Below are 72,089 nucleotides of genomic sequence, written 5' to 3' on the forward strand. Positions count from 1 at the left end.
AGGTTTGTGGTCCGAGGACCATACTTAACCAAGTTTCTGTTTGATACTTAAGAATAGTAACTTCAAATGTTAATTTCCCCAAAGTAGGAGGTCCGAGGACCCGGCATAACTAAGGTTCTGTTTAACAAATGATAAGATATCAATTTCCACAAGGTTTGTGGTCCGAGGACCATACTTAACCAAGTTTCTGTTTGACACTTAAGAATAGTAACTGTAAGCCCAAGAGATATTTATAACTTTGAACTGTTAACTAACAAAAGCACATTTTATTAATAATAATACCTTCGAAGGTTATTTACATTCCATGGGCGTGGTACAATTCTTTCATCTAGGTCAGCTAGCCGATACGACCCTATGCCTGCTACTGAAACAATGCGATAGGGGCCTTCCCAGTTTGGTCCTAGCTTACCCCAAGCTGGGTTCTTAGAAGCACCCACAACTTTTCTTAGTACAAGATCCCCAGGTGCGAGTGGCCTTAGCTTCACGTGGGCATCATATCCCCGTTTAAGCTTCTGTTGATAATAAGCCATTTGGACCATAGCTGCCTCACGCCGTTCCTCAACTAAATCCAGGTCTTTCTCTAGGAGGCCATCGTTATTCTCCGGGCTAAAAGAACTCGTCTTTAGGGTGGGAAAACTAGATTCCAGAGGTATCACCGCCTCAACTCCATAAGTCATAGAGAATGGCGTTTCCCCCGTGGACCTGCGCGGTGTAGTCCGATACGTCCACAGAACATGTGGGAGTTCTTCTACCCATCTACCTTTCGCATCGTCTAACCTTTTCTTGAGCCCACTGACTATGACCTTGTTAACAGCCTTGGCTTGCCCATTTCCCTGAGGATAAGCTGGGGTGGAGTATCTATTTATGATGCCCATATCACCACAATATTTCCTAAAAGCCTTGCTGTCAAATTGAACGCCATTGTCCGAGATAAATGTGTGTGGTATACCGAATCTAGTGACGATGTTTTTCCAGAAAAATTTCTTGGAATCAACGTCTCTGATATTTGCTAAGGGCTCGGCCTCAACCCATTTAGTGAAGTAGTCTGTCCCCACGAGAAGCCATCTTTTATTTCCTGCAGCCCTCGAAAATGGCCCCACTATGTCCAAACCCCATTGTGCAAAAGGCCAAGGACTGGAGAGAGGGTTGAGAACCCCTCCAGGTTTATGAATATTAGGGGCAAACCTCTGGCATTGATCACATTTTCGAGTATAGTCATAGTCCTGAGCCTCTCTCTGCATATTGGGCCACCAATAACCCTGAGTCAGAGCTCTGTGGGCTAAGGATCTTCCCCCGGTGTGGCTCCCACAAATCCCTTCATGTAGTTCTTCCAGAAGTGCTTCCGTTGATTCAGGGTGCACACATAACAAGTATGGTCCTGAGAAGGATCGCTTATACAGTTTCTGGTCCTCGGACAACCAGAAACGTGGCGCCTTTCGACATATCTTATCTGCTTCAGACTTGTCCTTAGGAAGGATGTCGTTCTTAAGAAAAGATATAACCGGGTCAATCCAACTAGGTCCAGACCTTATCAGATGGATGCGAGCTGCGTTGACAGCGATAAGAGTTGGCTCTAGCAAATCCTCCACGAGGATAATCCTAGGCAAACCCTGAGCCGAAGACGTTGCTAACGTGGCCAAAGAATCTGCATGGGTGTTTCCACTCCTAGAGATGTGAGACAAGACAAAGGAATCGAATTTAGCTTGCTGACATTTGACCTGGGCCAAGTATTCTTGCATTCTTGAGTCCCTAGCCTCCATGGTCTCCATGACCTGGCCGACCACTAACTGGGAGTCCGAGAACGCATGGACTTCCTTTCCATCCATCCTATGTACCATGTTCATGCCCACCAAGACTGCTTCATACTCGGCCTCATTATTAGTAGCCGAGAACGACAGCCTCAGAGATTTTTCGAAGACAATTCCCTCAGGGGATATCAGGACAAGTCCGATACCAGACCCTCTCTGATTAGCTGCCCCATCCACATACACTTTCCAAGTCAGAGGTGCTGCGGCTGTGATCACACCAACTGATTTTTCATCCATGTGTGCTTCTTTCAGAGTTTCTTCTAGCAATGGTTCGGTAAACTCTGCCACCAAGTCAGCAAGGACTTGGCCCTTCACCGAGGTGCGAGGCCTGTATTTAACGTCAAAGGCTCCCAAAATGGTTCCCCACTTTGCCACCTTGCCAGAGTAATCGGCGCTGTGTAACACCGCCTTGAGAGGCAATTGGATAAGAACCACCACAGTGTGGGACTGGAAATAATGAGGAAGCTTTCGCGTGGCATGAACTATGGCCAGAAGTGCTTTCTCCAAGAGTAGATAGCGCACCTCGGCCTCATTCAAAGACTTACTAACGTAGTAGACAGGTCTTTGCACCCCGCTTTCATCCCTTATGAGGACCAGGCTGACCGCGTGGATGGCCACTGCCAGATAAGCAAACAAGACCTCGTCCGCCTCGGGTCGAGACAAAATGGGTGGCCAAGAAAGATATTGTTTAAGCTGTTGGAAGGCTAACACGCAGTCCTCGGTCTATTGAAACTCCTTCCACTTATTCAACAATTGGAAGAAAGGACGGCACCGGTCAGCTGATCGAGAGATAAATCTGCTTAGTGCGGCAATCATTCCGGTCAAATTCTGGATTTCTTTTGGGTTTTGAGGCGGCTACAAATCCTGAATAGCCTTGACCTGCGCTGGGTTTATCTCTATGCCTCTATGAGTAATCATATATCCCAAGAACTTTCCAGATCCCACGCCAAAAGAGCATTTTGAGGCGTTAAGGCGCAACTTGTACTTTCTTAGCACTTGGAAGGTGTCGGCCAAATCTTTAACGTGTGAAGGTATTGTTTTACTCTTCACTACCATATCATCCACATATACCTCAATGGTCTTCCCAAGTTGCTGTTCGAACATTCTGGTCATCATTCTTTGATAGGTAGCCCCAGCATTCTTCAATCCAAACGGCATGACCTTATAGTGGTAGTTTTCTGTTGGAGTAATGAAAGCAGTCTTCTCTTGATCCTCCAATGCCAATGGGATCTGATGGTAGCCCTGGAAGGCATCCAAAAAACTCATACGAGGATGTTCGACAGTGGCGTCCACAAGCTGATCTATACACGGCATTGGGAACGAATCCTTGGGGCAGGCCTTGTTCAAATCTGTGAAGTCCACACATACTCTCCACGTTCCATTCTTCTTTTTGACCACAACCGTATGCGCCAACCATTCGGGGTAGAAAACTTCTTTAATGGCCCCAGACCTCTTGAGTTTGAGCACCTCCTCCTTGACAGCCTCGGAATGTTCCTTGGAAGAACGCCGAGGTGGCTGCCTTCTCGGAACAATGGCGGGGTTGGCATTTAAATGATGACAAATGAAGCTCGGATCTACGCCTGGAGCCTCATAAGGGTCCTACGCAAAAACATCAATATTGCCCTTCAGAAATTCCAACAACTCCATCTTCTCCTGATGTGGCAAACGTATGCCGACTTGGAAGAACCTCTCTGGGTCATCCGCTATCAAAAACTTCTCTAACTCTTCACAATAAGCCTCCTCTCCTGTCACCGCTCCAGGTGCATCCAGAGCTGTTAATTGCTATGAGTCTTTGATGAGCAAAGCCGATGACTCGGCTTCTGTCTGATGAAGCACTGCAGCCGATATGCATTGCCTGGCCACCGATTGGCTGCCGAGGATCTCTTCAACATATTCCCCAGAAGGGAACTTAACCTTAACATGCAAGGTAGAGGAGACGGCTCCCAGAGCGTGCAGCCATGGCTTGGCGAGGATGGCTGTATATGGGGAGTACGCGTCAACCACAATGAAATCCACCTCAACCGTTTTTGAGCCGGATTGAATGGGCAAACGAATCTGTCCCTTCGGCACAACGGTCTTTCCTTCAAAGCTTATGAGTGGCGAGTCATAAGGAGTAAGATCTTCCAGCTTCAACCTTAGCCCCTTAAATAAATCAGGGTACATGATATCTGCACCACTGCCCTGATCAATCATCACCCTCTTCACATCATAATTCCCTATCCTGAGAGTGACCACAAGAGCATCGTCATGGGGTTGAATGATACCAACCTTATCCTCCTTTGAAAATCCCAAGACGGGTAAATTCACCTTCAACCTCTTCGGCCTAGAGCCTGCCTCTTCGGCCTGAGAATGGGAAACCGCCATCACCCTAGTGGGACCTGAGCTGGTCCTGCCAGGTGCAGCGAAGATAACGTTAATTGTTCCCAATGCCAGCCGAGATGGATTATTCTTCTGATTGTTTGAGCCGGATTGACTGCCCTGCCCATTAGGTTGACACAGGTGCTGCTTCAGTTTTCCTTCACTGACAAGTTGCTCCAAGTGGTTCCAAAGGGTCTGACAATTCTCGGTAGTGTGGCCCACGTCCTGATGGTGCTGACAAAAGAGGTTCTGATTCCTCTTTGCGGGGTCTCCTGCCATCTTACTAGGCCACTTGAAGAAGGGCTCCTTACGAACTTTCTCCAGTAATTGGTGTACTGGTTCTCGGAACACAGTGTTCACAGTCTGAGGTGCTGCCGAGCCGGATTGACCGACGTAATCCCTCCTCGGCTTGTTGTTGCAGTATCTGTCCGACCTGAAATCCCTTCTCTCTTGCGGGATAACCTTCTCCTTACCCTTTCCTTGCTGCTGGTCTTCCTCTACCCTTTTGTATTCATCAATATGATCCATGAGGTGACGTACGCTGCGAACAGGCTTTTTGGTCAAGGACTTCCTCAAGTCGTGATCAGTAGGAAGGCCTACCTTAAAGGTATTGAGCGCCACCTCATCGAAATCACCATCTATCTCGTTAAACATCTCTCAGTACCGATCAGAGTATGCTTTCAACGTCTCCCCTTCCCTCATGGTCATGGATAACAGCGAGTCCAATGGCCGAGGCACTCTGCTACACGTAATAAACCGCGAAGCGAATGCTCTAGTAAGCTCCCCAAACGAACCTACAGACCCCGATTTAAGGCCGTTGAACCACCTCATAGCAACAGGTCCCAAGCTAGAGGGGAAAACTTTACACATTAAGGTCTCGTTGTGAGAGTGCACCGCCATCCTCTGGTTAAAGTGACTCACGTGCTCCACCGGATCAGTCTGGCCATTGTAGATGGTAAAGGTGGGCTGGGTGAACCTCCTGGGGAGCCTCCCCTTCTCAATCCTCCGTGAGAATGGAGATTTGGAGAGTTGGTGCAATGCCCGACTCATAGCATCGTTCCCCAAGCCCCTAGAAGGAAGTTTATGTGTCTGTGAGCTGGCGGGTCGTCCTCCTCACAAGAGGACATTGCGCTGGGGGGTGAGCATGACCTCGAGCTATAACTACCTCCCTGGACCTCCACTGAAGAAGGATTAGATGAGGACGGTGAAGGCTTACGTCTGGCGCGGCGCAGTTTTCTTTTCAAATGATTAATCTCCTTCTGCATGGCTTTAGCACTATCCTCGTGGGTGGTGCTACCCCCGCCATGAGTATGGCTAGCCCTAGGGTATTCTGTATGGACGCTTCCCTCTTGATCCATTCGACGCTCAAGACACTCGAAAAGATCCTCCGGTTGTGATCCTTGAGACTCTACATGGTGTGAACCTACGCCTGCCATAGTATCCCAGCTTCTTCCAGACTAGATTTCCCACAGACGGCGCCAATTATAAGTGCACAATTGCACCTGGACCCAAAGACTATTATGAGCTCAGGCCCAATGAGCCTTAAACAATGAAATTTGTAGAGTGTGGGCTTGAAATCTAGATTAGAAGTACTGAGAACTTGATAACAGGCTATGGTGTGCAAACACTTGTAAATAATGAATGATAATTGCAGATGGACCTCCCCGGACGTGAGTCGAGGACTACTTCTGTATTATTTCTCTTTCTTTCTTAAATATTACAATTCTTAATTTCTTTTTTGGTTACAGATTGGCCTCCTCTTTTCTTTGGCCTTCACCCCCCTTAAATACTTCTTTTCCTGATGCTTTATCCACGTGTTGCTCAAACCCCCTCCCCTCTAGATATTTCTTCTCTTAGTGCCTTTGAATAGTGACCAGAAGTTTCAGTTCTACTGTTCAGGGGTCACTTCCCCATTAATGCGGCCAGGGAGTTAGGTGCAGAGTCTTTAATGTGGAGGTGGCAGCCTTTGCTCATGATATTTTTCTAACACCGGTGTATCTAGAAGGTTCAGGGTTTCCCCCTCTTAACCAACAGTCTTTCCGGAATTCTGCCTTGCCATTCGTAGTGAATCTCCAAGTTATCTTGGGTCTGTCCAAGGAGAAACTCACCCTCGGATGTGTCCTCAGACCCTCGGCGTATGGACCGATTCGCAGTACTAACAAATTTTTAGCTCAAGAACAGATCGGCCCTCCTTGCTAGAGCCCAAAGGCCCAAATGCCCGCTTAGGTCCTTTTACTCCCCACAAGAATATATTTGCAACACCCATATTTTAGTAAGTTATTATATTATTTTAATTAATAATAAGTAGATATTCCACACTTCACATTTTGAAAGAATTAAATCCAACACCTTAGAAATTAAAAAATTAAAAAAATAAATTAACATCCAATTCGGACAACACCGTATGTATGATACAAATAGGTACCCTTAAAGTATTCTTAATGAACAATTTTAAGAAATTTTTTATACCATTTGTATGAGAAATATAAAGAATTGTCAAAAAATTAATGATTTTTTCTCTTTCCCATAAAAGGTTTTTATACATATTTTTTAGAATATATATAGAGTTGGATTCAAGTTACACCTAATGTAACATTGTTTATTGTTACATCATTGAATATTTTTTAAATGGATACAAATTTTGACAAATCCACACTATCAAATTATATTATCTTTATATTCTTCATCCTTGTAAAAATTTAATGTAATCAAAAATCAATAGCTTTGTCATCAATTAAATGTTTAAATTCAAGTTTTTGGAGTTTAAAATAATACATCAATGATTAGTTTATGAATCGAATGGTAAATAATATCCGATTGACATGAAAATTGACACGTATGTTAAGAACATATAGAACATGTAATCCAACGGTGAGATTTTCAAAATATGAATTCAATAACAAGTTATTGGGTAGTGTAACATTACTTAGAGTTACACCATGTGTAACTTGAACCCAAAGCATATATATATATATATATATATATATATACTATGTATGTATGTATACACATAGTTGTCAAAACGTAAATTGATTTTTGATTTTTCTATATCGTGTATCATATCAAATTATGTATCTTAAGTTACACAAACACTTAATTAAATTTATAAAAAAAATTATAAATATACAAATATAAAAAGTATACTCATTATAAATTCATAATATATTCAACTAATGACTAATTTAATCAACACTTACGCAATAATCTTTAACAAAACTAACTAAATAAATCAAATTAACATATATAACATACACATTCTAATTGATTAAACTCAAAAGTACAAATACATGACACATGAACAAAAATAATTATTCCTTTCATCATACTCATCATCTTACCTAATCAACTCCATCTAAGTCAACATTATCATCATGTTCATCATCTTGCAAATATATTTTTTCATTAATATTTTCTTCATCATTATCAACTTTTATTATCTCTTTCCTTCTATAATTTTAATAATTTTTTCTTCATATTACTTCTTGGCATTCTAGTTTCTTAGACTTACAACAATAATAACAAAAATAAAAATAATTATATTATCATTTAATACCTTATTTATTGTACAGAAAAAAAAAATTACAAATATGAAAGTAAATGGTCAAGTGTGTAGTCCAAATTTTATAGGGGAGAGAGAAACCTCATGGACATGTCATTTTACTAGACTCAATTAAGTAGACAAATAACTTTGAATTAAAAACAAGTCTAACAATATGTTGGCCTCAAACAAAAGCACAAATTTTAACCCAAAAAAAAAGCATTTTAACTCATATGTCTATATATCGTACGAAACGTATAATTTTACGATACGATACGATTTTTATGATACGCATATTTGCATCATACAATTCATAAACACTTTCAATGCGCCTTTATTATATAGAATTTTTTGTTCACAATAGGATACATATCGTACTATACTAATATATATGTGTGTGTGTTGGGATTTGTTCACCAAGCTCAAAGCCCCGTAGGCTGTTAATTTAGTTATTTAGAAATTCTTGGGCCTTGGGGTTTGTAAACAAATAGCAACTCAGTGGGGAAATCCAACATGTTAGCACAATTCCAGTGTGTGGATAACATGGAGTGGGGGAAGCACCATATACATTTGGGTTTGTGATTCATGTAAAGTAGTATGTAAGATCATTTTGAAAATTGCAGCTGATTCTTTGTACTCATCTTTTAAAATAACGTAGAAAAAAGGCAACAAAATCTAACATCCTGCAAAAGGGTGCCATTGTGTTGACCAGTGATCCCATGCTTCCTCTATGTAACCTTTTATTACGTTTCCAAGACGGCACGAGTGTGTTGGCATTGTAACTTGAAAGATGTACATCTAAACATTTATTTGAGTTTCTATGTCCATGTCTTGTTCTGAAATTTCCATACATCTTTGTCCTGCACTTGCAAATCCCCAAATATAATCAACACAATAATAATAATAAATAAATAAAGCTACATCATACATACATACATACATATATATATATATATATATATATATATATATATATATATATATATATATATATTCCCCTTCACGGCATATTATAATATATTTTTATGTTGTATGGTCCGTGATTTGGCTGCCCTGTGATTCCAAAAGCTTGTTCCCTGGATAGATGCTCATTGTGATTATGCATTGCGATCTAATATATTGTCAACTTTAGACTAAATAAAAATCTTAGTCACAATCAATGAATTAATCCACTGCTTAAGTTACTTGGGTCTAAAATATAATTTTTCAACCTCGGTCGTCCCAAAAGCATGTGCATTTTGTGTACATAATACGTATTAAGGGGAACTTGAAAGGAATATCTTGACTTTTCTAAATCAAATATATGTATAATGTATTGGAAAGGCGAAGTTGGATTTAAAATTATGCTTCAATAATTAAGGAAATCAAATTTACTCTTATGGCAGCAATTTTACACTGCTCGATCTGCCTCCATGCCCAAATATGATGTTGCACAAACCTTTACCTTGATGGCACGACATTTTTACTCGCAGTGGTATTTGCTACTAGAACTAGAACAAGGCACAATCTACCCACTGTCTAATACACCATGTAAAATGTCTTGAGTAACAACTAGTTATAGAGATGGTTCCTACAGAACCAGAAGAATAAACAAAGCCCGAAAATAACAGAGGTGCTACTCTCTTGGTAATTGATGATGATAATGTAGCTTAATTGTTTTTAATTCCATAACTGAAATTGCCCAAGGCAGTGTAGCTTTTCTGGGTCAGGTAAACTGGGCTCGGCCCAATTTTCAAACAAGACATAATAATAATGGTATGCGAAGTATAATTTTCTTTCTTTCTAAAGTTTAATTGTGGTATCAAAATGCATATATCACAGGAAAATCAAATATGACGTTTTTATTTGGAATTGAGCATCATACTTACCTGCATTGCCTCTGGCCTTTAGTTATAGAGGTAGCAACCTCCAAAACAAGATCAAAGCTTGAAACATCCAGTTAAGCTTAGAAGATATACAAGCCAACATTGCATTTCAATACTAAAGATATCTTAAAAGGTCATACTCAATATATAAAACTCTCTTCTTCTTTTTTCGAGATATAGGAAGATCACAGTAAGCAGTTTTAGTATCTTACTCCCAATTTATTGGAAAAGCTTATTCACAAACTCAAACTCGCAACTTCTCACTTTTGGTCCAACTAGATTAATAGAAGCCTCATATGTAATTTTCATGAAAAATGCATAAGTGATAGGCACATAAAAATGTCTCATCAAAAGGCCTAAAATTTACGTCCTCATAATACTAACGAGAGTGTAAGGGTTTCCTCCCTCAGTTGGAATCAAAAGAGCTTTTGGTAACGTAATGTCCAACAGAGATGTATTTATGTAAATTGTAAAGCAAAGTTTTATGTAATTTTGTTTTAATTTGATTAATGTTATTGCTCAAAATGGTTGAACCTGCTTAATGTGATAGCTACTAGAGCTTCAAATGGAGCACAGCAAAGTTCATAAATGGGAGAATTATAGTGGCTGTTATAAAATGGGGATTTTAATTGTAGGATTGTAATCTTAGAATTGGTGAATGACTGGGATCGAATTAAAATCATTAGTTACTGGAACTATGGTAGGATTTAGATTCAAATCGTGAGATGGGTGGGACGATAATCCTACCCTGATCCAAAATTTGTCATACGTTTTCTTCAAAGACCATTTCACGTTTTTACAAATATTAATTGTTTCGATCTTTGGTCCTAACTTTGTTTATTTGTTAGAGAGAGAGAGAGAGCTTTTGCAACATTCTCAACCCATCTTTAAGAAAAACCCGTAGTCCGTAGATCAAATAGACACACTTAAATAATAAAATTTTCTGTCTTAGCTCTCATTGTCATTGCCTATTAAGTCAGTCACATGGATAGGAAACCTTTAGTTCAAATTCGTAGATTGTAATTATTGAATTATAAAAAATAATAAATAAACAACCCTATGACAGCAGTGGCCTCCAAAATTCTAGCTAGTTTTTTTCTTTTTTCCATTAAAGATGGTTTGGAAACCATGGACCAACGGAAATATGCACAATTAAATGACTTCAAATTCACTACCGTGCACTCTTGGTATGATGATCACTTCACAAGAGTAAGCGCTTGTGGGATATAGAGGACAAAGACTAGAGTTTAAGTCTTCAGAAAGGAGCTTCACACACATATACATTTTTTTTTAAATACACACATATACACTTAGATTATACTAAAGTAGAATTTCTAGTTTGTTTTTTTTAAAATAACTTCAGATTCCCAAATTTCAGGAAAATTGTCTCAATAGAGAAATGATAAGAGGCTGGAAAGGTTGAGAAGGAAAGAAAAGAAGGGGATTGGAGTCCTGTTTTTTTTGCTTTCTTTTTTTCTTTTTTGAAATGAGGAGTCCTTACCCTTTTTAAATAGATATTACACTCTATCTGTTTCAACAACGATGTTTTTCTAGAAAATGAGTCATTTTTCAAGAAGCATTTTCTATAAAATTGTCTCATTTTTCAATATTTGGTAGCAGCTTTAAATGAGTTGAAAAACAACCTCTTAACTTTCCTTATTTAGCTTGCTATAAGATTGAGTTGTTTTCCAAAAATATTTAATGAAAAACAGTCTCTAAAAATAAGTCATACTTTTAATGTTGACTAAAGATAGTTTTCCTTTGACTCATTTTTTTTATGCTACCAAACACTGGAAAATAAGAAAAACTATTTTTATACAAGATTTTCCATCGAAACAAACGGAGTGTTGTTTTGTTCTAAAAAAAATAGATACTATGAGAGGGCAGGATTCGAACGCGACATAGAGCCCATGGGCCCAATCCGAGGATGGAAAAAGACCCATTCGCACACCAATCCAAATTGGACACGTGGGTAAACATCTGAGGAGGGAAGATGTAGAGACCCATCGTCCGAGGAGCCTGAAGAGTGAGTACTCCTCAGGAATTCTTCAGCTGGCTTGCACCAAAGGATAGGATACAAAGGAAGATAGTAGAGACGTGCAAGTAAAGAAGATAGGAAATATCTAGAAGGGGGACAAATCATTGAGCTGTATAGGTGGAGGGCTCATATACAATGTGATGGACTATATAGAGGAAAAAAATCCCTCCAAGAAGGGGGACAAATCATTGAAAAAAGATTAGAAGTTATAGAACATCATCTTGTATCAAACACGTAAGCACTTCTTTTATGAACATTGCCTCCTCGGCCAAACTCGAGGAAGTGTTACATCCATATTTCGTACTTCTTTCTATTTCTCTCTAAGCCCTAACTCCACTAACCTCATATCTAAATCATAGAATGGTATTAAAGTTGACCTCATAAGCCTATACTCTAATAAATTAATTGCACCAGGCTTGAAATATCTAATTCCACTATTCCAAGTGGGCCTAGCAATTTTGGGCTCTTACAGATACTATTTGACTTCAAATTAGAGAATGTGATTTTAAATATTGATACTTTTATTTGAAAAGACAATGCATTGTGTGCATGTTTGGTTTGATTGAAGAGATGATTATACATTTATACCCACTTTCAAGAGATGTGAGATATTACATTTGATTTGTTATTTACGCGTCACAAAATGGGAATGTAAGATTACCAAGGAAATTTCATAATATAATTACCCCATAAAATGGTGGTAATATAGTATTATCACTCATAAAAATATGGGATTCCTTTTTTTATTTTTAAAATGAGGAGTCCTTACCCTTTTTAAATAGATATTATTTTCTTCTAAAAAAATAGATATTATTTGACTTCAAATTAGAGAATGTGATTTTAAATATTGATACTTTTATTTGAAAAGACAATTAACTGTGTGCATGTTTGGCTTGATTGAAGAGATGAGTATACATTTATACCCACTTTCAAGAGATGTGAGATATTACATTTGTTTTGTTATTTGCACATCACAAAATGAGAATTTAAGATTAGCAAGGGAATCCTATAATGTAATTACCCCATAAAATGGTGGTAATATAATATTGGAACATCTGGTTAAATAGTGGGCAACAATATTACCTAATCTTTTAACATGATAGAAAGAACTGGAATGAAAATCTCTAACTAAGACAAGAATATCATCAATCACATGACCATACTTGAGGTGACTAAAATCCTTATTCCAAATTTCTTGGAGAACTACCTCAGCATCACCCTCAATAATACAATCTAGGGCCGCAATCTCTAAGTGCATGAATAATTTTTTTAATTCTTGATTGCGCATTATTAAATTTGCTTTTGTCTTTTGTTGTACTTTGTTTCAATTGTTGTAAACGCAATTAAATTTGCACAAAAATGTCATAATTCAAAGTCTTTCTCATATAAATCTTAAAAAATTATTGCTAAAATTTCATTTTACACATATATTAAATGCACCACTTATAAATAAATGATATGGGAAAATAGATGCATTTCTCTTATTAATACTCTTTGTAATTACATGGCACAAATTTAGACCGTAATAGTTTACACACACACATACATGTATATTACATGTCATTGAAAAAAGTTAGGAAATTTAAATTGTTGATATTAGTGAACTCACAACTATTTAGTTATTTGACTAATTTAACTGCACTTATTTTTTATATTCTTGATTGCACATGTCATTAAATTTACTGCTATTACCACTACTACTACTATTTTATTATTATTTGAATAATAAATATTCCAAATAAAAATATTTTTTATAATTTTTTAATATAAATAATTAGTGCACACTTATAGATAGTTAAGATATGTGTCTACCTATCAAAAATAGAAATATGCATCTTCTCCATTGGCACATGTCAATGACCAGTTGCTTTGACATAAATGCAAATTTTGCTGATGTGGAAGCCTAAAAGAAGAGAATCTCAAGTAATGTTACTTACAACAAAATTTACTACAAAAAAACTACAAACTCTTGTGGCAAGAATAAGCGGCATAATACATTAATATTTAAATTACTTTTTTTTAATTGGCAGCACACCAATTTGTAAAGTTTATGTAGTAATTAAATTTTGTAGGGTTACACACACACATGTATATATAATTTTCCTAATGGCCCCCTAGATTTAAAAAAATAAAAATAAAATTTTATTGATATAATGATCTTTATTTGTCTTTTTAATTTTTTTTCCTGCATTAAGTTGGGGTGATGAATTGTACCTAGGAAATTACCATTGGTATTTTTTTTGGATAAACCTTTTTTTTGTTAATTTTTTTTATACCTTACCTTTTTTTGGTTTTCACTTATTCATACATGGATAGAAGTATTTTGAAGAGTATAGGAAAGAAGATATCAAAGAATCATATTCCAATATATATATATATAAAATAAAAATTGTTAGAAGGAGGGAATTTTTGAAAAGTAGGGGTTGGGGTCGACGTCGTGGAGGAAGGACCCATGATGGATGTGTACTTTTTCATTCGGGCAAAGATTGAGTATAGTGTGTGCTTTATGTGCACTAACGCTCTGTTTGTTTCAGTAATGATATTTTCTAGCATTTTCTATAAAACTATATCATTTTCCTATGTTTGGTAACAATCTTAAATGGGTTAAAAAACAATCTCATAACTTCTCTTATTTAGCTTGCCGTGAAATAGAGTTATGTTCCACACACACATAAAAAAAGTGGAAAACAATCTTTAAAAATAAATCATACTTTTTATGTTGACTAAAACAATGGGTCGCATTGGAGGCAGTAGACCCAAGTTAAGTCCTTGGGAGCATAAGGTGTACAAAGTACATATTTACACTCAAGAACCGCGGCTCACAACTAGAGAACTAATCTGCTTCCTGGTTTCATTGATTGATTAATTTTTAAACAATGAGACCAATATAGAGACGGTTAATGATTGGACCAATAATTCTCCTGAGATTTTAAAAATAGAGTATGTTGTATCTTAGAATATGATGCAACCAAACATCTTTACTAGTATTACTTGTAAAGACATGTCGTTATTGGTGCTATACAAGTTTCATATAAATTCACTTTTATTCTATACCAATTACAATATAACATAATCAAAACCATAATAAGTCCTGCTTGTGAATATGATTTTGATTTGTTCGTGACTTGATGGAAAGAGAGAGTTAGGATTTGAAGGGTAATGTTTATTATACACACCCTATTACACCTATTCTTACACACAAACTTGAAATGCATTGAAATCATGACTTGAAGTCATAATTTCCAAGTTAGAAATTGTGACTTGAAGTCACAATTTCAGTGCATTTCAAGCGTGTAATAGGGTGCGTACTAGTATTTTTCCTTGAAGTAAACACCAAATCCTGGAATAGTAGTCACAAATCATCCTCCTCACCATTCATTGGCATAAAACCATGATGATGTGTAATGTTAGCCGTTAAAACATGTTGGCAATGTACCAAAATGCCACTGCTACATGCTCCTACACAGCAGCACATGAAAACAAACAATATTCTATATTCACGATGCAGAGGGTTCGGCTCCATCATTGAGAGCACAGCAAACAGTTGCTTTATGATGTCCTTGATACGTCTTGATATCTTCACCAGTTGACATGGACCAAAGTCTTGCTGTCGTATCAGAGGAAGCTACATGGATAAGGGATAGAGGTGCCAAATTAAAATGCATCATAATTGAAATCGTAATAATGAATAAAATTCATGACGAGCAGTTTTTCGTATGATTCTAGCAAATGTAGAAGTTAGAAATAATAATTATATGCCAAGTAACTTGAACCCCAAGGGAGCACAATTGGTTGGAGATCATGCCTAGAAAAGTGGAGGTCACTAATTTGAATCTCCCTTTCCTCTTGGGACCAAAAACTCACAAATCCAAAAAGATAAAACACTCGAATGAAGATCTGTTAAATAAGAGTCTTAGCTTAAACCCTCAAGTGGCAGATACAAATCCTATACCCAGATTCTCTAAAAGACTTCTAGAGTCTATCAATGGTCTAATACTCAAGAGTTTTTAATACTAGTACCTGTTATAAGAAAGGCACCATCTACTGAGAACACACAGTCCCATACCCAACGTTGATGACCTGGGAAGCACATGGAAAAGTAAAATCAATATCACCAGGCTCAATAGAACTATTAGGGTCTATTTGTGACATCAAAACAAATAAATCACAAATACCTATTAGAGTTTTCTCCAATGTGAAGCCATCAACATTCCATATCTTGACAGTGTGGTCAGAAGATGCAGTTGCCAGATATCTGGAAAATGTAATGGCAGCAGAAATTAGCTAACATCTAATCGCACCAAGAACACTAGGCAGGAATAAAGACTGAATATATAAAAATATAAATGATGCTAAAAGAAAAGAAAAACAAAGACATAATACAAGGAGTTGAACCTGTGTGGCTCACAGAACTCGGGCGAAAGAAGGCATTTGAGAATATATCCCTTGTGTGCTTGCAGCTTATGAAGTGGCTCAAAGTTTGTCATAGTCTGCAAGAAAATCCATTTTATGTAGCATAAGTCAAATACGATTTTGGGTAACATATACAGCTCAACTCAACAAAGCCTTATCATTGGCTTGTCAAGTGCATGAAGGTGCTACCTGGGTCCCTCGCAACAAGCGCCAAACATAACACGTCCCATGATTATTTGCTGCAACTACCAAGCTCCCATCCCACATTACAGTTAGAGATCGTACGGCTGTATCAACCTCTGGCACCTAGATAGAGACCATAGAATAATGATATACATACCTCTTTTATGAGAGAGAGAGAGGGAGAGAGATGAAATGCCAAAAGCTTAAGCCACACAGCAATTAACATCATCTTTAGGGGAAGTTTCTGATGAGATTTGTCTTTGACTTGTCTAAACAAACTCCCTTTGATTGGAGGGGGGCCATTTTGTTATGTTAGGGTTTAGGATACCGGTAAAATGCAAAATTGCTTGCCCACAGCACAGATTACAGTTTTGTGCCTGTGGCTATGCATTTTGGAGTCACTGGCTGTGCATTTTAGTCAGTTTTCTATTAGAGGTCTCCATATATTTTCAGCTGCTCTCTTAACAAAGCAATTCTGTTGGAGGGGAAGAGGAGTCGGAGAGGTAGAACTCCTTTTCGTTTTGAAAATATGTGGTTGAGGGTGGAGAATTTTGCTGATAAAGTGAAGGCTTGGTGGGCATCTTATTTGTTCCTAGGAACTCCTAGTTTTATACTAGCAAAGAAGTTGGCAGCTTTGGAGTTGGATCTAAAAAAGTGGAACGAATCGGAGTTTGGCAATGTCTCTTTCAAGAAACAACAACTCTGGAACAAATTGAATGTTTTGGATGTTAGAGAGGAGACTCATCCTTTAACAGCCGAGGAAAAGTTAGAACAAGTTAACCTCCGTACCAATATTGAAAAGCTCACTCTTTTAGAAGAGATTAGTTGGAGGCAGAAGTCTAGGGTACTGCACTTGAGGGAAGGGGACGCCAACACCAGATTTTTTCACAAAATGACTAATTCCAATAGAAGAAATAACGGTATTATGAGCCTTATGGTTGATGGTAGCTTGCCTTCCAATCAAGGTATGATTGCTGATTGTATTAGCCCCAATTCTTCATGAATTTATACTCTGAGCAGCAAGTTGATTGACCATTTTCAGAAGTCTCGGTATTTCCAATGATATCCAACGATAATGCAGACTGGCTAAATAGACTCTCTTTGAGGAGGCAGCAATTTTTGATGTCATACAGAATTTTAATGGTGATAAATCACCTGGACCAGATGGGTGTTTCCAATGGCTTTCTTCCAAGCTTGCTGGGGATTCTCAAACCTGATATTATGGCTGTGTTTCATCATATTTTTGCTAAAGGTCAGTTTGAGAAAAGTTTGAATGCAACATTCATCACTCTCATCCCTAAAAAAATTGCAAGGATTTTCGCTCCATTAGTCTTGTTGGGGGGTTTATAAAATCATTGCTATGGTCTTAACTACCAGACTTCGCACAGTCATGGAAGATATAATTTCAGCTTCACAAAATGTTTTTGTGAGGAACAGACAGATTCTTGACCCTGTACTTATTACTAATGAATGTCTTGACAGTAGATTGAAAACTGCTTTGCCAGTGCTACTTTGCAAACTAGATGTTGAGAAGGCTTTTGATCATGTAAACTGGGGATTTCTTATGCAGTTACTAGAACGAAGTGGGTTCTTTGCTAAATGGAGGCGGTGGATTTTCTTCTGTATATCTACCGTTCTTGTGGGTTTTTTGAGAGTTCCAAGGGGTTGAGACAAGGTGACCCATTGTCTCCTTTGTTGCTTGTCTTGGTTATAGAAGCCATTGGAAGAATGTTGGATAAAGCTGTCCATGATGGTCACATGTCAGGCTTTCGTGCGGGCAATTTAGAGGGAAGATCGTCTCATCTTCACTTTGCGAACGACACTCTAATTTTTTGTGAAGCTGATCTAGATCAGATTTTGTTTCTCTGCATGATCGTTATTTGGTTTGAGGCGATCTCTAGATTAAATATAAATTTGGGCAAGTCAGAATTGGTTCCTGTTGGTGTGGTGCATAATTTTGACTTACTATTGAATGTCCTTCGCTGCAAACAAGGTTCTCTTCCAATGAAATATTTGGGTCTTCCTTTGGGAGCTAAATTCAAGGATAAGACAATATGGAACCCAATTCTAGAAAAGATAGAACAAAGATTAGCAGGATGTAAACGTTTTTACTTGTACTTATCCAAGGGAGGTAGAGTTACTTTAATTAAAAACACACTTATCTAATTTACCCACTTATTTTCTATCTTTATTTCCTATACTTGCTACTGTGGCTAACCGAATTGAGGAACTTCAATAGAATTTCTTATGGGGTGGCATTGGTGACGAACCAAAATTTCATTTGGTTAAATGGGCTACTGTTTGTACTCCCATTTCTTTGAGTAGCTTGAGGATAAGGAAAGTAAGACTTTTTAATGAAGCTTTGCTTGGGAAGTGGCTATGGAGATTTGAGATAGCGAAGGCTGCCCTTTAGAGGCAAGTGATAGAGGTGAAATGTGGTTGTGGATGGGGTGGCTGGTGTACTAGGTTTGTTAATGGTTCATATGGCGTTGGATTGTGGAAATATATTAGTTGGGGATGGCCTTATTTTCCACGCCACATTCTATATGTTATAGGGAATGGGTCTAGGGTGAAGTTTTGGCAAGACCGTTGGTGTGGTGAGACATCTCTTGCAGTCAGCTATCCTGAATTATTTAGATTTTGCCGAGATAAGGAGGCTAGTGTGGCTAAGCTTATGATGTTTGCTAATGGAGTCCTCTTTTAGGATGTAAGTTTCTTTAGGGGTGTGCATGCTTGGGAATTAGAGGCACTATTGAGTTTCATGGATACGGTAAATCGCTGGCCCAAGGGCTTTTTTCAAAGTGCAGGTACCCGGACTCGAACTAGAGAGCACACCCAGTCAAACCTGGGACAAGCACTTTGAGACCAAGTGCCCAACCACTTGGCCAACCCACCCAGGTTTTTCTTTAGAACTTTAATGGATTGGTTGGCTGCTTTGCGAAACCAATCATATATTTTTTTTTCTTGATTTCCTAGATTCTTGTTATTTTTGTTCTTGAATTGTTTAACCCTTGTACACTCCCTGTGTACTAAGGTGTTTGTTTTTTTATATCAATAAACTTATTACTTATCAAAAACAAAGCAATATATGGTCAGGTCGTATTACACTGTGCTGAGAAAAGTAGACAAGGCATTGTCTTTTCCTAGGCAGAGTATCTGGCAGGTGAAAGCAAAGCTTCAAGTCGCATTTTTCACTTGTATGGCATTATTGGAAAAAGTTCAGACAGTTGACAATCAAAGGAAGTGAAGTATAATTATAGATTTATAGTAGATTGGTGTTGTATGTGCAAAAATAATGGTGATACTGAATCATTTACAACTCCATTGCTGCATAGCAAGAGATCTTTGGTCTTTTGCTCTCTCTTTTTGGTGTCATATGGGTTATGCCTTACTCTAGTAGATTTGTTAAACTCGTTGGAGAGGTTGGTTGGGGAAACACAAAAATGCTACGATTTGGAATGCTGTGCTATTGGATCTTATGTTGTGTATTTTCCTTGAACAAAATTCTCAAAAATTTGGAGGACGAGAAATTGTAGTTCAAGACAAAAAGGTTCTGTTTCTTAGAAACACTATATGAATGTATGACAGCAACCTTTACATGTGTGTGTGTTTGTGCTAGCTTTTATAGAGTTGTTAAACTTTAGATGTTAGGGGTTTCATTTATATATCTGGTGACTGGAGCGGTCTGCCCTTTTTGCACACCAATGATAGTAAAACTGCCAAAAGATAATATGGCATTCCTAAATCTGCAAATCCTGATTCCTGAACAAAGGTAAAATGTACTGAAAAACAAGACAACAAAGCATACCAGTTCACAGCTACATGAATTTGCTGTTAAATCCCACACACGAATATTCCCATTCTGGTCCCCAGATATAAGTTCAGTCTGCAAGACTACATACACATTAGACATACACCCAAAAGCACCAGTACGAGCATAGTTAGGGATACATCAACACAATGCGTATATGCAAATAAATATTATAGTTACTATTACCACTACCACTAGCATAGCTAGTTAATTATTTTGAGTAAAAATAATAATTAATCTTTGAATCATTTTTAATTATTGCATTAGTCATTATGTAAAAAATTCCTCATACTTGCACATATTTTCCAATATCTCTCTTTAAAGTGGACATACCCAACAAAAGCACTAGGGAATACAATTTAATTTTTGAAGATAGAGGACAAAGAGATACAGAGAGACCAAGCAATTGAAACAAGGGATATTGATGATCAATCTTTTTTCTAGATAACTAGGTTAAATTCCCAATTCAAATGCCAAAGCATGAGCACTACAAGCAATGACATAAAACATTGCTTAATGCACTCCTCTGAAGATACTAAAGGGCTATTTGGAGAACCAGAAAAATGTGCCAGCTGGTTCAGAATCATATTTGGACAGTCTAACCAAGCAGGGGCCATGAGCTACTTTCTCTATTCTCCATACTTTCTACTGTGATAAATTATTGTTAAAAACTGCATTTCCAATCTGGAGAACCCCCTGAAACTATAATAAGTCAAATCAGGAAAAAAAAAAATTGAGATAAGTAATGAAAACTTTTATTAAAATAAAACAAACCAAGTACACTGGCGGTGTACTCAGTCAGAAGTCAAATCAGAAATTTAAGCCATTTACATAAGATGTTACAAAAATTCATAGTTGAAATGAACTTGCCAACCAAGGTACCTTAGGAGAAAAACTAAGAGATCTGAAAGAGCAACTCCGCCCACTACTTATTATAAGAATCCAAGCTTCATTACTTTTACCTATGTGTTCTCAGCAGTTATTTTGAACCTAACAACATTTTTATCTAAAGATAATATTCAAGGCTGAACCTGGTTTGGGTGCAGCACAACAGTGTTGACAGCTGCTCGGCTTTCATATTCCCGTTGACAACCTGGAGCTCTGCAATTAATCTAAATAAGAATAAATCTAAATAATATTATCAATAAGGGCATAGTATAGTAATCAAAGAATAATATATCCACCATATATTTTGGGAAATTTTAATTCACCTCAAATCCCAAATTTTTACTGTGCCATCCTCAGAACCTGAATACATCCAGTTTCCATCACATTGAAACCCCACTGCCATCACATTATTAGTATGTGAATCATAGCTCATCACCTGCCATGCCATCAAAGACAAAAGTTCACATCAGACTATGGAAGAATATATGTAAAAGGCTATTTAAAAATGTACAAAAACTATTTTGTTTTTTCTTTGACAAGTAAAAGTAAGATCAATTATGGAAGCAACGTACTGGTTGAGGGCTGTTTGAGTTTACATCAAAAAATCGAATGTGTGGATTACCAGCTGCAGCCAGGTAGTGCTTATCTGGGGTTATCTCAAGCCGATTGACATGCTGCGCACATCAAACATGGCAAATCAAGCATCACAAAATTTACAATATATGGAAAGAAAAGAAAATGATGGCCAAGAAACTGTAGGTAAGAAGGAGTACGATTAAGTTTTTTTTTTTTTTTTTTTGGGGGGGGAACTGTGACAGAAAAAGTGCTCCACTCAAGACTTATATGCAAAATTCATATATACATCTTCTGTTCTCTCAGCAACCAAATAGAGAGAAATGGAAGTATTTCCTAACTATTGTTTGCCATGTTGTATATAAAATATATATATATATATATATATATACGAAGAGGAAAAAAAAAACAATACATAGTTGAATAATTGATAGTATAGATTATGCATCTGCAATGGCCCATGACACTTATGAAGAAAGAAGTAATAATAATATCAACCAATTGTTTTGATTTGTCTTTGAATCAAAGCATCATAACCTAAGAGCATATCAAGGAATTAAAAGTTAATGTTTTTAAGGTCCATTTATCAAATTAACGGCTTTAACCATAGAATTTAGTCCAACCTAAACACGGGATTTAGTAGTATCAGTCCAACATAAAACATGCGATTAGTGAATGAAAATGAAAGTGGGTTTTTCTCTATTTCTCAATTCAGTGGTATGTGAACTTCACTAAGATCAAAATGGGTTCAATTAAAAAAAAAAAAAAGAACAAACCGAATCCTGGTAATTGATAGTACGGTAGCAGCGACCACTTTTGGCCTCCCAAAACCGAATGGAGTGATCATAGCTGGCAGTTGCAAGTATCACTGACGGTTGGCTCATTTCCTAGTAAACTTCAAAAACAAAACCAAATCCAAATCAACACAAACATATATCATAGGATTTTAGAGTGAATGAAAATTAATATATTTACCGATTACTACTGTAATAAAACCTGTGGAATTAGAATTAGGGTTGTGAGGGGTTTTGGTGATCTGCTGCTCTCAGACTTGGGGAAATGGGCATTTTTTTTTTTTTTTTTGGCTTATTGGTCTCTCTCTCCCTCTGCCGCTCAGTCTCAGAGTCTCGCACACAACACAACACTGGGCAATGGGCATATATTATTATTATTATTATTATTATTATTTTATGAGTTTAGCTCGCTGCCAATTTTTTATTATTACGGAAGTTTTGATTAAATTTATCAACTTTTGGAACAATACTCTTTTTTCTTTTGGAATAATAATATTCTATCAAGTTTCAACTTTCAATATTTGGTATACTTGTTTCTCAAAAAAAAAATTAATTGGTATACTTGCATATTAATATTTACATTGTACATCAACATCATCTTAATCTTATTCTTTGAGTTTTAAAAAAAATCTTATTCTTTTAATTTATTTACATATTTTTAAAAATATATTAATTACTAATCTAAAGGTTGAATCAATAACCTAACTATTGAACTAGTAAATCATCATATCACTCTCTTAACAATTCAATGCTTAGTTCAGTTTTGATAACTATCGATTGAACTAGTAAATCATCCTATCAATCTCTTTAACAATTCAATGCTCAGGTAAGTTTTGATAACTATCAATAAAAAATAAAAAAAACATATTGCGATCATAATGAGTTTACTACTTGTGTTAGTATATGTTAGAAGTTTCTCAAAAAAAAAGAAAGTATATGTTAGAAATATTGGACCATGCCAAACTCAAATAGAGTGTGCCTAATAATGGGTCCAACCCATTACTATATGTTGTGCCCATTGTCAAAGAGTTGCATTTCGGTCTATATATAAATGGGGCATCGGCTTATTTGTGCAATGATTGAATTTTTTTTTTTTTTGTGTGAATGCGTGGTGTTGTGACAGACTTTTATTTTCCAAGCTACAAAAGCAGTTAAGACTTCTGTTTACTTTCAATTTCTCAATTTTCTAAAAAAACCAAACAAATAGATAATATATTGATCTAGAAATTAAATCTTCCATACCAAGGGAAAAAAAAAAACAGCCCAAGGAAAGAAGGAAAAAGATATGGCCTTTTCAAAAATTATAAGCCAACAATCCTTGGCCACGCTGTGTTTTGCCGCATCTTAAAAAATGTGAACCTTTGGATCTGAAGCCATTTTACATTTTTTTTTTTCGGTAAAACATGAACAGCAATAAAAACTAAAAAATAACTATTTTGTTACAAACAATATCAGTTCTATCATAAACTAAGATACTCTCCACTACAGGTGGAGGACTCAAAAATACAGCAAAAGAGGATAAGGATGTTGTTCCCAACTTAGTCAATGCATCGGCGCATTGATTAGCTTCTCGGTAGACATGAATGACCTGTTTATTGGGGATCGCCTTTAGAAGGTTCCTACATTCCGTTAATAATGGCTCTAGAAGCAAGTTAGCAGTATTGTTATTCATAACGATAGCAACACTTAAAGCATCTAGCTCCACGATAAGATTATTCAGACCCATTTCCTTAGCCAATATCAAGTTGTCTCTTAAGGCCTAAAGCTCTACTTTGCAGCTGCTGGTGTATCCGAGCGGTCTAGCATAACCCTTTATCCACTCCCCATCATGATTTCGGAATACACCTCCTCCCCCTGCCCTTCTGAGATTCCCCAAGACAAATCCATCAGAGTTAAGTTTCACCCATCCCTCCGGTGGCCTTGTCCAACCAACTGGAAGGACAATGTTGGTTTTTTGCAGCTTGGCATTGATGCCAATGGAGTAGTACTCTGCACTATCCTTAATACATCTTTTGGAACTCATATGCTCCACCTTTCCTGTTTTGAATATAAAGTTGTTTCTGTGTAACCATAATTGCCAAACCCCCATGGCAAACAATATCTTCCAAGGAATACCCATAAGAGTTAATATCCTTCTAACAGTTAATCTCAAGCCATTGTCCAAGGGGAAGATTGAACGTGTCCCTCAGGCAGTGAGGGAATTTCAGCTCCTGCCAAAAAAAATTTGGGCTACCTCGCAGCCCCTTAGGAGATGATCAATTGTTTCATTACTCTTATGACACAAACTACATGTGGGGTCAAGATTTCAAATACAAATACCCCTTTAAAACTCAGAAAAAGCATAAATTCTTGTAACTTAACTAACATTTACTGGCGTTACCAATGAATATGTTCAGATTTCAAATCCCTAACTATTGAATTAACAAAATAGAAATTCCAAAAAAAATTAGCCCAAATATTATTCTCTATCGTTTAAAAACATTTTTTTAGAAAAAATGTATATATTTTCAAGTGTTTGGTTATGTTCCTAAAAATGTATTAGAAAACATTTTCAAATGGTTGGTTGCATTCTTAAAAATGATCCAAAAAAATACCATCTTCGACTAGGCTGCTTCAAAATTTTGATTTCAATGGACGACGACAAATGTCAATCATAACAATGAGTAGAGATACTAAAACACCTCCGTTGGAATACTATGAGTTGTCAATGATGCTACAAGGCTCTTAGCTATAAAATTCCTTTGATCGCCTCCTGAAGTATTCTTATTTTCATGACCATACTAATATATGGTATTCTTCCTTTTGAAAGTAAAGAACATTAATGACAATCTCTTTTCTTTTTTTTTTCACCTTTTCTTCACTTTACTCATTAAAAATAAAACACTAATATGAAGCATTGTTGAAGCTCAAAACTGGCCGGCTGCTACAGTCACCCTTGATAGTCTATACAAAATTACCGTAATGGACTAGCAAGTAATAAATTGATAAGCATACAAACTCTGGATTGTACAAAACAAAAGACGTACTAATTAGGCGTTTAAGATGAAAACACAAACAGGTCATTTTTAGGAGACAAACACATCTACTACGAGTATAATAAGATGACAATATATGGAAGACTTTGGGAAACAAGGTGGGTTAGTACTGTTTGTCTGGTCTTGTCTCTAAATGCTCTCCCCCATTCTTCGGCTTTGCTGGAGCAATCTTGGCAGGGGTTGAACGCTCGGACTGTGAGAAACGTATTAAAATGTTCATAAGGAAAGTAATGAGGGCCATACCGACTGCTGAGAATGCAATACCCTTCCATGAATACAAAAGTGAAGACCAATGGAGAAACTTCAGAGACCCATAAATAAGCAGACATGCCCAAGAGGTAACAACCTGTTCAAACATAGAGAAGTTGATTAATCAGAAAAAAATTTCTCAAAAAAAGAAAAAAAGATTAATCAGAAAAACAAATCCTGCAGCCTCAGAACCAAAACCACCCTAGTTAAAATAAAGAAGACATGGGCTGGGTGGGGTGCTTTAATAGAGCAAGTTTCTCACCAAAAGAGACTTTATTGGCCGACCAGTATCCTGCAATTCTTGGTCACTAAAGGTATCCTCGGCTACATGTTTATCCAATAATGTATCCTGGAAGACAGCAAAAAGCATGACAATCATGCTAAGGAAACTCATGAACAACTTTTTATTGCAAGCACAACCAGGTAGATTAGTTGTACATCTAGGCATATAATGATATAAAGTATGCAACTGTTTCAAAGTTACTATTTCATTTCCTTTTGTCTTCGTATTGTAAAAACTTCAGATTTGAATAACTATAATACCAGATAAATACATCTCTGAAACACTTGTTTAGTACGCACCTTGGCCACAAATATATCTTTACACCATTGTGCAACAGCATCATCTGTTTCTGGCAGGTCCTTCATCAAATGCCGCTTAATGTGGACCTGCATCTGCAGAAGAGAACCAGAAGTACTTGTTCTCATTGAGTATTAACCTAATATCTCACAAAGTAATTCAATACTAATGTATTAAAACTTCCAAATCATCCACAACCCCAGAATAATTAATTAACCATGACAGAAAGATTTGGATATAGTAGATTTGGATATAGAGCCCATAAAAAGCTTTGATATTTATCTAGAAGTGGAAGTAGTGGAAAAAAAGCTTTAATTAATCTTGGAAGCCTGATATTTAAATCGTTTTCCACTACTAGATTTGGATATAGAGCCCATAAAAAGCTTTTTTATTGCAAGATTAGTAGTGGAAAACGATTGAAATTCAAAGAACATGAGAAAAAGCATGCTCTCTCTAACATTTTAGGTCTTATCTCAGCCAGAAAGTTTGGATATAGAATATTATTCTTTCCAATGTTTTACAGAGCCCATAAAAAATTTCTTTACAGATTGAATTCAAAGAAAATTAGAAAAAGCATGCTCTCTCTCTCTCTCTCTCTCTCTCTCTCTCTCACACACACACAAACACACACACACTTTAGGTCTCTCCTCTCTTCCCACTCACTGATATCCAATGATCTCCATCCTCATCTCTTGGTATCCTTCTCCCAAGTTCCTTCACTATCTTGTTCTCTCCAATTGGCGCCTTCTAGTTTCTTTCCCCCTTTAATTTTTTTTTTTTTTTTGAATAAGTCATGGCGCACCCAGTGGTCATGAATCCATGACTACACCCACACCCTCTTTTAACGCACAAGGATGAGGTTTTATTTTCAGCTACAGCTCATTGGCTGTCTTTGATTTCTTTCTAAGGAAAAAGTGATACTAATAATGATTATTTATTTTATCCTGAGAAATAACACTCCAAACTAGCCCCTTAACCTAAATGCTCATTCACTTGATGGAATATATATAAAGAAATTGGCAAAATCAGGGAATGCTTCAGTTCAAAATCGTATGTAAATATCTTCCTCGGCAGTACCATCCCTCAGTAAATTTTGTGTCCAACAAATTATATAATGCTTCTTTTTTATAAGTAACAAAATTATATAATGTTGTTATGCATGCTTCAGATGAATTTATAATTTTAGGGTATAAATGAGATAATGGCTAAACAATAGGCTGGAAGGGAAGATGTTTTAACCGAGAATAATCACATGTCAACAAAAAATTCCGCTTGTCACAAAATTTAAAAGAAATGTAAATCACTTTGTGGTTGTTTAAAAATTCCAACTCAATAACTTACCACAGATGGCTGTCCCTTGAAGAGTCTTAGCATTGTGGGTGCAGGAGAACTTTTAGGAATAGCCACTGTTATATCATAAATAGCTGGAACAAATGAGCGCATTTGACTTACTGCTGAAACAAATCCCTGAAAGCAACAGACAGTAGATATTTTAACGCCAAACATATAATGTAGTGGAACAATACATCCCACATGAGAGATATCTATGCAATCACAAACTTCAATAGAAAAAAACTAGAGCTTTAAAAATGAGGACTCACATTGGCCCATCTTTAAAAAGATAGAATAGAACCAATTAGCAGCAATAATCCATCCAATAATACCTCAAAACAGTGCAAGTTGAATTACAAAGCAAAAGAAGTATCTAATAGCGTTGCTCAAAAAGTGACATCTGGTTCCAATTTTTTGTTAAAAGTTTTTCTTTTTCTTTTTATTGGGTAGGGTGGTTGGAAAGAGGTGAGTAGGGCGTCCGTGTAAGAACACTAAAATATAATATTATCTACCAACCAGGGGTAAGGTTTAATAGGCTCACACAAAAACTTAGATTAACCAAAAAAAATTGTGAGCCAAACAAAGGAAACCATATGGTTCTAGGATCACATTCAAACTTGGATAAAACACAACCAAAAAATATATATTAAAAAAAGAACACACAAAGGGAACTATACAGTTCCTACAAACGCACACTTACTTTTTATTGGTGAGTTATACACGCATGATGCACCTAATGACCTTGACACTACAACTTCACCCCCACATACTTCAACAAATGGCGGATTTACTACCCACACACAGTGCTATGGGGGCTATGAATCCAGTTATTTATAACAACCCCAGTAGATCTGCTTTGAAAAGATGAGCCTCCCTTAAGCGACGTTATTTCTTCATTTTACTTATCAAAAAAATAAATAAATAAAGAGACACGTCAATGATATAATGGTGACCAGACACAGAGATGACTTGGTGTGTAGGGTCATACAGAACAGACTAGGTCATGATGCCCCAATTATCCACAGCCTTGATTTAAAACAAGGCTACCTCCAATGCCCAATTCATGTTGCCTCCAACTAAGCATGGTTTTATCATCCAAATTCTGCATCTGTATCATTTAGTTTGCAGCTCTTTAAGTGGTGCAATAATTGCGGTGAGAAAAGGTGAGCTTGCTCTTTACCAATAAATAAGGGAATAAAAGAAGTGATAAAGTGAGATGTTGCAACCAGACCATGACCAAAGTTATATGGATGCAATAATCAAACAAGCCACATCCCACTTGTATAAGTGAAGAGGCCAAACAATTCAAGGAACAATGTTTCTTGAGTAACAGTGAAACAATTGAACGTGTAAAGTTAGTCATGTAGCTAAAGAAAACAAAAACTTTTAAAAAACAGAACTTCCATGGCTACACAGCTGACAGCTCTTGAATGATTTTCTCTCTTATATTGTCTAACTCTTCTGCCCTTCTCGATTTTCAACCTTGTCTCTTTTTTCTTGTCAGACTCACAGGTTCTATGTCATCTCAAATCAAATCCATAAGAAGTCAAATCCTATGGGCATGTTTGGTACACTAAATGGTATTTACATTAGGAGTGGTAGTCCGTGTTACTAGGAATAGAAGGTGTTATGGAATAAGTATTTCTATTCATACATTCTGGTTGTAAAAATTGGAATAAAACCACATATCGTTCCAAAATATTTTACTTATACAATTATATTTACACTTGCAGAATTCAATTATCCTAAAAAATTAAATATTTTTAAGTTAACATTATCGCTTATGTTTCAAATCAATACGCATATCAAAATTTACATTAAAAAAATCACAACAAAAGAATTTTCGGATCCATATAGAGTAACAACAAATATTTATATATATATATAGAGAGAGAGAGAGAGAGAGAAATAGATATGTTGATCTATTTAGGTATATAAGAATCATAGTGGGGATTGTCACTATTAGATACACTATTAAGATAACTAAAGGGGTGTTTGGTACATGTGTTTGAAAACAGGTGTAGAAATACGTGTGGGTGAAAAAGTGTATAGAAATGCGTGTAATGTTATTTAAAAACTGAAAATGTGTGTTTAAGTGGGTGTACCAAACACGCCCTAAAATTTCGAGAATTAGAAAATAGCTTTCTAGTTCACTTAGTAAAAAATGATCATTGTCAATCTCAAAAGTTTGATTTTCAATATCAAAACATATGAAATAACTGTCCCTATTATTATCCCTAACTAAAAAAATATCATCAAGTATGAAATTATGAAGGTCTCTAACACCGACTAAATGATCAACTTTACTGTAACTAGAATTGTCACTATCGCTCCCACTAAGACAGAGAAATTGAGGTTTTGAGGTTTTGCATGTGTGTGTGTGTGTATGCGGGAGCACATGTGCCACAGAGAGATATTTTTGAGGATTTTTATTTTAATAATTATTATGTACGTAGAGAGAGTTTGTATTTTTGGAATTATAATAATTTCTAAAGTTACTACACGCCTTAAGGAATAGCTATTACAACTTTTTTAGAGAAGAATAGCTATTCCTCGCTTTAAGGAATAGCTATTCATAAGAAATAACTATTCCTTGTAATGAATGTACAACCAAATGACTGAATAACTATTACAAATGAATAAGCATTCCATTAGATGATCTATTAATACATACAAAACATGCCCCAAATTTCTTCAGATCTTTGAGTGAGAAGATTGAAAGAACTTCCACATCATGAAGCTATGACCTTCACATCAACTATCTAATAAAAACTTCAACACACATTTATCAGAAGTGATTTATAGAAAATAATTTATATTAACTTAGAACGGTATAAAAACAAACATAATTACTCAACTACCTGTTCCAATTTGGCCATTGAATTGTCCTACAAATTTTTCATAAAAGACAACGACAACCTCAACAATTCAGCAGTTGCTACAATTCCATAAACATAGATGTCACTATCAAACTTCTGCTTCCACACAGCTCGTGCATCATCAATCATGATATTCAAACACCAAATAGAATTAAAAAGTGAAATCAGCTGGAGGTTCCATTCTTTTGAACCAAACTAGCAGGTAAACCTTATCTCAAATTCACCTAGAAGTGCATAGCAGATATTAAAATGATGTAGTTAGTGATTATTCTGGGAGTATCATAAGACTGTATTTTTGTGGGTTTTGTTTTTTATTTTTTGGCCCCTCTCTAGGAGAGCAGACTGCAAAGGACTTTCAGAAGGTAGTACCAAAATTAAAATTAAAATAAAAGTATCAAAAGGGGAAGTGAAAGTATAATTTAAAGAAGAAACAAATAGAGCAATGAAAACCTGACCTTAGTACGGGGAATCAAAACATTTCTAGGAACAGGCAACCCTGCTGAGGCTGCATATTCCTGAGCTGCTAAAAGCTTTGCCTGTGTAAAGCGAGTTCCCTCTACAAAAAGAGCTAACCAGAAGGGCTGTGGATAATCCTCTAGCCGTTGAAGACCTGACTGCAGATATAAATAAGATGCAAATGAGTAATTCAAAAGAGACATTAATACATATAGAGAGATGACACATGGATATTTTTTTTTGATAAGTCAAAATGTTGTAACAGAAATGTATGTCTCATGGCCAGTCCCAAGAGGTAAAAGCAGCAACGCCGCTCCACAAGGCAATGGAATATGAGACCACCAATCAATGGAGATGACACATGGATATATACATCTAGAAAACACAATTATACACCCATACCTTTATTGTGCTTTCATCCTTGGCCCAGCTTCTTTCCAGAAAAAGATATTCAGAAAACCACATTGACCACCCTATGACCTGCATATACCATGATAAATTCAAGGAAAATCTTCAATCCAGCTTCTCACTCCCAGTAAGACTTCTCTTTTTAACAAGTAAGTGGGAGTTTGGATAGCGGTAGGTTACACATACGTTTTGCGCGTCTGCGTTTTTTTCCCTGGGTCCCGTGCACTGTTCACGGGACCCACAAGTACAAAATCTGGCAAAATCAACTTTAAAACGGGATCCCACAGTATTATTCACACATTTAAAATTTATTTTGCTACAGTATTTTCAGTTTTCAATTTTTAGCAATACGCGGTATTCAAACAGATCTTAATTTTGTTCTATTGAATAAGAAGAGACACCGCAAGTACATAGGATGTAAACTTGGTTCCCTAAAGAATTACATGGATAAATTATAAATAGTTACAAATGAAGAGAAGGTGAATCAATGAAATCAACAACCGAATGCACATCTTTTGGACCCAAGGTGAGAGACCACTCAAACAAATTGACTCTCACAGAAAGATTAAAATGAAATTCCAGCAACAAAACAAAGATTATAATAAAGAAAAAATTATTATATTGAAGTTGAAAAAATAAAATATCACTTTCTAGGCACAAAAGGCTAAAGAAATATGAAAATCTGAAATTTTAATATATTTAAAAAGAGTTGCCTACAATGACTTAAAGACGTTATTTATAAAAGCATTTTTAGTAACCCATAATCGTAGCCTTTCTTATATATATCAATTAAATCCTAAGAATCCAATTTCATTAAAAGAGGTACATGTGAGTCACATGATTTATTTTATTTTTTTTATATAAATAATTAACTTCTATAAAAAAAAAAAAAAAAAACGGCAGAATACAATAAACCAAAACAAACAGGCAATGTACTAAGGAAACGCTAAAACAAAACTATGACGCATGAAAAGTACATTTATCAAGCAAATTAAACAAAGAAATAAGAGTGCAAGCACCCAATGCATTTGTCCATGTGGAAGAGGGAAAGCTTCAGATCATGAATTGATCTTTCACTCCTTTCAAAAGTCCGAGCATTCCTCTCCCGCCAAATACCCCACATAAGGAAATGAAAGATCTTGTTCCAAATCACCGAATTGAATTTTGTGTCTACTGAACTTGCCCAACCAGCTAGCTAGAAGCTCCACAATACCTCTTGGCATAACCCAATAGACCCCAAATAGTGAAAACACCATAGTCCACATCTTTCTAGCTACAGAACAATGTAAGAATAAATGATTACTACTGTTAAGGACATATTTTATGTAATTGGCTAATCCTTTGACAAAACGCACTTTACTTGTATTTGGATAGATCTAAGATGAGTTTGATACTTCAAAGAATAAGAGTTCAAGTCTAGTATTGAAGTCATGCAAATCTGTCCAAGAAACAAGTGAAGAAATGTTGATTCATTAAAGCTCGACAGCTTCTCGACAGATAGCTATCTATCGAGGTTTAATAAGGCCCGACAGATACTATCTATCGAGGTATCTATCGAGGTTACGGAAATTAGAATTTTCAGATCTGATTTTCGGCCCATACTTATGTATTTGTGTAGGGTTTCTTTTCTCACAATCCTAGACATATATAAGGCTTATTTTAGAGGCTGTCACATAAGAGCATAGAAGGAGAACATATGAAAAATGTGACCGAAGCCTTATTCTCTTTGAAAGAAGCTACTACATCTTTTGCGCCTTTGGATTTTGTAACCAAGTGCTTCTTGATCTTCATTGTTGATGAAGTGAAAAACTTTGCAGCCAACATTCTTCTTCCTCAAGTTGGTGAGTGAGTCATGTATTGAGATTCGTACTAAGGAGTTAGTCACGTACTGGGATCCATGCATCAAAGGGTAGCGTTCATATATTGAAGAGTTCAGAGGTTCTGATGCGGTAAAAGGTTTCTGCTGGAAGTTCATCTACGGGGATTGTAGAGTCTAGGGACAAAGGTTTTGTATTAGATCTGAAACTTCTCTTTACTATAGTTGATTGCTTTTCGGGAAGGTTTCCCCCCAGGTTTTTTACTGTGAAACTAGTTTGTTTCATTGGTTTTCCTGGGTCATCATATCTTGTCTTATTTACTTTTCCGTTGCACTTGATATTGACATGATATTGATGTTTGTTTGTTTTAACAAATTTTATTCATAATAAATCTAATTAACAACTTGGGTGTAAAACTTGTTAATTCTATCAACCGGGGTCTAAATTTCCCAACAATTACCAGCTAGCTAGAAGCTCCACAATACCTCTTGGCATAACCCAATAAACCCCAAATAGTGAAAACACCATATTCCACATCTTTCTAGCTATAGAACAATGTAAGAATAAATGATTACTAGTCTCCCCAGCCCTCTTACACATGCAACACCAAGTAATAACAACAATCCGGCACCTCCACAAATTATCAATAGTTAAGATTCTTCCCAACGCTGCTGTCCACACAAAGAAACAAACCTTTGAAAAGACATTTGAGAAGTGGAATGTAAGGCCTTATAGTAGGATCAAACTTCAAAATCCTCCCGGGATTTCCCAGCAAATCTTATCCATTCCATCCCCTCTCCACACAACAAAATTAATTAGATCATAAAAAAGGCAACTAACTCTAACTTCCAATATTGCACCAATCGGAAAAAATTGAGATTGCAATGATAGCTATCCCCAAAAAAAGAGATTAGCTCTGCCACTGAAGCGTAACTTTGTTACATGCAATGCCATACACTGGAAAATTATTTTTCAGAGGTGGTCCCCCACACCAAGAATTTGCCAGAATTTAATAGAAGACCCATCGCCCACCTCAAAGCTGATAAAACGATGAAAAGTATCCTACTTCTTCCTGATACTCTTCTGAAGGACAGAGAATATAAGGCCCATGTACAACAATAGAACACCAACCACCCCCCACCCCCCCACACATGATTTTTTAAAATGCTAAAGAAGACATAGTAATAACAAAACATAATATCAACAAATAAAAGGTTGGTCTTGAGCTACAGGCTAAACAAAATGGATTAATGGGCCTTCTTTTCCTTTGGGCTTAGATTCTCCTCTAACGTCTTCTATTAGTAAAGTCAATCAACAGCTCTCCCAACGACGACACCACGCTTCCTTTGGCAACACAAAGCCATGGACATGAGGGAGGCATGTCATCACCTATGCAAGGTAATTGGAGGCAATTGTGTAGCCTCATGGTGATTCAAGACTACACAAGTTGGCTTAAAGGCAGTGAGTTAATGGCTTTGCCAAGGTATGATTAATGGTTAAGGCTTAGCAGGCTGCAATCCATGCATGTGTTGTGGGCAGCAAGTGCAGTGGGGCTGGGACATGACAGCCTTGCATGGGGTAGGCCATGGACAAGTTACTGTGCAAAAGGCAGGCTGCAAGGTAAAACTGGGTTGCTTGTGTGTGTTGCATGTTGTTTTAGTGTGGAAAATGTTAATGTGGGCTGTGGCTTGCATGGTCAAGTGGGACTATGTTTGCATGTGGGTGGTGAAGTGCTGGATAGGCTATGTTGTTGGAGTATGCTGACCAAATTGGGGAGGTGGCACTGGCATGGGCCAAGCCCTCCACATGTTGGTGCATTGACGAAGGCTCAATGCTAGGCAAGTTGCATGGGCTGCCAGATAAAGAGCAAGGCATGTGGTGGGCTGAAACATGTGTCGCAAGCTATGCACATCTGTCTAATTGACAAGTTGTAGCAGCATGAGTTGGCAGTTAGCAACAGTTACCAAGAATTTGTGCAAGTGGCTGACTTTATGTATGTTTTGGCAACAAGACAAAGGTTCAAGACATCAGACATCATGTCCAGGAGTAGTTACCCATGTTGTGGCAGCAAACATATAAGCAGTTACTTGGCGAATTAACTGCTCATAACAATTATTTGCTGCATGTATAAACCTATGTTCTTGGAGTGACAACAGCCAATTTGTGTATGATCCTTTCCCATTTGAAAGCCCCCTCTCCAATTTGTGTATAACTAATGCCACTAAATTCACACTGAGAGGTCAAACCACACCAAACTGCCAAGCCACTAGTCTCAACATACCCCCTACTACAACCATTTCGTTCATAACCAATGAACTTATTGGTGCTCTTCCTATTTTGTTTCTTGTTGGTTGCAACCATCCCACCATCCCATTCTGCAACTAAAATACCCCCCCCCCAAACACACAATACTTTCTTGCCCCATTGGTTTGGAATTGAATTCCTATTGTGGAGGAAAAATTAACTCATTCCCTCCGATATCCATCATCGAAATGTCTAAAAAATTGTAGCTGGTTTTCACCATTATGCCAATTACACTGTAAGTCCTAACCATATCAAACCCACCAGCAAACCTTGTCTCCAATCAGCAATTTGCTATAGATCTGCTCTCCTTCCCTCGAAAAAAAAAAAAAAATCTTTTTTTTTTTGTAATAAGTAGTTAAGTACTAAAAGTTTTATTTAAGGTGAAAAAAGTACTGCATGTTCACGATGACGAACACAAAGTATTAAAACTATTACAAGCAAATCAAATAGAAGATCTAACAGAGTGTTGGATATCATAAATGGAAGTACAATGTGTAAAAACCCACATCCAAGACCAATTAAACAGAGTATGGATCAGCAAGGACTTCAATTGATCAATAGGTTTCACAACATGCTCAAACATGCGACTGTTTCACTCACCAGATTTCCTACACTAGAGGAATGTTTCCCAAAGCAATTTTTCCATCCAAATAGAAGGGATGCTGCCATCTCCGGCATCACCCACTGAATCCCAAACATCAAAGACACTTCACTCCACAACTCATATGAAATCTCGCAACGGAGCAAAAGATGATCCACCATTTCCCCACAGCACAGACACATACAACACCAATTAACTAGGGATAAACCCCTCTCGATGAGGTTATCAATTTAAGAATCCTACCCGATGCTGCTGACCACTAAAATAATGACACCGTCTTTGGGGCCTTAACATGCCAAATTCTCTTACAGGGGAAAGAATGAGCATTGATGCAATGAATAGTGTTGTAGAGAGAGAGAACATCAAATTACCACTCCTAGTCAAACTTCAAATCATCCTATCACCCCCTGACACCCTAGGCAGCTTAAGTAAATATGGTAAAAAAAGAATACTCAACCTCCAACTCCCAATCATGAAAAGCTCTGCTGAACTACAAATTCCAACTCCTAACCCTCCCATGTGAGGAGGAAACCAACACATCATAAATTAATGCTTCCTTATCAACTAAGCATTCAAACAGATCAGGGAATAGATCATTCAGAGGAAGGCAACCACTCCAAGAATCATGCCAAAACCTCATATGATTTCCCTCACCAACCTCAAAAACTACATGTGGGAAACTATCCCCACCTCTTTTGATACTCCGCTTGTACACCATCCCCCTGAATCTTCACTGTATTTGGATGCAATCACCCGATGCCACAAATGATTGACTTCATGCCCAAAGTGCCATAATTACCTCCCTAGTAACGTTTGGTTAAAGTTCCCAATCCCCAAACTACCAACCTCAATAGGTGAGCAGACATAATCCCAAGCCACCTGCGGGTATTTGAAACCTTCCTCCAATGACCCCCACAAGAAATTCTTGAATCCTTTCTAATCTATGTGCCACAGATTTGGGGACAGCAAATAAGGATAGATAATACATCGATAGGCTCAATAGGGTACTTTTTAACAAAGTAAGTCTGCCTCCCTTGGACAAATATTATCTCTTTCAAACAGATAGTTTCCTTTCCATCTTCTCTATTAAAGAAAGTCCATATTGATGTTTTGTTAAATTGAGCCCCCAAAGGCATACCCATATATGTCATTGGCAAACTACCAAGTCTGCAACATAATATATCTGCTAAGCATTCAAATTGCCCACCTCAACTATGGGGACTATTTCACTCTTGTCCACATTGACACAAGCCTGTACAGCTTCAAAGAAAATCATCATCCTGATATACAGCAATTGCTCTCTAGACGCATCACAAAAATAAAGAAGATGTGAAATACTCAACCCCTCGGACGCATTAAGACCAGCTCAAGAACGACCAAAAAATTTAAAAAAATAAAATAAAAACCTCCCTCCTCTATTCTCCTCAACACCCCAAAAGTTTTTTTTTAATCAATGCAAAGTAAACTCTAATTCCTATTTGGACCGAATCTTACCAAATCCCTCTCCTCATGCATAGCTTTTCCATTTCAAAGTAACCTTCCCCAGTTCAAAAAGTTAGTTCTAATCTGCTAGGCTCAAACCACTCCCACGTCATTCATTACCATTGAGACTTCTAACATCTCTTAGATATTAGAACTGGAACAGAATCTTTATGAGATACCCCCACCAGTATGCAAACCAAGATCAAAGGAATCTAAGAGGGGTATCCTCCTCCCATTAAGACACGCACTCAAAATATTGTATAGCATCCAAACTCCCCAAGTTCTAAAACCTTGTAATTGCACCAGAATCACATTTAAAAATGCTAGTCCATTTTCAGCAAGATAAAAAGCTATTCCAATGCTAAGACATGATTATAAATTTCTATGCTAGTCCAATTTCAAATAGATAAAAAAGCTATTCTAAGGCAGAAACTTGATTATAAATGTGAGCTGAATCTTCAGCACCAATAAATTTCCCTTCAAACACGACAACAAATTTTTCAAGGTTGAAACATACCGGAAGAAGCTTTGATGATTTCTTCATTACAGCTATTGCGCTGCCGAGACAGCCTGACCGCTGTCATAAATAAATTACAAAAATAAATTAGATGTAGAAAACATAACAGAAACAAGCAAAATCGACAACATTTATTCTTAGATAAACAGTACTACAGATTTTACAAGTGCACATTTGAATGAATATGAAGGCCCAATGTGAAAATTTGAGAGCATCCATGTATATAGTGGTATGGCAAAATAAGCCATAAATACATGTATGCACATTTTTTCTGAACATTTTCCTGAACTTGAGCATGTAATCATCTAACATTTATTATAATAATTAAACACAAGTGATAACTGTATATTGGCTTGTTAATCAAAAACAAAATGTATATTGGCTTGCATGCAAGAATGTGCACACATGCAATTAAGGTAACAATTGATGAAATATGCATTGCTTGGATGTGCACATATGTGATTAGGGCCACAATTTATAAACTATACCTGAGCTAAAACCCATCCAATAAGCCAATCAATGTCACTCTTGTGATTGCATATTACAAGGGCATGTTCTTTACCTGGAAAAAATCACAACTTGAGCAGATAGGTAAGCAATTCTTTCCTTTATTCTCTGACAAAAAGAAACACCAAGCACCAAGTGTTCACTTAACAAGAGTTTTAGCCTTACCCATTAATTTAAAAGTTTCTTGATCTGTATATACTTGGATCTGCAGCCAAAAAAGTTTCAGTGATCAAGATTTGATTCTCCAGGTGCTACAACCAACTCAACCATAAACCTATAGTCTTAAGGTATATCTTATGCTAAAAATTAGTTTCCATTATAATAACAGGTTTTTGTACTAGAAGATTCTCCCTAAAAGTGTATGTCAGGGTATAGAATTTAAGAGAAAGAGAGAGATGAAGAACATAAAATATGAACATAAGAACTTGTTGCTTAAGTGATAACAATATTAACATCAATACACTAACAAGAATTCTTATTCAAAATTCATTCTGTTGTCATGAGTGTGGTTGAAAGGATTGAAAAGTAGAACTCTATCTGCGCCATATCTTGATTACTTTTACTAAATAGTTTACCCTCATGGTCGGCTAGGATCAGCCTAGCTAGGTGGAATTTGACATCATTCATGCCAAGACTCATTATAATGCAAGTTGGGAAGGGGTGTTCATGGGTGTGGTTTGTGGAAAAGTATCCAGATGGGGTTGGATGCTTTTAGCAAACACATCCAGTTTCAGGTTGGGGTGGGGAATAAAGTGAAATTTTGGACAGATTGGTGGAGTGGGGATCTTCGTCTTCATTTGGGGTCTTATACAATCTTGCTACTAACAGAGTTGCCTCTGTCGATTCTTTGCTGATAAGCCAAGGAGTAGGGGGCAAGAGAAGTTGGGATGTTCGTTTTATTCAGGTTCCTAATGATTGGGATATGGAGATGGTGGATGATTTCCTTCGGTTCTTGGCTGCCAATTTACCTTTAGTGGATGAGAGTGATCGTATGAGATGGCAGTTGACAAACAATGGGGAATTTAATATCTGTTCATTTTATCATAAGTTGCGTGGTTCCTCTTCCATTATTTTTCCCTAGAAAGTTATTTGGAAGGTCTAGGCACCTAAGCGTCTCTTTTTTTGTTTGGACAATTGCCTAGGATAAGATTCACATGGGTGATAATTTGTGGAGTAGGGGTTTTGAATTTGTTGACTGGTGCATCATGTGTTGTTGTTGTAGGGAGACAGTAGATCATTTATTGCTACATTGTGGGAAGGCTCATCATTTGTGGAGTTCTGTCTTTAGAACTTTTAGGATTTTGTGGGTTCTCTCAAGATTGGTTGCAGATTTCCTTTTTGGCTGGTGGAATTGGTTGGGGAAGCACTCATCTAACATTTGGAATTTAGTTCCGTTGTGCTTGGTGTGGTGTATTTGGAATGAATGTAACTGGCGGACTTTTGAGGACTTGGATAGATCTGATGACCAGTTGCTTGATTCCTTTATTGGTTCCCTTTTTATTGGTCTAGGGTTGGGAGACTCATATCTAGTGAATCTCTCCCTTTGTTCCTTAGCTCTCTTTTTCTTTGTAATTAGTTTCTTTTATCCGTTTTTGCTTTTCTCTGTTTTGTAATCTTTGATATGCTTTGTGCTTCTTTGCATAAAGCAGTTTTTTGAATATACATCTTTCTTTTTTTTTCCTTTTTTTTTTTAAAAAAAAGAGTGAAAGAGATATTAAATAAAAGAGCACAATAACACATGGATAGAAACATGCCACAATTGTGCCAAGAGACAGATACGTGGCGCCCCAATATGGATGCATTAGATTTTGCATGTATTAAGGAGGATGAGAGGCATGCCCTTGAGAGAGAGTTCACTAAAGAGGAAGTCACTCAAGTGCTAAGGGAGATAAAGCACCCAGTCCTGATGGATTCACTATGGCCTTCTTTCACAAATGTTGGAGTGTAGTGGAAGGGGATGTTATGGCTTTCTTTGAGTACTTCCAGAAGCACTCTATTTTCAAAAGGTCTTTGAATGCTTCTTTTTTAGCCTTAATTCTCAAGAAGAATAATGCTATGAATATTAAAGATTTCCAACCCATTAGCTTAGTGGGCAGCGTGTATAAGCTACTGTCTAAGGTGTTGGCTACTAGATTGAGGGTGATGTTAGACAAACTCATTTATGTGACTCAAAATTCTTTCATTGGAGGTAGGCAACTCTTGGATTCAATACTTATTACTAATGCATGTCTAGATTGCAGATTGAAGAGTGAAGAGTCTTGGTTTGCAAGCTGGACATAGAAAAAGCCCATGATCATGTGAATTGGTATGCTCTATTCTATCTTTTGGGCAAAATGGGTTTTGGGGTGAGATGGAAGGGGTGGATTAAAGCTTATGTCACTACTATTCATTTCTCAATGTTAGTTAATAGATCCCCTGCCAAGTTTTTTGGATGGGAGATCCTTTGTCAGATCCTTTGTTTCCTTTGATTATGGAGGTCTTGAGCTAGATTTGAAAATTGAGGATAGCGTTTTAATACATGGCTTCCAAGTGGGACCCATTAAATCTGATGGAGTGCGCATTTCACATCTTTTTGTTGATGACACCATCTTATTTTGAGATTCTTCTAGGGAGCAACTGCTTTCCATCAAGATGGCTTTGACTTGTTTCCAAGCAATTACAAGTTTGAAGGTTAATGTGGGAAAAAGTGAAATTGTTCCTATAGGGGAGGTGAGTAATCTAGATGATTTAGCTAGTATCCTTCAATGCAGGGTGGGTAAATTGCCTATGAAATATCTAGAAACGCCTTTGGGTGCTCCATTTAGGGCAACCTCTATTTGGAATCCCATTTTGGAGAAGATGGAGAGGAAACTCTTGGGTTGGAAGCAGCTCTATTTATCTAAGAGTGGTAGACTTACTCTGTTGAAGAGTACTCCCTCAAGCCTTCCAACATGTTATTTATCATTGTTTACCATTTTTAAATACCCATTGGTGGCATGGGAGAAGGTTTGCTCACCTATGGAGATGGGTGGTTTGGGAGTCAAGAAGATTGTGTATTTTAAATTTTTAATCAAGCATTACTAGGAAAATGGTTATGGAGGTTTAGGCATGAAGTTTATGATCTATGGCAGAGGGTTATTGCCACCAAATATGGGGAGGGAAAAGGGGGGTGGAGTACTAAAGTTAGTAGGGGGCTCATGGTTGTAGTATGGCATAGTATAAGTAAGGGTTGGAGATTTTTTTCTCAATATGGCTCTTGTAGTGGGAGAAGGTAGTCTCTTTTTTGGCATGATAGGGGGTCCGAAGACACTCCACTTAAGATTCTTATCCTGATTTATTTGGGCATTCAAGTGCTAATGATGCTTGTATCTCTAATGTTTTGGGTCACCAAGATGATGGGAATGATAGAGTTTGGAACTTGAGATTTTATAGGGATTTTCATGATTGGGAACTAGAGGCAGTTTTCTCTTTTCTTAATCTTATTTACTCTTGGGTTCCGAGGGGTGTGGGTAGTGACAACTTACGTTGATGCTTTAAGGGAAGTGGCAAGTTTGATATTTGGTCTTTTTACCAAGAAATTCAGGGTGCTACTAACTCCATTTTTCCATGGAAGGGTATTTGGAAAGTAAAAGTTCCTAAAAGGGTTTCCTTTTTTACGTGGACAACAACTTTATGTCAAATTCTTACATTGAATAACCTCATGAGAAGGGGTTTTGTATTAGTGAATTGGTGTTGTATGTGCCGATAAAATGGGGAATTTGTGGACCACTTCCTTCTTCATTGTAACATAGCACATGCTTTGTGGATAAATATGCTATAGATTTTTTTATTATATATAGATAATATGCTTCAGAATATGGTTCCATGTTGTTTGATGTGGGTTGTTTGGACGGAATGGAATCGTTGTTTGTTTGAGGATACTAAATAATCATTGGATCATTTAAAAGATTTGTGCCAGCGCACTCTTTTTGATTGATCCCAGTGTTGGGGTTCCTCAAATTATTCATCCAATATAGAGTTCCTTGTTTCTCTTAAACTACCTTTTGATCTTTGTCCTTTTGCTTTCTTTGTTCCTTTGTGTTCATCATCGTGAAGTGAACTCAAATGTTTTTAATATGTTTTATCAATACAACTACACTTATTAGCTATCCAAAAAATAAAATAAGAAATATGTCACACTTGATACACTACAAGATTGATATAATATGAACAATAGCATAAAATTAGAACTTCCCCATAATGTTAAACAGACTAGAATAAAAACAAGCCTATACTACTATCCGAAAATTAAAGCATAATCATTGTTAAGAATCAGAGCAACTTATTTATGATAAATTATTGATTATCCCAAAAGCTTAAACTTTTAGAAAATTGTGAATTTAATCATTTAATCTAGCATTGCCCCTCATGTGGGCCTAAACTACCCTTATTAAATGCGGCCCAACATGTGGGAATTTTTTTAAATGGGAGGTAAGATCATAGGTGGAGACAGTTGATGATACCATTCTTTTCTGCGATGCTTCTAGGGAGCAGTTGGTTTCGATTTGGTTGGCTTTGTCTTGTTTTCAAGCCTTCACCAATTTGAAGGTGAATGTGAGAAAGAGTGAGATTGTCCCTATTAGGGAGGTTAGTAACATTCACACTTTGGCTAATATTCTTCAATGCAAGGTGGGCAGTTTGCCTATAAAATATTTGGGTATGTTATTGGGTACTCTGTATAAGACAACCTCTATCTAGTATCCTATTTTGGAGAGAGCGGAGAAGAAGCTTTCAGGTTGGAAGCGACTTTGCTTATCAAAAGGTGATAAACTCACTTTATTGAAAAGTACCCTTTTAAGTCTTCCGACTTATTATCTTTCTCTATTTATGGTTCCTAAAGCTATGGCTACTACATTAGAATGCATTCAGAGGAAATTTTTGTGGGGATTTTTGTGGGGATCCTTAGAGGAGTGTTTCAAATACCCCCTGGTGACTTGGGAAAAGGTTTGCTTACCTCTTGAGTTGGGTGGATTGAGGATTCGAAAATTGGTGTCTTTTAATCAGGATTTATTACAGAAATGGCTATGGAGGTATGGTCACAAAGCTAATCATCTTTGGTGGAGGGTGATTGCCATGAAATATGGGGAGGGAAAAGGGGGGTGGAGTGCTAAAGTTTGTAGAAGGGCCCATGGGTGTGGTTTATGGAAAAGCATTAGTAAAGGCTGGGTGAGCTTTTCTAAGCACTTGTCTTTTGTGGTGGGTGATGGTTCTCGTATTCTTTTTTGGCATAATAAGTGGATTGAGGATAATTCTCTCAAAACTCTTTACCCTGAGTTGTTTGTGCATTCAGCCAATAAGAAAGCTTGTATTTCTGACGCTTTGTATATTCCAGGGGGTGGAAATGTCAGAGTGTGGAAGTAACTTTTTTTAGGGAGTTCAATGATTGGGAGTTAGTGATTTCTTTCTCCTTTCTTCACTTGATTCATCTCGGATTCCTAGGGGTGTTGGAAGCGACAGTCTTTGTTGGGGCCTCAATGGTAGGGGAAGTTTGATACTCGGTCGTTCTACCATAAGATTCGGGAGGCTCCTACTTCCATTTTCCCCTAGAAGGGCATTTGGAAAGTAAAGGTTCCTAAAAAGGTGGCATTTTTATGTGGACAACAGCTCATGGCCAAATTCTTACATTGGATAATCTTATGCTTCAAGGACACCCCTTGGCAAATCAGTGTTGTATGTGTTGTTGTAATGAGGAATCTGTGAATCACCTTCTTCTTTTTTGTCCGTTAGCTCATTCCCTGTGGGTGCATATGCTTCGGCTGTTTGGGATTCATTGGGTCATGCCAAGTTCTATTACTGACTTATTTTTTAGTTGGCAGCAATGGCTTGAGAAACATAATTCCGATATTTGGAATTTGGTTCCAGGCTATTAGTTGTGAATTATTTGGACTAAACGTAATCGGCGTATTTTTGAAGATACTGAGAATTCTTTAGCTCAGTTGATTGATCTGTGCCAGTGGGCTCTTTTTGATTGGCCTCGGTGTTGAGGTCTCTCAGACTATTCTTCTCTTACTGAGTTTCTTTTGTCTATAAGCTTAGTTTCTTGATTCCTTTGATTGTTTTTGTGTTGTTCTTTGTTCATTATCATGAACACTCTGTATTCTTTTTTCTCTTTATCATCAATAATATATCTTTCTTACCTATCAAAAAAAAAAAATCATAGGTGGAGACAGGGTTTGAACTTTGAACCTAAAACCTCCTACGCTATGCCATTATAAATTACTAATTATCTCAAAAGCTTAAGTTATTAGGCAATGGTGAATTAAATCATTTAATCTAACAATCTAGAGCTATGCAAAGTGTAAGTAAATTAAAGTACTCCAAAATTGAAAAAGCATAGAGAAATGTTTTAAAAAAAAATTGAATAAAGTGACATGATAAGAGGGATTTGATTTTTTACCTTAACTCCTGCCCACCAATCGATGAGCCATACAAGCTCAAGCCACAACAATTCTGCCACCAATCTGTTAATCCTTCTGTATGTACTCTTCGACAATGGCCGAATAAGGACGAAGCAAATTGCCTGAAGAGAAAATCCAAGTAAAACAGCTCAAAAGTTGAGCGGAGATAACAAGACAACACGACTAAGTTAATTGAAGCAAAAAAAAAAAAAAAAGTTCAGCGAAAAGAGACTGTTCAATCAAGCTCGAGTGAGTTTTTTTTTTTTTTTTTGGATTGCTAGGGTAATGGAACATATCAAGTATCGAATACACACTAATCTCGTGAATGTTCAGACACGTTTTCTCAGAAATCAAACATAGAATAACAAAAAATGAAGTATAACAAAAACCTAGATTCATATGCTATGAAATAAACACAAAAGGAATAATAATAATAAATAAATAAAATACCTGAATGAGATTGATGATGAGACCTGAAACAAAGAAGAGAATACCCAATGGGACGATAACAGCTGCCGCTGAAATCGCCATAACCAAAAAACGCACACAACCGTGAAAGAGAAAGAGAAAGAGAGAGAGAGAGAGAGAGATTCACAGAAATATATTTTGAGAAATGGGTTTTTATTATTATTATTATTATGTATTATGTATAATGGTAATAAGTAGTGATTTTCCTAATTTGAGGATGAATGAGAAGAATTATTATAATGGGATTTAAAAATTTATTGGATTTTGCGTGTGGATGAAAAAGACTAATGAATGTGAGTCAGGCGCTCTGTTTGTGTGTGTGCGCGTGTTGTGTTGTGTGTGTATGTGTACGATTTTTAAAGGGCAGTTTCTGGTTGGGGATCAATTAAAGGCGTTTGTTTTTGCTGGGAGTATTTCTCATAAATGATAAATCTCATCAATGACAATGAATCAGGTCGGCAACGGGTCGGTATATCCATCTCTCCAACATTTTGTTCGGGTTTTTCTCACATTGGGACTGCCGATTTTACTAGGGGATTAAAAAACAATTAGATGGGAAAAAAAACTTCATTTGTAGCTTAACCACTTTAAACAACCATCATACACAGGCTGCGTGAATCCTACTTTTTGGATTGGAGTCATTCACGTTATCATAAAATATTGGATCAACAACAATGCTACTACCCTAACAAATTACACAACTTTTTTTTGTTTTAAATGTTTTTAAATTGTTGTGTTCCTACTTCCTTGCATTTTTCTTAGTCTGATTACTATTTTGGTCTCTAATGTGAATCTTATATTTTAAAATGGTCACTAACTATTATAATATGTTAGAGCATTCACAACTGCATGCAGTTGGGGGGAAGTGATGGCAGCTTTATCGGCAAGGAGGCAGCAGTGGTTGATAGCGAGGAGGCGGAAGCATTGGCATGCCGGAAAGTAATGGAGTTTGCTATAGATGCGGGGTTCTTGGAGTTGATTGTTGAGGGGGATAATGCGATAGTAATGAGAGCCGTTTCCTCCACTTCTCCAAATTGGTCTTGTTTGGGTGTGATTTATGATGATATTTGTTGCCTAGCAGCAGGACTTTGTCATGTGTCTTTTAGTTGTATTTGGCGTAGTGCCAATTTTGTGGCCCATTCCTTAGCTCATTATGCTAATGTCCTAGATGAGGAAGTTGTGTGGTTAGAAGATTCGCCACCACCAGCCTGTGATGCTTTGTATTTTGATTCTACTTTTTTAAATGAATGAAGTTTGATGGGGTTTTCAAAATATATGTGTGTGTGTGTGTGTGTGTGTGTTAGAGCATTAGTATGGGGAGCTCTAAAACTCCCAATTTGTTATTTTATACTCTCAAAAGTCAAGATATCTAAAATTAGTTTTATTATTTATTTTAATAATTTTAAGTAATTTTGTTTATAAAAGCTTGGAGTTATATAATTAGCATGTGTCATGGAACTTAAAATAATTTTTTTTATTTTACTTTTACTATCTATTTTATTATTCAAATTGAATTATATTATTGGAATGTCTTATTTAATTTTCATATGACTTTTTATTAACACATATATAAGTGCACAATTGCACCTGGATCCAAGAACAGTTACGGGCTCAGGCCCAATGAGCCTTAAACAATATGAATTTGTAGAGTGTGGGCTTGAAACCCAGGTTAGAAGTATGTGAGGATTAAATGACAAGCCAAATATTGCAAACACTCGAAAAATAATGGAGAATATTGTAAATCAACCTCCTCGGACGTAAGCCAAGGGTTGTTATTATATTATCTTTTCCCTTTTTTTCTTTTCCTTTTCGATTACAAAGAAGTCCGTCCTCCTTTTTTGTTCTAGGTTGCCCCTTAAATACTCTTCTTTTTGATACTTTATACACGTGTTGTCTCATCTCCCCCTTAGCCTAGATATTTCTTTTCTCAGTGCCTTTGAATAGTAACCAGAAGTTTCCCTTCCACTGTTCAGATGTCACTTTCCCATTAATGCGGCCAGGGTGGTAGGTGCAGGGTCTTTAATGTGGAGGTAGCAGCCTTTATCTTTGACATTTCTCCAACATCGGTGCTTCTAGGGCATTCAAGGGTTCATCCCCTTTAACCATTGGCCTTGACCGTGTTTTTTCCTAACCTTTACCATGAAATCCCGAGTTCTCCGGTGTCCATCCGCAGATAAATTCACCCTCGGCTAGATCCTCGGATCCTCGGCGTATGGGCCGACCCATAGTACTAACAAGTCCTAAACCCAAGAGCAGGTCGGCCTTCCTTAGCATGGCCCAACGGCCCATGTACCCATCAGGGTCTTTTTACTCCCCACAACATATATTGCACAGACATAATAATAGTAAAATATAATAAAGATGTTGCTAAAAATCGACACTATTAATTATAAATGATGTTTATATCATTAAAAAATATATTTTAAACTAAAACTAATTTATGAAATAAAATAAATTTTTGAGTTGTGAAAATTTCATTTGGATGCATTTTTTTATTTTATTTTATTTTATAGATAGTTAGTGAGGGAGGAGAGTAATGGGTTTATATTGATGTAACATTTGTTGTATAAGAAACAATGACATGTATGGACTCATATTAAAAGACATATTTGGTATGTGCGTCTATGTCTATAGTTAATAAATTATTTTTTTACTGTAATCTTGTTTACATCTTTGAAGTTTAAAGTTTACATGGGTTTCATTTATTTCCTAAAATGTAAAAAAAATCATTTTTTTTTTCCTAAAATGTAAAAAAATCATTTTTTTTTTCTTAAACTTTTTCAAGAGCATTTTTCAATAATTTATTGGAGAAAATAGGGACGAAAAATATGTTATTTTTAATAGTTTAAAGATGATAGAAAGTTTTCGAAAAGTTTAAAGACAAAAAGTATAACATTTTTAATAGATTATGGATGAAAAAATAATTATTTAAAGGTACAAAAACAAAATTCATAGAACTTTAGGAAAGAAAATACTAATATTTTATTTTTATTTTTACTTAAAATTTTGTTATATTTATTTGGTACGAGTGTTCAACTACTACTTTCACAGTAATTATTTTGTTGTTTCCACTTTTGTTTTCGGTTCAAATATATATTAATAAAATCATCACAACAAATAGCAGATTTTGGAATTCCTTATTTTCTTTTAACAAGACTACAATCACAATTCCAATTTCTTTCTTCTTTTATTTTTTAGTTTTTGGATAAGTAACTTTTCAAAAATGTTAGGAGCACAAGAAATCTGCATGTTTGTCACAATTTTTTAAATCCGCATATTGTGACAAAATTGTAAATTTTTTATAGTCAAAGTATTATTGATATTTTTTATCTTCAAGGTAATACTAAAACCATAACTTTCATCGTAGCTTACTTACATAACAAGTTCTAAATAATAAGGGGCCTTATGTTTAAAAAATAATTTTTAATTTTTTTAAAAATACGTGTAAGAAAAAAGTGTATAAAAATATATGTGATATTGTTTAAGAACTGAAAATACATATTTAAATACATGTTCTAAACAGACCATAAAATTGTGAAAATTAAACTTTTATTTCACCTCTCGTAACTTGCCAACAAGTCTTTGTTCCTAGCATTTTTCTTTACACCCATAGTCCCTGATATATTTAAAGTTTTCACCATCAATCAACATCTTATTGTTGTCAACCTGTCTGAGCATTGAATATGAGAGGTAGGCAGGCCGGTAAGCAAATTTAACGTGTCTTTGGACCACGCTTAGCTATAACATAAACTCTATATAATAGTATTAAGTAAAGTCAAGCCGCGGGGAATAGTATTAATGTGGCATTTGGTACGGGGTAATGTTTTAGGATTCCCAGAAATGTTTAAAGATTCCCATATTTGGTTGCAAATCACGCTAAGGAATCAGATGCCAGGGAAATCTGGATTCCCCTCTCAGTGGGAATGTGGATTCCCTTTAAAACAGGTGGGAATCCAGCTTCCCAAGCTTAAAGGAAACTGTATTTTTTATAGATTGACAATTTTAACCCTTTTTCATTATCATTTAATCAATTAAGATAAAATATAAAACAAATTATTATGGATTAAACTCTTTTAAAATTATTATTAAGAATAAAAGCATTTGAGAATTTAAATAGTTATTTTTGTATTATACCTGTTATTTTGAAATGTTAGACTACAATTTTAATGAATTTTTCATAATTAATTGTTTATATTTGGTTTTTCATTATTTATTTAGAGGAAGATTTTTTTTTTAAGGACTTCGTAGTTCACATTCAAATCTAAGGATAGAATATGAAAAATAAATAATTCATTTAAGATTCATGAGAATAAACCAAACATTATCATCTCACATTCCTAAGAATCTTAAGATATTCCCAATGAAACCAAACATAGGAATAACTACATTCTTAGGAATGTGATTCCTAGGAATCACATTCCTAGGAATTTAGATGCCAAGAGTAATGTAGATTCCCACGTACCAAACGCCACATAAGTGAAGATTTGATGACGACAATCAGTTACACCTTCTTCTTTTTTTACAATCAGTTGCACTTAGCCCATTTAAATTAATAGATAAAACGATTGCTTCTCTGACTCTACATTTTTATTGGCACTAAAGAAGAGAGCCTTGTTTCTTAATCTTGAGCGTGCTGCCGTTGCAATGGTTGATATCATAAAGGGATATTTGATGCTGCTTTGGTCAATGTCACAATCAAATGCGTAAATAAACCATTTTTTTTAGAGGATTTTAGTATGTGACGTTCACTTTAAATAACTAAGAGAGGTTGAACCCTAAATCTCTTATTAAACTATAAAATTATTAGAACCCACACATAAATATACTATTTTATCGAAAATACGAATGTTAATCCTAGTCAACTTCCTTAAAAAGAAAATAAATAAATAAATGGTCCTAGTGAACTTCTCTTAGCTACTATGAATGCTCTGGCTAACATTGCTCCAAACCCAAACCCAAACCCAAACATGAGAGTTGTTGAGGAAGAAGAAGATGAGGGAGAGATTGGTGGGGGAGAAGATGAGTCCAAGGGATCTTCTACTACAACATTTTTTAATTTTGTTGACTGTTTATGTGTTTGATAGGAATGAATCAGCTAAAGATTTGTGGGTTGATGATGGGGGTTGGGTGGGTTGATAGTAGGTGTGAATGAATATTTTATTTGAATAAATGTGTATAATGGACAAACTGATGTTGGTGTTTGTAAAAATAGAAGTGTAAAATAGAAAAAGTAAGTTTTAGATGTGCAAGTTTACAAAAATTTTGCATCCACTTATGTGGATGCTCTAAAGACAACTAATGCACCATTTGGCATGCTAACGACAATTTAGAGCGGATTCTTCTTTCAACTCCAAAAGGAATCAACTCGAAGCTTTGGCCTTTAATTAAAGTCAATGTCTTGCTCTTAGAATTAGAAGCTTTTACCCTTTTTTTTTTTTTTTGTTGCTGAAATAGAAGCTTTTACTTTTAGACAGATAAATTTGAGTTTGTCCATATGCTTGAGTCTTGTGACTCTTGTCCCATTGCCTTCACGTATACTAGACTAGTAGCACTGTAGCAGTGAAGCCACACATTTCTACGTCGGTCTCAGCCTTGTTGGGAACTCAAAAAGATGCTAGTGGGTTCATTGTTCAAAACTTTTTGTGCGGTTTGATAGGTTATTTTGAGTAACAGTTTTTAGTGTTTAAATAATGTTACACATTTTTTTACACATTTTTTTATTCACACATATTTTCAACAAATACAAACAACGTTACTAGAACAGCTGTAGAGAGGGAAAATTCCCGACCTATCACAAGCTGACACATCATACTACCAAAGTCCACAAAATACAACCAATTACAAAGCGCCACGTACTGCTGCTAGGTTTTGCCATCGCTATTCAGAAACCAATAGAAATTTGCCAAGTGTCATTGAAATAAAGGCATGAAACTGCATCAGCAGGTGTAAGCAATGACACAAGCAGCTCCGCACGTGTAAGCAGTGACACAAGCACTCAGCACATGTAAGCGATGACACAGGCAGCCTCGCACGTGTAAGCAGTGACACAAGCACTCAGCACATGTAAGCGATGACACAGGCAGCCTCGCACGTGTAAGCAGTGACACAGGCACTCAGCACGTGTAAGCGATGACATAAGCGGACCAATCAAACTCCGCCACGTGTCGCTCACCTACCCCTAAACTCCTATAAATAGAAGCCTTCCTAAGACATTTAGGAGGGGACACAGAACAGAGACAGGACGGAGACAGAAGGAAGAAGATATCTTGAGTTCAGAAATCCGGAAGCTCTGCGGAATCAAACACCGAAGCCTCCAAGAACTTCAAGAACTTCAACCTCGAATACAAACAACATTCGAAGCAAAATCATCCAAACTACTCGTCCGGATCTCAAAGTCCACGGAATCAAGCTCAAAAGCCTCCAGAAACCTCAACAAACCACAAATTGGTGAAGCTCTACGGATTCAAGCCTCCAAAGCCTCGAAGAACTTCCACCACAAACCTTCAAATACTAAGAACAATCGAAGAGGAATCATCCAAATCATATTCCTAAATCTCAAAGTTCACTGGAATCAAGCTCAAAAGCCTCCGAAACCTCAACAAACCATAAATCAACGAAGCTCTACGGAATCAAGCCTCTAAAGCACCGAAGAACTTCCATCACAAACCTTCAAACACGAAGAACACACGAAGAACACACGAAGAACACGAAGAACACACGAAGAACAAGAAGAACACACGAAGAACACGAAGAACAAAGAATTTCTAACAAGCTCATAGCCAGAGATTCATTGTAATTCCGTTTCAAAGATCTTCAATCCATTCCTCAGCCAAATTGAAGAATATCAAAATCACATTACCACAATTCCAATCAATAAATCTTTCAAGGAGATCGAATCAGAGGATCACTCTTTTGTAATCACAGAGAATTGTACCACACATTTATCAATACAAATTCGTATTTGCGAAACTATTTTACTTGTTTGATTTATTTCGAACTAAGAAATTTAGTCGTCTACAAATTCTGGCACGCCCGGTGGGACCTCTCTGCCTCTCATCTCATTCTCCTTCAAAGAAAAAAAAATCTTCATCATCTTGCTACCAACTTCAATGGCCTCTAGCAAGAACATTCAAGCTTCAACAATAGCTACTTCAATTAAACTTGGTACGGCTACCACCAACAGTTGCATTGGAGCAATCAATTGTAGCCAACCTAAAGCTCACAATAAGCTTCAATCTCAATCAACCAAGGAAGCCAAGGTCCAGACAATCATCTCCTTAGACCCTCTTAAAAGAAACAAGGTCATCAACAAGGACATCTCCATCTTGGAACACCTCAAGTATGGGGGCAAATCCCCTTCTTCCTCCACAAGAAGCTGGTCGCACGATTTCTCTCTCATCAAAGGGAACCCAAAAGATGAGATTTCACGTGCTCACTTCAATTCACTTCCTTCTCCATCATCTGTGGAAGTTGTGTCAGTCATGATGACTAACACCTCTACCATGGAAGAAAAGATGGCTGAAATGGAACAAAGGGTCGTCCTTCTCACAAAAGCACTTGAAGATAAGGACCTCCAAATTGCAACTTTAATGAACAAACTCGAAGTACAAGATCTTGGTGAATCAAGCCATGGTCATAAATTCGCATCTGCAAAGGATGATGAAGGGAAAGAAATTGAAAACACTCCCCGACAAGAACAATCCACCTCAATGGCCTCGATATCTGTCCAACAACTGCAGGACATGATAACGAACACCATACGAGCACAATATGGAGGTTCTTCCACACATTCTCTCATGTATTCAAAACCTTATACGAAGCGCATTGACAACATGAGAATGCCAAATGGGTATCAACCCCCCAAGTTCTTGCAATTCGATGGCAAGGGAAACCCTAAGCAACACATTGCTCACTTTGTAGAAACCTGTGAGAACGCAGGGACTCAAGAAGGCCTCTTTGTAAAGCAGTTTGTTCGTTCACTGAAAGGAAACGCCTTTGATTGGTATACAGACTTAGAACCTGAGTCGATTGATAGTTGGGATCAGTTGGAAAGGGAGTTCCTTAACCGGTTTTACAGCACGCGCCGCACAGTAAGCATGATGGAGCTTACCAATACTAAGCAGTGGAAAGATGAACCCGTTGTTGACTACATCAGTCGGTGGCGTTCTTTGAGTTTAGATTGTAAGGATAGACTATCTGAAATATCTGCTGTAGAAATGTGCATCCAAGGCATGCATTGGGGACTTCTGTACATCCTTCAAGGGGTAAAACCCCGAACATTCGAAGAATTGGCAACTCGTGCGCACGACATGGAATTAAGTATTTCTTGCCATGAAAATATGAAACCTCCCATACCTGAGGAAAGCAGAAAGGAAGTAAAGATGAATGACAGGAATACAAAAGGCAATCTCAAAGACCCAATAACTGTTAACACTACCATAGTTAAGGTTCCAAGGAGAGGAGCAAAGACAAATGAAAAACAACTTGGAGGATGGCAAAAGAACGAAGTGCGTCGTCTGACCTTTAAGGAACGTGAGCAAAAATCATATCCGTTCCCCAATGAAGATGTGCCAAACATCTTAGAACAACTATTGCAATTACAGCTGGTTGAATTGCCAGAATGCAAGCGACCAGAAGACATAGGGAAAGTTGATGACCCTAACTACTGCAAATATCATCGCATCATTGGCCACCCAATTCAAAAATGCTTCGTCTTCAAAGAACAAATTATGAAGCTTGCCAAAGAAAACAAGATTGATCTAGACCTTGATGAAGTTGTCGGGTCAAACCATGTGACCATTGCTTGTGATGTACTTCCAACTCTCTGGCAGGGGGCAAACACCAATAAGGCTTACAAATTGACTGACAATGAGGGTGTAAGGATCGGCCCCATCAATGGGAAGTTCCTCAAACGCTTCTATGCTTGAAAATCAAGAATTGCTCCTCGGTAAGAGTTTAAACTACCCACTGCAGCACTACAAGGGTACATGATGTTTTCCCATTACCTTTGAAAGTGCACAAATAAGGAGAAATTAATCCCACTCTATGTCACCACTTGTGAGTGTGGCGTAGTGGTTGGATGTCCATGTCACCCTTGAGGCCAAGGTCTCGGGTTCGATTAGAGATGATACCCACTATTGCACAATTGGTACCCATGAAATGCCGTGGGGTGTAGGGCAAGGATTACACACGTGAGCCCTCCCTTTTTGTAAAAAAAAAAAAGAAACAAAAAAAAAACAAAAAAAAAAGAAACAAAAAAAAAAACAAAAAAAAAACAAAAGAAAAAAAAACAAAGCAAAAGAAAAAAACAAAACAAAAGAAAAAAAATCATCAAAAACAAAACAAAAGAAAAAAAAAATCATCAAAAACAAAGCAAAAGAAAAATTAAAAAAAATTAAAAAAAAAATTGGTTGAACTACGTAAATGACTTGATCCCTCTCCAGGGTACGTAGGCAGCTTAGTACTTTTCACTAAGTTCAGTCACATAAAAAGAAGAAGGATTGTCAGTCTAGCTTGAAGAGTTTGTCCAAAGGTCGTCAACATGCTTTCAAGAACCCTTTGATTGGCAAGGCGTCGCTTAAGATCAATCAATTGCTCACTATATGATGTTCAAAGATCATTGTGGTAGAAAGTGATAGCTGCAAAGAATTGGTGTTACGTAGCTTTCCTTGAAATAATGATAACTTGATTCTCGGTTGTGGAGTAAAATAAAATCTTCAACCTCTGTTGCAAGGAATGGAGTCTGCATGGCATTGCTCATCTTTTGTGGACATATTCCCATATCTCTGAAGTATGCTTTGCATCACTTATCTCCTGGGGGCATCTTTCTTGTACCTTGCAAGTCTAAGCTACATCATCTCTCTTCTAGGTTGTGCCACTTCACAACTCTGAAATTTGAACCACATCGTCTCCCTTTTGAGTGGTGTTGTTTCACATCATGTCTCTAAAATCTAGACAACGTCACCTTCCTCCAAACATCTGAAGTTGGTACTACATCATCTCTCCTCTAAAGGCATGTTTGTGCAATGTCAAAATCATGGCGGCATTCTTCTCATATCTTCAAGGTTTTGTTGAAATCTCTTTGCATCCTCAAAGTCTTGATGGGAGCTTCTTGAAACTTCAAAGCTTCGTTACAAAAGCCAATATTAGTGCAACTTCGATGCGAATGAAGTGTTGACATAGCTTCATGGCAAAAATGGATGTCGGCACGGCTTCGGTGCAGATGAACTGTTGACGTGGCTTCATGGTGAAGATGAACGTTGGCACGGCTTTGATGCGAAGAAAGTGTTGACGTTGCTTCATGGTAAAAATGGATGTCGGCATGGCTTCGATGCGAATGAAGTGTTGACATAGCTTCATGGCAAAAATGAACGTTGACATGGCTTCTGTGCAAATGGAGTGTTGACGCGACTTCATGGCAAAAATAGATGTCGGCATGGCTTCGATGCGAATGAAGTGTTGACATAGCTTCATGGCAAAAATGAACGTTGACATGGCTTCTGTGCAAATGGAGTGTTGACGCGACTTCATGGCAAAAATAAATGTTGGCATAGCTTCTGTGCAAATGAAGTGTTGACGTAGCTTCATGGCAAAGATGAATGTTGGCATAGCTTCTGTGCAAATGGAGTGTTGACACGACTTCATAGCAAAGATGAATGTTGGCATGGCTTTTGTGCAAATGAAGTGTTGACGTAGCTTCATGGCAAAAATAAATGTTGGCATGGCTTCTGTGCAAATGGAGTGTTGACACGACTGCATGACAAAAATGGATGTCGGCACGACTTCAATATAGATGAACTATTGGCCCAGCTTCGATGTAAATGAAGTGTTGACGTAGCTTCATGGCAAAGATGAATGTTGGCATGGCTTTTGTGCAAATGAACTGTTGACGTAGCTTCATAGCAAAGATGAATGTTGGCATGGCTTTTGTGCAAATGAAGTATTGACGTAGCTTCATAGCAAAGATGAATGTTGGCATGGCTTCTGTGTAAAAAAAGTGTTGACGTAGCTTCATGGCAAAGATGAATGTTGGCATAGCTTTTGTGCAAATGAAGTGTTGACGTAGCTTTATGGGCGATAGCATTATTGTCTAGCTGAATATCCTTATGGAAACGTCGTTGCAAAGACGAATATCACTAAAAGATTGTTGATGCAAGAAAAGAATGTAACAACATGAAGGCATACGTTCTTGCAATGTTGCTATCAATGAAATACAAAGTCACCAAATGAAGGCAAACACTTCTATGAGAACGTCAGCGTGAAGTTTGATGTCAAAACCCAAAGATCAAGGAAACTGAACTGCAAAACAAAAACAAGCAACAACAAAAAAAAATGTCAGAAGAAAATCTCATTGCATGGCTAAACAAAGGATACAAGAAAAAGAAAAAGAAAAAGAAAAAAAAAATTCTTAAAAGCTGGAGAAGAAGACTGAAGGCTAGGAATGCCCAAATAAACGAAGCCAATCTCACATCTTATATAGAGAATTTTTGCTAAACTAGCAGACAAAAAAAAAAGGGGAGAAGTAACAAAATTCAACAAGCAAAGCTTTTTTTCCAAATTTTCAAATCTTCTGACAGGAGGCCATAAAAATCTTCGGAAGACTTCACACAAATAAGGAGGAGTCCAACAAAGCCTGCTTATCTTCCAATTTTTCAAAGTTCTCTGACAAAGATGACCCAAAGAATCAACATTCAGCGGCCACCATAATGTCTTCATCCTGTCAGGGCGGCCACCAGAATTTCTGCATCATGTCAAGGCGGCCACCGCAAAATTAGACCAGAAAAAAAAAAAAAAAAAAAGCCATAAGTTCAACAAAGACCCACGACTTTCTCGTCCAAGTTTGTGAAAATCCAGACCTTATTTCACAAATCTGACACCACAGGAGTCTTCTACAGCCTGCCATCCACCTAACCCGAAAATTTCAGCCCGGATACCCGGCCACGCGCCGCCACACATGGCCAAGAATTTTCAGCGACCCGCCAGTTTCTCATTCAAATCTGCGCAAATCTGAGAACAATTTTACAAAACTAATACCACCATTAGAGCTATCGGCCTTCGATCTACAAAACCTAAAATTTTTAAGTCCAAAATATCAGCCACGCGCCTCCACGCGCCGCTTGAAGCTCCGACGAAGTGACACGCGCCGCCAACAAGCTCCACGCGCCTACACGCGCCGGACCATCGTCACCACGCGCCACACGCGCCAGGCCAATCCGATGACGTCATCAAACCGGTTCAACCCGAAATCCCGACCCGGACCGGACCGCCTGAAAAAAACAAAAAAAAAAAAAAAAAAAAAAAAACTTTGACAAATTAAGACTTTGACCACAAAAAAAAAAAGGTCAAAATTTTCAAAATGGACCTGTCCCACTCAATTTTTCACGTACTTTCCAATTTTGGGGCCTGTTTCTTCAACCAAAGCTCGAAAATTGCACAACAGTCCAATTTCTAAAAAATTGACTTTTGCACAAATTTTGACCAAAAGTCAAAATTTTTAAGATTGACCTGTCTGGCTCAATTTTTCATGTACTTTCCAATTTTGGAGTCTGTTTCTTCAACCGAGATTCGAAAATTGCACAACAGTCCAATTTCTAAAAAAATTGACTTTTGCACAAATTTTGACCAAAAGTCAAAATTGTCAAGATTGACCTGTCTTGCTCAATTTTTCGTGTGCTTTCCAATTTCTGGTTCTATTTATTCATTTGAGAATCCAAAAATTTCTCAAATAGTGTGATTCTACAGCTATTGGCTTTGATGTAAACTCTGACCGAAAATCAAGATGTTCAAGCAAAACTTGTCCTATCAAGTTTTCGCAAAGATTTTAATTTTGAAATCTAGGTATTTGTTTTGGACTTAGAGACTACATCCGCTTCCCCAAAGTACTAGCGGTATCCAAAATTTAAGCTCTCAAGATCATAATTTGAGATCCATCCATTTGGTCCGGATTCCCTCAAAATTATCCTCCAGACTTGATCAAGGCTCCCCTTTCAAAAACAGACGAACTCTCACAAGTATGTCTCAGAATTGAAATTACATTGGGTCACTACTTCAGCCTATTATTTTCGTCGGTGCCTACCGGTCTTCAACCTAACGTTCCCATTCGGCGCCTACCATTCTCATCCGCCGTTCCCATTCGGCGTCTACCATTCTCATCCACCGTTCCCACCGAAAAGTCTCATCCGCCACCCAGCTACCATTCTTCATCTCTTCACTATAAATAGGAGTGCCGGATCCGTTAAATCCATCAAGGAAAAAAAAAAACACATACACTGAGTCATGAAATGAAGATTTGCTTCTTTCAAATTTTCAAATCCTCCTTCTCACAGCCAGTTCTCACTATGGTCTCGTCATTCTCAATACCGAGCAACCAAGATCACTTCATGATCAGTTTGAAATCAACCCCTTCATGGTTCAGTAGTAACCCTTCTCACAACATCATCACTGTTTTAGGATTCAAACAAATTTTGTTTCCTCACATAATGACCACGTTTGTTCATAGAGTTACTCATAACAAGGTCGGCATCGTTGTTCCATGCTTTCCTGGATTTGGTTCACCAGGAAATCCAAGTCCAGCAGAGACACCCGTTCCTAAGACCAGGGCTTCCGTAGTCTCTCTTCAACTGTTTGGTCTCCCATCAGAAGCAGTGGTTCGGAACAAACAGCAACTTGGCTGGTTTCTAAAACCAGGATCACAAGTTAGCTCCATCTTTCATTTGTTATGCTTTCCCAATAAAGTTGCATCAAGTGAAGATGGTAAGAAGTGTTGGGGTATCCTACAAATTGTCTCCCATCCAACACTTGTGATGACCTCCAAGGTACCAGCTCATCAGAAATTAGCCTTTGGTGTCGGTGAAGGGTCCCCAAAGCCTCATTCCATGTTTCCACCAGCATGGGGTCCAAAGGTCATCGTTGCTGGTACCACAAAACACACTTTCTGGAATTACTCCAACTTAAGATCAGCTTGAAGAATTTCAGAAAATATACTTCTGAAATTACTTCAACTTAATGTCCGTCAGTATGGTCCAGTTACACAGGCACATTCAACGACTTACTGACGGACCTCATTCAGCATGCAGCCAGTCCCACATCCGAAGGTGTACTTCCCAGAGACATCTACGCCAGAAAGTCCTTAACATGCAGGGTCAGGGCCATGATGTCGTATGTCTCACCCATTCACTTCGCTTCATCACCATCTTCTTTCACCATCAACATCAACAAACCCAAAATCCCCTTCTGAAATTACCTCAACTTAACCAGGGTGATGCGATAACGCATGCACATTCAACCACACTCCCACATGTTCTCTCTGTGACCCGAAGTATACCCTTCAGATATAACTTCACCAGAAGTCCTTAAAAATAAGAGGCTAGCTCCAAGAGCTCTGCATGCTGTATGCCAACATTCTCACCTCTTCTCCATCTTCAACACCCTGTGATCGCCACCAACAATCCAAAATACTCTTCCGAAATTACCTCAGCTTAACATCTACCGAAATGTTTCAATCTTGCAAGTACATCCAACTTCTTGCAAATAACTTTCAGCCCCACCAACCCACTCCAAGTACCATTGAATACTCTTCTGAAATTACTTTAACTTAACCTTTGCTCAGAAAGCTCGGTCACACGAGTACATTCAAATACGGGCAGACCCCTTCTCAGTCTCATCAAAACCTTTCATATGGGTGGGTCTACTCTTCTGCAATTACTTCATCCTGCTAAAAGCTCCACCACCTTCAGCTATTTCACTAGAAGAGTCAAGTATAAAAAGGAATCCACTTTCTTTCAAGACTCATTCATTCACCACACTCTAAAAAAACTGTGTGCATGAACGAGTCTCGAGGGGGCATTTGTAGAGAGGGAAAATTCCCGACCTATCACAAGCTGACACATCATACTACCAAAGTCCACAAAATACAACCAATTACAAAGCGCCACGTACTGCTGCTAGGTTTTGCCATCGCTATTCAGAAACCAATAGAAATTTGCCAAGTGTCATTGAAATAAAGGCATGAAACTGCATCAGCAGGTGTAAGCAATGACACAAGCAGCTCCGCACGTGTAAGCAGTGACACAAGCACTCAGCACATGTAAGCGATGACACAGGCAGCCTCGCACGTGTAAGCAGTGACACAAGCACTCAGCACATGTAAGCGATGACACAGGCAGCCTCGCACGTGTAAGCAGTGACACAGGCACTCAGCACGTGTAAGCGATGACATAAGCGGACCAATCAAACTCCGCCACGTGTCGCTCACCTACCCCTAAACTCCTATAAATAGAAGCCTTCCTAAGACATTTAGGAGGGGACACAGAACAGAGACAGGACGGAGACAGAAGGAAGAAGATATCTTGAGTTCAGAAATCCAGAAGCTCTGCCGGAATCAAACACCGAAGCCTCCAAGAACTTCAAGAACTTCAACCTCGAATACAAACAACATTCGAAGCAAAATCATCCAAACTACTCGTCCAGATCTCAAAGTCCACTGGAATCAAGCTCAAAAGCCTCCAGAAACCTCAACAAACCACAAATTGGTGAAGCTCTACGGATTCAAGCCTCCAAAGCCTCGAAGAACTTCCACCACAAACCTTCAAATACTAAGAACAATCGAAGAGGAATCATCCAAATCATATTCCTAAATCTCAAAGTTCACTGGAATCAAGCTCAAAAGCCTCCAGAAACCTCAACAAACCATAAATCAACGAAGCTCTACGGAATCAAGCCTCTAAAGCACCGAAGAACTTCCATCACAAACCTTCAAACACGAAGAACACACGAAGAACACACGAAGAACACGAAGAACACACGAAGAACAAGAAGAACACACGAAGAACACGAAGAACAAAGAATTTCTAACAAGCTCATAGCCAGAGATTCATTGTAATTCCGTTTCAAAGATCTTCAATCCATTCCTCAGCCAAATTGAAGAATATCAAAATCACATTACCACAATTCCAATCAATAAATCTTTCAAGGAGATCGAATCAGAGGATCACTCTTTTGTAATCACAGAGAATTGTACCACACATTTATCAATACAAATTCGTATTTGCGAAACTATTTTACTTGTTTGATTTATTTCGAACTAAGAAATTTAGTCGTCTACAACAGCCTTACCAAACTGCCCTCTTTCACTTATGCTTGTAGAAAAGGAAACTTTGAGATGTCCAGTTCATGAACAAGCCCATCCTTGCGTCCAAGGAGATCTTCAGGCTCACCTTGGGCTTTAGCCATTTTTTCAAGGTTCTAAAGTACTATATTATGTATGCCATTATCCATTCAATTGTGCATGATATTGTGTCCGTCCCTGCAATATATAAATCCCGATACAAAATAGTGTGAGAGCTAGAGTTAAGATCAACACTTTGCCTGAAAAAATAAAAGTACTTTGCCTAAGTTTACTAATGGAGACAGAAAGTAATGATCATTTGCTTTGCTGCTAAGGGTTAATGCTCACAAAGAGTAGGGAGTACAAACAAACTAGTGAATTAATCTACTCAATTTTTTGTCCTTGTTTTTTTACCCCACTTTGCAATTCAGGAAGAGCGATTAAGAATTATCATTGCCTTACAATTTATTTTTCAGCTATTTGAAAAAATTAAGTTGTTTAAAAAATTATACCTATAAAAAAGTGAAATTTAAAATAATAAGCTGTAACTTGAAAAATGCGGTTTGAAGCTGCGCGCTCAATAAAGCCATTTGAGGGTAAAATATCAAAGTAACTATTGTTAGGAATAATAATTAAATTATTAGATTCATTATTTCTTAATAGTTTAATTTTTTTTTACTTGATAATTTATTCTAGTATCAAAAGAATTAATTTTAATTAAGCTTGAACTATATCTTTGATCGCTCCCTACTATACTTCTCATTTAAAATTTACTATTTTCTAATGTCTTCGATCTTCTTTAAGATATTCATGCACAAATTAGTGCCATAAAATAGTTACTAATCTCCGAAAATGATAATGAGCTTGAAGTTGATAAATAAATATGATAGATGACGAGTAGTTGTAGATTGTAATGGCCAATGAGTACGAAAGGCAGGCAGGTAAGCTGTTAGCACGTTCAACTTGTCTTTGGCCCACGCTATAATACAACGGCATCAGTTGCACTTAGAGCATTTCCAGCGGTCTTTATAAATTTTTGTACGGAACAGTGATATTTACCTTTTACCTACTTAGAACATCTCCAATAAGCTCTCTAAAGCCTTACCTGAAGAGTAAACACAGAAAAATCATCCTCCAACAAACTTGCTATCTCTTTTTTTTTTTCTTTTTTCAGATTTGCTACAGTAACTCTTCAGACATGGAGAACATTGTAGCAACTCCAAAGCTTTTTTCTCTATTAAAAAAAACCTGTTGGATTAAGATATTATTTCTTTCTCTCTCTTCCCTTTCTCCCTTTTTTTTTTTTTTTTTTTTTTTTTTTTTTTTTTTTTTTGTTTCGTCACTCTCTCACACTTCTCAACAGAAAACAAAGTAGCTCTGTCTCAGAGCCTTGGAAAATAGAAAAGCAAAAGGAAATTAATTTCCGCTTGATCCATTACCGATGCTGTGTTTTTCTTTCCTGCATTGTTGTCTCCTCTGGTGGTCTTTGTTGTTCTTTTCTTTGTTTGTGTGGTGAAGAAAATATAGGGTAAATAAATGGCTGTATTTCTTTGAGATCTTTTAATAAATGGGTTAATAAAAAAAGATTAAAGAATGATTAAAGAAAGAATAAAAAAATAATGAAAAAATAATATTTAAATAGTATAGAGAAATGAATAGAGAGTTTATTAGAAGACGTATTTGAAAAAGTAAGTAGGTAAAAGGTAAAAATAATTGTTCACTCTCCAAACAGAACAAAAATTTGGAGAGATTGTTGGAAATGCTCTTATTTTTTGAAATACACTTTCTAACAGACTCTCTATTCTTTCTCTATTTCATTTAAATATTATTTCTTCATTATTTCTTTAATCTTTCTTTATTCTCTTTTAATCTTTTTTTATTCATTCCCAACAACTATATTTTTCAAATTCCTAACAGCTATATTTTTAAATTTCCCAACCGTAACATTTTCAAATTTTCCAACAATTATATTTTCTCAATAGCCTTTTTTTTAAGGGTTATATTTTTCAAATGGTAATATTTTTCATTAGTCATACTTTTTAAAAAAGACTTGATAAATTTCAAGATTGACATAGATATGATAAATTTCAAATTTTATCGAATTTTACCTGTAGAAAACTAACATAAATGAAGAGAAATTTCAAATTACAACAAAGACTAAAGACATAAAAATTATTGTGAGCATAAAACTTAAAATTAGATGATCCTACGAATCACTAGATCGTTGCCACAAGTAGGGCTGTCCACAAGTCGGGTCGGGTCAGTTTCTGACCCAACCCGGACTCGACCTGCCAGTGGCAGGTGGAGGGCGGAGTAACCCGAAACCGACCACCGAAAAAATTGGTCAATTCTGTTTCGGGTGATGGTGAACGATGGTTGGGTCGGATCGATTGCTAGAATTAAAAAAGGAGTCAAAATCTGCAAAAAAATCGTCACCGGAATATGGAATTTTAGCCAGAAACTGGAAAATCCCGCCAGAAACTTCAAAAAACTTGCCGGGAACTAGAAAAATATCGCCGGAACCTGGAAAACATTGCCGGAAACTGGATTTTTTTTCTTCTGAAATCTGCATTTTTTTCACTAGAAATTGTTGAAATTTGGCCGGATCTGGCTAAATCCCACCAGATTTAGCCATATCTGGTCGAGATCTCACCGGATCTGGCTTGTTTTTGCAGGATTTGGCAAGATTTTTTTATAGCTTCGGTCGGGTTCGGGTTGCTCGGGTTTTGGCGATGCAAACCCGCCACTTAACCCGCCTTCGTCGGTTTTTGAGAACGGTAACCCACTGCCGACCGACTGGACCTTCGGTTCGGGTCAGAATCGGGTCGACGTCGGGCGGTTTGGCCAGGTTTTCGGGCGGCAAGCAGGTCTGAACAGCCCTAGCCACAAGTGCTCAACGAGATCTGATTGGAGTTCAAAACGAATTTCTCTTTCTCTAATCTTTTCAGGAGTTGCAATGAACACCGTAAAATTGTAAATGGACTAAATTCTTCTATAGGCTCGTGGGACACTGTTGTGGGGATGCTTTCAGGCACTTGTTCATAATCAATTTCTTCTGCTCCATTAGTATCATGTTCATCTTCAATTATCATGTTATACAATATCATACATGCCTTCATAATGTAAATATTACTTTTTCAAATATACTTTTCAATAGACTTTCTATCGTTTCTCTATCTCATTTAAATATTATTTCTTCACTCTTTCTTTACTATTTCTTTAATTTTTTTTAGTTTTTGTTTTAATTTCCTCATTTTTTATTTATTTTTTGAGAAATGTTATATTCATAATATTTTCACAACAAATTTTAAGTGGTAAGTTGTTATTGATTTTAATTTGAAACCACTACTTAAATTATTTTCTTACTAGTAATTGCTAATAATAACCTATCATTTAGAAAAGTAGATATTGTGACATGATATTTCTCCTTTTTTCTTAATAAATTTTTTCCCTTTTTTTTCATCCATACATTTCAGTTTCTAGAATCATCTCTATCTTCTTTTTTTCTTTTCTTTTTTCCTTCTTGTTTTTTCTCCTCCACACACATACCCACTCTTCTCCTACGTATCTACTTTTTTGTTTCTTCTCCACACATGAATCCCATTCTTCGACTTCTCCTCCTCCTCTTCTTCACACATGATCTTTTGGCTTCTCCTCTATGTTTGCATTTTTGTTTTTTATTTTCTTTCTTCTTCATCTCACTTCACTCACACACACAGCCAGCAAAGAGAGTTGGCCTTCGTCTATCTTTGTTTTCTAATGAGAGGAGAGAGAGTTTTTTCTAATGAGAAGTGAAAGAGAGAGAAAGGAAGAAAGAGAAACGGAGGAAAGAGAAAAAAATTATTTTTTATTCAATTAGGTGATTATTTTAATAGATAAATTTTTTTGAAGGTGCTACAATAAACGCTACAGTGTTCTCTATTTCAAGAAAGGTACTGTAGCAACTTCATTCCAAAATATAGAGATAGAGAGGTTGTTGGAGTGAATTTATGTTGTGTTTGCTCTCCAAAATTGGCTTTAGAGAGCCTATTGGAGACGCTCTTAGCGCATAGACATTTGATTTGACATGAATAGATAAAAGATTGCGTGTAAAACTCTACATTTTTATTGGTACTAACACAAAAGCCTAGGCATGTTGCTATCGCAATTTATGCAACGGTGACATCCGAGAGGAATATGTGATACTGCTTTAATTTTTCAATGTCAGAGCATTCAGCATTAAAGTACAAAACAAGCCATTATCCGGACTTTTAATTGTAAAATTTTTTACAATAGTGTTATATTACCAACTTGTATGATGGTATTGTAGCACGGGTATAATATTAAATTAATTTTTACTTGTATCGTCTCACACTCTTTGTCTCCCACTCTCCCTTTGACCTCACTTCCTCTTCTCTAATTCTCTCTCTCCTTTTAGTCAAGGGCGGCTTGATGCATTTGGGGCCTTAAAGTAAAAATTGATTATTTTGTTTCATATGTAAAATTACTATTAATTAACATGAACCGTGTAGAACTTTTTTTTTTAAAGTTTATTAAAACAAAAAAATTTGACAAAATTTTTTACATTTGTTGATGTAGCAGATTGATAGTAGTGAGTAAAAGAATAATGTTAATGGTGAATCTAGTTAAAAACTAGTAAAAATTTGCTAACTCGACTTTTGTGAAAAATGTTGTGAATTTTTTTGTGGATTGCTTTCTTTTTTTTTTTTTTTTAGAAGTGCTACATTCACAATGTTTTTCATAAAAAAATCTTAGGTATTAAGTTACTTTTTTTTTCTATTTAAACCTACCACTTATTTTTTTGCTATCAATAATAGCCCTTAACAATATGCTATTTAGGATTTTTTTTTTTGTAAAAATGTTGTGGACATAGCATTTATTTCTCTTTTTTATTTGTTTTTCATTTGATAAGAAAATATTATTTTATTTATTTGTTAATATTTTTGCTTAATTCATACTTTTGGTTAAAATTTAAGGGCCTTTTTTCCACTTGGAGCCTTAGGTGGCCGCACCAATGGGTTATACCATTGAGTCGGCACTACTTTCAGTCCTCACTCACTCCCTCTCTCATAGCTTTCTCTCTCTCTCACGGTGTTGGGTTTTTCCTAGCTTGACTGGGTTTTTTCTCACTTCCTCTTCTTTGGGTTTTTTTTTTCTCTCTCACGTTGTGGTTGGTTGAGATCGACATGGGTGTGCTTGGTTGGGTTTGCTTGGTCCGACGTGTGGTTTGATGAGTGTGATTGCTTGGTTTGGCATGGGTTTGCTTGGTTCGATCTCCACTAATCTACTGTGTTCAGTGATGGATGGCTACGACGGCGATGGGTTTGATGAGTGTAGGTGTGTGTGTGGTTGGGTTTGTGACTGATGTGGTGGTAGTGGTGGGGGGTTGCGGTGGTGGTGGGTGTTGATGATGATGGAGGTGGGGGTTGCCGTGGTAGTGGATTGCTAATGTTGGATCGTGGTGTCGTGGTGGTGGCAGTGACGGTGGTGGGCAGAGGGCAATGGGCATGGTGGTGGTCTGTGGATAATCACTGCTATAATTCACCACCGGTATAGGCATAAGGACTCTTGAAAAAGCTTGTGTTAAGCAAAGTGCATTCTCACATGTTCTTTTGAAGTCGTAAAACAAGCAAAGCGAAGCGGAGGAAAAGTAGGTTCTTGCCAACAGCCCATAGCGGACAAGGGCTTGTCTAACAAGCTCGCAGCCAAGTGCTTCCGAAGCAGCGAGGGCCAGTAGGGTGTCCTACATCCGGAGGGATGAGGGAGGAACGACCGAACTCTGCCTAGCTGTAGGTAAGAACCGAATTGATCGTAGCGAAGTGAAGCGATAGACGCCTAATCTGAATAAATGAGTTAAAATAGCTTCTTATAATCATCGTAGTTGAATTGTAAGGATATGAGGTTATCCCTTAGCTAACGTGTAGGAGTTGGGAACTATCCCACAGTTGATCTGAAGGAAGTGAGGAGTTATCCCTTAACTGATTTGTAGGAGATAAGAATTATCCCGTTACCAGCAGCTATGTGTGTAGGAGAGTCTTAGGTGACGTTGGAGTTGCAACATGAGTTCAGTGTGCTTGGTCTTACTCATCAGCTTTTAGTCATGATGTATGCTCATGCTGGTCATGTCTGGTCTTCCATTTTTGGTGAGTAGGTGCTTTTTGGAAGACCAACTTATTTGGGAAGAGTAGCAAATTCTGAAAAAGTAGCCATGGAGTTAGGTAAAATATTTGTCATCAAATACTATATATAATTAATATATAACTAGTCGTTTAACCCGTGCGATGCACAGGTTAATTTACTGAAAGAGTTTGGAAGGAAAAAGAAAAAACATTATATTTGACTTTAAATGGTTACTATTAAGACTTTAAAAAGAAAAATAGTTAGTAACATAGCATAGATGCATGAAATGCTTTTGAGGAGATGGGTAGATGGCTATATCTATCCACAACAGTGATTGGAATCATTTAAAAAAAAATGTAATCATAAATAGGTATAAAATAGCATTGTATAACTAAAAGAAAATAAAAGGACATAAAAAAATGACTTAATATTTTAAATATATATTCATAGTTAATTGGAAATTTTTTTAGAAAGTAATTAATTGATATCAAGAACATAATAAATTTAGGCCTAACAAAATAACTGAAAAATAAATCTTTAAATTATCTTCTTCTTTTTTTTTTTTTTTTTTAAATTGTGATTGATATTGAATCAGCAATGTACAAAAATCTATACAGAATACATGTCTAAGCATTACTGTAGTCTTTGTAGTATATTATATGCCCATACCAATTTAAAAGGAAACTGTGTAGATCTAACTATTAGAGTTACGTAACACAAATATCCTAATAACACTATTGGGAGATAGTTGGAAACAAAGCTCAAGTGAAAGATGAAATAAATAAATGAAACAAATTTAGTATTTTTTTTGGTATAAAATAATAAAAGTAAGGATGGAATGGTATTTTACGTATACCTTCCACGTAGTTGCCTTTCTGCTTAAAAGTAGCTAAAGTAGCAAAACTCAACTCCCCCGATTGACTATCATCTCCTCTTCAGCAACGCCACTTTTTCTTTTTAATTCTTTCCCTTTCTTAATTCTCTTCATTCTTATCTTTCCTCTGACATTCTCTCGTCTCCTTTTTCTTTTATCTTTTTTTTTCTCATAGTGCCTTTGTAACTCTCTCCTATGTTTTCAATTTTTTTATTTTTTTATGTTTCTTTTCCCCACAATAAGATCATCCATTGCTTTCATTCTCCTCTTCTTCTGTCAAATGCTATAAAAGTTGAAAAATGGGAAACTGTTGGGTTTGGTGGAGTTTGGACCTGTAAAGTTGAAAAGTAGAGAGACGCATCAGATAATGAAATTAAGATTTTATTATTTTGGCCTCTATTTTCTTTTTCTTCTGTGTATTTTGTGTCTTTGTTTTACAATTGTATGGTACTTGTATCCAGTGAAACAATATGGTTTTTTAAAGAGAAGTCAACTTCTGTTAGTGTTAGACAATTTTGAGGTTAATAAATATAAATAGTGTGGTTTACCATCATCACTACCAGCGGTAATTGTTCCATTTTCTTCAACAATGATTCAAGGGTACCCCTTGAAAAACAACATAATCAGTAGCCAAAATTTAAAAGAAATAGTAGAAAAATAAAGGCAGATCAAAATGAAATGATAAATAAGGACGAAAATGGCAGTTCATGAACATGTTGATCGCTTGCTGTATTGGCGTTGAGATTGTTAGTGATTTTTTTCAAAGACAGAGGTGTGCGGTTGGAAAAGAGAAACTACTTGCAAATTGCAGTTTTTTTTTTTCTTTAGTTCGGTTATATTTATATTTACCAAGGGGAAAACAATTGTATGATACAGTGTAACAATTTATTTCTTTTGGTTGTGATTAGTTATTTAAAATCCCAAAAGACATAATTGTATAGTGTCTTATCCTGCAAAACGAAAAGACACAATTGTTCAGATTTTAAATATAGGTGTGTGGCATAAATTTATGTAGCCACGTGGCGCAATGAGACGCAGTCAACAAAAAGTCAAACGTTTCGACTATTAGTTATTATTATATAGATATAGATATTGCACTATTAGTTATTATTAGATATTGCACTATTTAAATATCTTATAACGATCAATCGATCAAATTTTTAGTCCTAGTCAAGTTCCTTTAAAAAATAAGTTTTAAATTTAAAAATTGTAAGAAAAATCATTGTCTATTAAATGGAGTATTTTTTATACTTTAAATTCAAATAAAAATGGAAAATCCGGTTATATATAATATGGGGAAATTATACTTTACCACCCTAAACTATGCCCCAAATTACACTTTGCATCCTAAACTATTAGGATGCACAATTTACACCCTAAACTATAACCATTGTTACAATTATTTTGAACAATTATCTTGTGGATAAATCCCTTAAAATAAATCTTGATAAAGTTCAGATTATCCACAATTTTATTGTTATCCAATCATCTCTTTTATTCCCATGCATGCATCCCTATTTTAAACACTAATTATCAACCAATCACAAAATTATCTAATTAACTTTAATTGTTCAACCAATCAGAATTAATTTAAATTAATCGTGTGTGGTTGACTCTATCTAGACACAATGCATATGGACCGTGCAAACTTGATCATGCGTTATCTTTCAATCCGATGGTTCGATTTAGAAACCGGACCCACCGTTGCGATCGTTAGAATCTCAAGATCATTGTTATGATATGCAATGAATGAATTGATGCATGCAATGCAAGAACAAATTGATGCATGTCATGCAAAAGACAAATGATGCATGTAATGCAGGAATGATTTTTTTGGTACATGGATGGTCACTCCAGTCATCCTCCTTGATTAAATCATGGATGCAAAATTAAATGTCTACAATATGATATGAAGAAACAAAGAAATAAAAGCAAAAAACCTGAATTAGAGTTTCTGGGCACAAGTATGTGTGTGCATACATAGGCATGCGTACGTAGGCCAGTTGCATGCGTAAGCATTCTAGGCGTACTTGCGTACGCATGTAGAAACATGTGCTCGCAAACACGCCCAAAAGAACCCTAACCTAAAAGCAAGAATAGAAAATGAAAGAACAACGAATCTAGCAACTTAGCATGCTTTAAAACAAAAAAACTAAGTAAAACTAACCTAAACATACATATCTAAACATAAACCAAGCAAGAAAACAAGATTAAAGCAAAAATGCAAGAAAAGAGTTTTGAACTTAATGCCTTAAACAAAGAAGCTTTTCAAGCTTGATTTTGACCGTTTCTCTTAGTCAATCTATTCACAACCAAACAAAAATGATTGGTAAACTTCAAAACTCGAGGATCAAGACTAGAAAATGTCCCAATCAAAATAAAATTGACTTGAGGATGTTTTGTGAAAAACTCCCTCGTTGATTTACTATTTCTAGTGAATCTTAGGTTTTCCCTTGGGTTTTTCTATGTGTTTTGAAAATGGTGTCATGTATGGCTTTATATAGTAAGAAAATAGGGGGGGTTGGAATGGCTCCCAGACAATGTGGGATTTGGTCCAAACCTCAACATTAATGTAAAAAACTTGCATTTCATAGGTTTCTGAAACCCTAATTATGTACGCAGGTCCGTGCCTGCCCAAGCATGCATCAGACCTACGTAGGTTCTGGCCTGTGTACGCAAGCCGAGGATTTTCCTTGGCCTTTTACTTTCCAAAAAAGATTTATTTGCTTATAAAAAATTATATTTTCCATTTTAACACCTCTCAAGTCAATTTGTAATCTGATTGGGCTCTAAACTAACCTTGGGCTTTGTAATCTGATTGCAATGTTTACAAGGGTTAGGTTTTGTAATTTTCTTTTAGAAAGAGGTAGAGAGAGAGAGAGAGAGAGAGAGAGAGAGAGAGAGAGAGAGAGAGAGAGAGAGAGAGAGAGAGTGTGTGTGTGTGTGTGTGTGGGATTTGAGTTTGATGAGAGAGAGGGGATAGGCTTTGAAAATATACTAGGGCTTTGTAAATTAAATTTATTACCATGGACAATTTTATTAATTGGATAAATTATTATATTCCCCACCAATAAGCAATTTTTTTTAGAGAGTTTCAAACCAAGACACCAATCAATTTTTGGTGTAGCCGAGATTTGAATCTCAAATCTCTTATTCAACCATCAGAGACTTTACCAATAAGCAATATAAGATTACCCCCAGTTAGTAAAGTAATGAGATTAGGGAAATGTGAAATATTTGTAATCTTAGATTATCGTAATCTTATAAACAAAAAATTAAATCAAACATCGTAATGTTCAAATTACAATAATGTGACCTTGACATGATTCACATCATAGCATACTAAACACCCCCTTAAGATCTTGATAGATTAGACAACCATGATAGCTCTAGACATACTTAATACAGTTGTTACTATTAATTTTTTGGCTTAGCCAAGATGCTAAGCTTCAAAAAGAATTTTGGGTGGGCTTATAACTTGCATCTACTAGTCTCCTTGTCTCTAATTACTTTGAAATAACTATTTTTTAAAAAAAATTTAAAAGATCCTCATGTGTGTGTGGATATATATATATATATATATATATATATATATATATATATATATATATATATATATAAAATAAAAAGTACTTTAGTTATCTTGGGAGTTTTGGCCTGAGTTTGGGCG

General features: G+C 36.7%; 2 protein-coding genes across 5 annotated transcripts; both read right to left on the reverse strand.

Moving 5' to 3' along the window:
- Positions 1–14,632: 14,632 nt before the first annotated feature.
- On the reverse strand, positions 14,633–22,632 carry LOC142610710 (target of rapamycin complex subunit LST8-1). Of its 4 annotated transcripts, none has more exons than XM_075782622.1 (11): positions 22,451–22,632; positions 22,252–22,370; positions 21,475–21,576; positions 21,226–21,338; positions 21,046–21,115; positions 20,012–20,089; positions 16,210–16,326; positions 16,003–16,097; positions 15,783–15,862; positions 15,628–15,687; positions 14,633–15,232 (listed from the first exon to the last, which is right to left on the reverse strand). In XM_075782622.1, exons 2-11 carry the CDS (start codon positions 22,357–22,359, stop codon positions 15,105–15,107), a joined length of 951 nt encoding a protein of 316 aa, XP_075638737.1. In that variant the 5' UTR covers positions 22,360–22,370; positions 22,451–22,632; the 3' UTR covers positions 14,633–15,104. The 4 variants fall into 4 exon arrangements, with proteins under 4 accessions (XP_075638737.1, XP_075638739.1, XP_075638738.1 ...); XM_075782624.1 differs by having other exon boundaries at positions 22,252–22,362; positions 22,451–22,621; XM_075782623.1 differs by having other exon boundaries at positions 22,472–22,611.
- Positions 22,633–25,153: 2,521 nt separating this feature from the next.
- Positions 25,154–45,764, reverse strand: LOC142610040 (1-acyl-sn-glycerol-3-phosphate acyltransferase 2). The gene is made up of 11 exons (XM_075781756.1): positions 45,303–45,764; positions 44,852–44,974; positions 38,602–38,641; positions 38,418–38,491; positions 37,930–37,989; positions 31,203–31,280; positions 30,800–30,958; positions 27,475–27,600; positions 26,136–26,228; positions 25,816–25,902; positions 25,154–25,650 (listed from the first exon to the last, which is right to left on the reverse strand). Exons 1-11 carry the CDS (start codon positions 45,381–45,383, stop codon positions 25,408–25,410), a joined length of 1,164 nt encoding a protein of 387 aa, XP_075637871.1. The 5' UTR covers positions 45,384–45,764; the 3' UTR covers positions 25,154–25,407.
- Positions 45,765–72,089: the final 26,325 nt, after the last annotated feature.

The sequence above is a fragment of the Castanea sativa genome, chromosome 9 (genome assembly GCF_040712315.1).
Source record: "Castanea sativa cultivar Marrone di Chiusa Pesio chromosome 9, ASM4071231v1".
In the NCBI taxonomy this organism is placed as follows: domain Eukaryota; kingdom Viridiplantae; phylum Streptophyta; class Magnoliopsida; order Fagales; family Fagaceae; genus Castanea; species Castanea sativa.

Coding starts and splice junctions, on each gene's coding strand:
- LOC142610040 (XM_075781756.1), bottom strand. CDS start 45,383: ATGGCGATTTCAGCGGCAGCTGTTATCGTCCCATTGGGTATTCTCTTC. Junction 38,492..38,601: donor AGAAACTTTTAAATTAATGG/GTAAGGCTAAAA, acceptor GATTTTTTCCAG/GTAAAGAACATGCCCTTGTA. Junction 26,229..27,474: donor TCAAGGGACAGCCATCTGTG/GTAAGTTATTGA, acceptor TCTCTTCTGCAG/ATGCAGGTCCACATTAAGCG.
- LOC142610710 (XM_075782622.1), bottom strand. CDS start 22,359: ATGAGCCAACCGTCAGTGATACTTGCAACTGCCAGCTATGATCACTCC. Junction 21,577..22,251: donor CTATCAATTACCAGGATTCG/GTTTGTTCTTTT, acceptor TGATGTGCGCAG/CATGTCAATCGGCTTGAGAT. Junction 15,233..15,627: donor TGGTGCCTTTCTTATAACAG/GTACTAGTATTA, acceptor TTATCCATGTAG/CTTCCTCTGATACGACAGCA.